Source organism: Peromyscus eremicus, chromosome 6 (assembly GCF_949786415.1).
Source record: "Peromyscus eremicus chromosome 6, PerEre_H2_v1, whole genome shotgun sequence".
NCBI lineage: Eukaryota > Metazoa > Chordata > Mammalia > Rodentia > Cricetidae > Peromyscus > Peromyscus eremicus.
The window spans coordinates 70896579-70968667 of record NC_081421.1 but is presented as its reverse complement, the minus strand read 5'-3'; the positions used below and the strand labels follow the sequence as shown (position 1 = coordinate 70968667).

At 43.3% G+C, this 72089-nt stretch overlaps 1 long non-coding RNA gene across 4 annotated transcripts; it reads left to right on the top strand.

Moving 5' to 3' along the window:
- The first annotated feature begins 25002 nt into the window (after positions 1–25002).
- LOC131913338 (uncharacterized) lies at positions 25003–58056 on the top strand. Of its 4 annotated transcripts, none has more exons than XR_009379867.1 (6): positions 25003–25098; positions 30240–30402; positions 55713–55752; positions 57150–57182; positions 57288–57454; positions 57837–58056. It is a non-coding gene; the product is annotated as an uncharacterized LOC131913338 (long non-coding RNA). The 4 variants fall into 4 exon arrangements; XR_009379869.1 differs by having other exon boundaries at positions 57257–57454; XR_009379868.1 differs by lacking the exons at positions 25003–25098; positions 30240–30402 and adding an exon at positions 54698–55391.
- Positions 58057–72089: the final 14033 nt, after the last annotated feature.

The window sequence follows — 72089 nt, the reverse complement described above, 5'->3', positions numbered from 1 at the left end:
GAAGTGGGTATTTAGAAACTCTCATATTTGTAGACAAGTCAGACAGAAGTGTGGGTACCCACTTATAACTGGCATCTGACATTAACCCTAGTTTGTGTCCTAACTGAAAACAGAACTCCCCGGGGGCGTCAGATCAACTGTTGAGTAGCAGTAGCACTGAAATTAAAGTCACCAAACAAGAGAACAATGTATACTTTATGGTTAAAAAGAAAGAAAAGAAAACTAGTATGAACCAAAATTAACAGTAGTTAAATATGTAAAGATAAAAGAAACAGAAGATGTAGTTGAAGTTTTCCTGTGTCCCACCCAGTCCAGACAAATCTCTCTCACCCATGGTCCCGCAGCTGCTCAGACCCAAGTGAACACACAGAGGCTTATATTATTTACACATTGTATGGCCATGGCTTATGGCTCAAGCTTCTTGCTAGCTAGCTCTTATATCTTAAATTAACCCATTTCTATTAATCTATGTTTTGGCACGTGTTCTGTGGCTTACCAGTCTGCTGGTGTGTTGTTCCTTGGGCAGCAGGCTGACGTCTCTCCTGCCTCTCCTTTCTCTTCCTGTCTATTCTCAATTTCCTGCCTAGCTATAACCTGAAGAAATCCAAGGAAATGGGATAAAAACAGTTGCAGAGACCAACAACGAAGGAGATCTTTCAGAGTTAGCTGAAGCTGCTAGACAAAAAGAATCTGGAGAAATTCAGCGATGTAAACAGTAAACTTTTAATAGATTCTACTAGGAACCACAGTGCTTCAAAAGAGACTATAGAATATACCATGTGACGTAGGTTTTTATTATGTAATCGACTCTAGAGAAAGCCATAAACTTAAAATAAGAAGAGAATAGGGAGAGAAGGAAAGGGAGGGAAAAGAGGAGGCAGAGAAGGAATGAGAAGCTGGGCATGATGGGACATGTGCAATCCCAACCCTTGAGGGGTAGAAACCAAAGGATCAGAAGTTCTGAGCTAACCTCGGCTATAGGTCACTTAGGACCATCCTGGGCTCCCTTGTTTCAAAAAGAGATATGGAGAAATACTCCATCTTCTCTGACTACACTCCTCAGGAATTAGAAATAAAAAACATGAATGATAAATTAAGAACAGCCAGCTGTTCTGGGGCCCAGAGATGTCTCAGTGGTTCTAAGAGCACTTACTGCTCTTCCTGGGGACTAGAGACCAGTTCCCAACACACACCGAGTGGTTTACACCCACCTGTAACTCTAGTTCCAGATCTGACACTCCCTTCTGGCCTCTGTGGGCACCTGAACACATGCAGCATGTACTCAGACCCACACACATATATGTAAATTAATGTAAGAATAAGTCTTAAAACAAAACAAACAAACACCCCCCAGCCACCACTTTGTATCTCAGGACAGTCCCAGAATCCCCATGGATACCAAAATCCACATATGGTCAAGTCCGTATATGAGATGGCATCATAGTTGAATATAAGCCACACATCTTCCTACATATTTAAATTTCATATAAAGCTTTATATAATACCAATGCTATGTAAGTAGCTGTTACCCTGTGTTGCCCAGGCAATAGCATCAGAAACAGTCTCTAATTGATCGTAGCAGACAGCTTTTACCAAAAATACTTCTAGTCTGAGGTTGGTTGAATACGTGGCTTTTGAACCCACAAACACATATGGCCAACTATAGTAAGAAATACATTTATGATAATCCTTGAATAAACACACACACACACACACACACACACACACACACACACACACACCTATATCAAATCTGAAACTCAGATTCCAGAAAAATCCGTAGTACAGAGCACAATGAGTATTCCAAATAGAACTTAACATTATATACCTTTATCACTTAAAAATTAAAAGCAAAATAATTTAGTATTTGCCTTAAGTTAAAGTGAACATTAAAATAAACAGAAAGAAGGAATGGACTCAGGCAAAGCTGAAATATGAAATAGGATAAAAGGGAGAAAAGATAAATAAGAGGTAGCTTTCTTTTTTTTTTTTTTTTTTTTCGAGACAGGGTTTCTCTGTGTAGCTATGCGCCTTTTCCTGGAACTCACTTGGTAGCCCAGGCTGGCCTCGAACTCACAGAGATCCACCTGGCTCTGGCTCCCGAGTGCTGGGATTAAAGGCGTGCGCCACCACCGCCCGGCAAGAGGTAGCTTTCTTAAGAAGGGAGTGGACATAAGGAAGCAGACACAGACTCAGAGAGGAGTCAGAATTACCTTGTTGTGAGGCACCCACCAGAGAAGACTACTCGGACACAGGTTTAAGCCGATCGAAAGTCTTTATAAGCAGTTGGCTTCTAGACTGGCTTCCCTTTTACAGCTTCTAAATTGTTTACACTGGAGGAGAACCCACTCCTTTATGTCCTCACGCATGTTATACCACAGGTGTTCATCGACAATGAAAACAGAGGGCATGGCCCCCCTACGTCTAGATTCTGAGCTTTCTCCTACGCAGGAAGCTGTCCCCACACTCGTTCCCCTGTTGGTGGGGGCAGGCATTGCAGGCACCATGACAGTTGGAACTTCAGCCCTATTATGGGGGTCAAACCTTTAGAAACCCAGTGCTCAAGTAGACATAGACCTGGGCCATCTAGACACTTCTGCTTCCTGTGTGGAAGTCCTGTTAGATTCCTTAGCCAAGGTTATTTGTTGTGCTTTTAAAATTGTTTCTGCCTTTTAAGCCACAGCTGTCTGAATCAGCAACTGCAACTCCGCCGCTACCAGCAGCGGTTAGGTCGCAAGGGCTGTAGCCGGAGGGAAATCTGTTCCCTCAGGCTCCTACTCTTGCAAAGCTACGAAGGGAACTTAACTAAACCTCTCTCCCTCTAAAGAACTCAACATTCAAAGGTTAAGGTGGAATTCTGCTCTTCATAGGCTGAGTAGCAAATAGCTCACCTCCTCTCCTTGCTCAAGTCCCAAAATGCCCTCCTGCTTCTCCTGGCCCCTCCTTATAAACCCTTTCTCACCTGGCTCCTCCCCACCACTTCCTGTCAGCTAGTTGCTGACTCAGCCTCCTGACTGCAGGTGAATTATATTTTATCAAACACATCTTTGCATCATTAAACAAACGTTCCAGAGTATAAACAAAAGTAACACATCTTGAAATAATATTCTACAACAGTTAAATTCTTCAGGATCAAAGAGGACTGGACCTCCTCTTTAGGAGACAAGGAGGTCTCTGTATGACACTGACTTGTTGGCTCTCTACTGGTCAGTCAGGAGTCATTGGAGAAAGATTAGCCATGATCAAAAGTAATCTTCAGGAAAGAAAAGGGAGATGCTAAACCTCTAACAACTGACACCAATTTTTGTTCTCCTGGTCCCGCTAATTAACCACTATACTTGCAGCCATGCTGGGCCATTCATTAATTCTTTTACTTCTAGCTGTCACTTTAGAAACTGGCTGCCTACTTATTCAGCAAATAAATTCGATGAAGCTATTAATGCTAAGGAGATGACATACCCCCTGCCCCCATGAGTCCACAATTTGACTCATGCCCACAGGACCAGTGGGGAATAGTACAGGCCTCCAGAACTTGGCACAGCCAACACCGTGACGGAAGTACCATTCAGGCCTTGAAACCCAGCACAGAGGCAGCAACAGTTGCCGAAATAGAAGACCTAGTCCATCAAAGTCCACAGTTCTGGGGAAGTCCCAAATGTACCAGCCTTGCTTTTCGGCTTCTGTAGTTCTGCTTCTGGATAACTGTTCTTTCTAACTGAGGTATGTCAAACCAGGATATGTTTTTGTGCTTAAAAGTTCACCCCGAGAAAGGCTTAGGACCTCACTGAGGTCCTGAACACCCAGTGTACTCACTGGCTGGATAATAAAAGACTTTCAATTGGCTTGAATTCTTGTCCAAGTAGTCTTCTCTGGTGGCTACCTCACAGCAATGTCATTGTATCAAATTTATGGCAAAAAAAAAAAAAAAGGAAATGGATGATTTTTGTGAAGATGTTAATGATTAAAATCTTGATTTAAAAAGAAACAGGTAGAAACCTGGAACACATAAGAACATACCTTTTGTGGTTTGAATAAAACTGGCCCCCAGAGGCACATAGGGTGTAACACTATTAGGAGGTATGGCCTTGTTGGAGTAGCTGTGACTTTGTTGGAGGAAGTGTCTCAGTGAGGGGTGGGCTTTTAGGTCTTAGACGCTCAGCCAGACCCGGTGTCTCAGTCTCTTCCTGCTGCCTGCCGATCTGGTTGTAGAACTCTCAGCTACCTCTACAGCACCGTGTCTGCCTGCATGCTGCCATGCTTCCTGCCATAATAATAAGGGACTAAGGCTCTGAACTGTAAGCCAGCCCCAATTGAATGTTTTCCTTTATAAGAGTTGCTGTGGTCATGGTGTCTCTTCACAGCCATAGAACACTTACTAAGACAGTATCTTAAGGGGGAAAAAAATAAGCCCAAAGTTCTAGTAAACAGAGCTGCTCTACTAGTCGTCAAGGAAACAAATTAAAGTGACAATATGTAATTCTCACTTGTGCTGCCAAAACTCAGAGTGCCAGTGTCTACTGCAGACAAGAGGACAGCTGCTTTCCTACATTTTTGATGGAAATCTGATGCATTGCAAACTCTTTTGAAAAGCATTTGACAGTAGTAGAGAAAGCATAATACACAAGGGCTAGCTAGAGAGGTGGCTCAGCAGCTAAGAGAGCTTGTCACTCTTTCACAGGGCCCTCAGTTCCCAGCACCTGCACGGGGCCCCAGTGCCTATACGGGGACCAGCACCTACAAGGGGCCCCAGCACCTGCATGGGGCCTGGAACTTCAGTTCTAGGGGATGTGATGCCTCTTACTGTCTCCTTTGGAGCATTGCATGCACATGATGCATATGCTTACATTCAGGCATACACAGCCAGGAGGAAATTAACCATTTTTTAAAAAAGCATAATGCACAAATGCCCTCCTATCACATGGTCTCAATCCAAGAATGTATCATAGGAATGTAAAATACAGGCTTGCACACACGAACACACAGCTGATTCCTTCACTAGACATGAGACAAAACATACCATTTGCCTGTAGCTGCATCTGTACTGTGTGAACTAGGTACCATTATCTCTTAAATAATTGAGGGTGGGAAGATGAGTAAGCCATTTTGGGAGACCCAGAGCATCCATTAGTGACCCCAGAAAAGCTAAGTCTTAGAAGTGGGGTCAGTACAGCCTTGGGGTAAAGATTTACCCTGTAGAAACATAAAAACAACCCCCAAAAGATCCTAGAAATGATAAGCAATATGCCAGAAATGAACATTTTCCTGTCATATGATTAATAGAGGGTCAGAGACTACAAGAGAAAATGTTATATAGAAAGGCACCACAGCAGAATTTATCCAAAGTGCAAGAGTGGAGTGAAAATCTCAATGGCTCTGGGAATAGTGATGCAGCATAGCACATCGTCATCAGAAAGAGCTGTGAGTGATCAGGGCAGAAGAATGTTTGAGGAAAGAATGGCTCAACATTGTCTGATGTTTGTGAAAGCTGTAACACAGAATGAAAACTCTCAGGGACTAGAGATGTAGCTCAATGGAAGAGTACTTGCCCAGAATGTATATGACCCTGTGTTAGATCCCAGCCCCACAAAACAGACAAATAGCAAAAAACAGAAATGCTATACATGGTGCCTCAGCTATGAAGTCCCAGAACTTAAGAAACTGAGACAGGAGGATTGAAAGTTACAAGCTAAGCTGGGCTACATAGTGAGATATTGTCTCAAAAACTAAAAACAAAAAGAATCTCAGTGAACTTCAAACAACACACACACACACCCAAACCACTTCAATATGTTGGGATAATCTGCTTGTACACTGTGTGAAGATGTGTTTCTCTGTTTTACCACACCTGCCTAAGGCACCTTCTGATTGGTTTAATAAAGAGCTAAATGGCCAATAGCTAGGCAGGAGAGGATAGGCAGGACTTCTGGGAAGAGATGGGAACTCTGGGAAAGAGTCTGAGGCAGAAGATTCACCAGCATTGAAGGGAGTCAGATGTATGGCATTGAGGAGAGGTAACAAGCCATGTGGCAGAATGTAGATGAATATAAATGGGCTAATTTAAGTTTTAAAAATTAGCTGGGAACAAGCCTAAGCTAAGGCTAAGCTTTCATAATTAATAAAAAGTCTCCATGTCATTATTCAGGTGCTGGCAGTCCAAAGAAAGACCCGTTATATCAACACATATCACAATTAAGTTATTGAAAAACTAGAGACATCATCAACCTGAAAAGGAAAATCAGAAAAATATTTTATACACACGCAGGCAAAAATGGACAAAGTCAAGATTAGAATTTCCAAAGACTCTCGGCGGTTATGTTGGTTCAAAGCCGGCACAGCAACTTTCAAGTGGGGAAGGGAAGGGAAGGCCCTGTCTACCTAGAATTTCTATCTGGTGAAATTATCCTTTAAAAATGAGAGCTACATTAGAACGTATTTTCAGATAAACAAAAGCTGAGATAATTAAACAGATGCAAAAATGGCATGATGAAAAATTTCAGGCAAATCCACAATGATGTCACTGTACTTACACAAAGAAATAAAATGCTGGAAATGGAATACATGTGGGTTAATTAAAAAGTGCCTCCTGGGCGGGAGGGGGGAGAACAAGGGAATCCATGGCTGATATGTAGAACTGAATTGTATTGCAAAATAAAAATTAAAAAAACAAAAAAAAGTGCCTCCTGATTGTGAGGTCTTTAGTGGACAGGTGCTTATAAGTATCCAAACAATAATTTAGTGTGTTGTTTAGAATATTGGAATAAAATGCAAGGCAATCATAGCATAAAGGACAAGAGAAAGATTTGGAACAAATACTGTAAGGTTTCAAAGCATATATGAAGACCAAGAATAGTAGTGTGCACCTTTAATCCCAACACTCAGAAGGCAGAGGCAGTTGGATCTCTGAGTTCAAGGCCAGCCTGATCTATATCCAGAGTTCCAAGCCAGCCAGGGCTACACAATAAGACTATGTCTAAACAAAACAAAAACAAATCAACCAAGCAAAACAATCAAACACACAAAACAAATCCCCAAATTCATATGTAAAATGTTATAACATATCTTAAAAGTGTACCGTAATAAGCCAAGATGTTTATTTTAAACTATAGTGATATTGGCAAATGACATATTCAAGCGTATGTAATTTGAAAATTGCTAATGGCTATATTTTAAAAATCTAACCGAAAATACATGAAACAGGGCTGGAGAGATGGCTCAGAGGTTAAGACCACTGGCTGCTCTTCCAGAGAACTCAAGTTCAATTCCCAGCAACCACATGGTGGCTCACAGCTATCTGTAATGAGATCTGGAGCCCTCTTCTGGCCTGAAGGGATATGTGCAGACAGAACACTGTACACATAATAAATAAATAAATCTTAAAAAAAAAAGAAAGAAAGAAAGAAAGAAAGAAAGAGAAAAAATACATGAAACATAATTTTTAAATTTTTATCATAACCTTTTATTGATTTTTTGGGAATTTCACATCATGAACCTCAAGTCCCACTCATCTCCCAGTCCCTCTGTATCTGCCCTTCACCCCTGTAGGGTCCCCCAAAGGAAAACTTAAAAAGAACTAATAAAAAAACAAATAAAAGTTAAAAGTACAAATAAGAATATTAATTTAAAAACAAACAAAAACAAAAAATACAAAAGCAAGCAAGCAAGCAAACAAAAAAATCCCCTTCGCTCCTCCATCTCTCCGATTCTCCATCACCTCTTCATTCATCTTAGCGGCACAGGGAGCTGCAGTGTATCACACAGTACACCCTTTTGTCCAAACAGCTTTACTTGCAAATGTTCATTGCGAAATGAGTTGTTGGTCAGGTTCAAGGCCTCTGGCTTCTAGTACACAGTCAATACTGGACCCCTCACGGACATTCCTTTCCAATATCCTGCTGTTGTCCACGGAGATTCTGTAGCTATAGGATCAGTCCCTTCACACACTCCAGCAGGTCATAGATAGATGTTGGGATGTGTCAACTCCAAGTCCTGAATGTGTGGCTGGGTAGTAGCTGAGTTGGTCAGTCTGGGCTGCTGGAACGAACCCCCTCAAGTGAGAGGCTGAGCCAGCCCATGGTGAGGGGTGGGGCCAGCTTTCCAGTGAGGGATGGATGGCTCTCTCTAGGCCAGTGAGAGGTGGGGCCAGCTCAGCATGGCCCTTGTACTTCAACACATAATTCAACATATGGTTCACCCGGCCCCTGTGGAAACATGGGCAATGGACATCAACACAGACCCCAGCTGCAGTAGGACCACGCACGGAGACATGGCCAGCAGCAGCAGCTTGAACCTGGATGTCATCATGGCCCTGAGGGGTGAGGTGCAGGCCTCTTAGATCCAGATGGGCCCAGCAGCAACATGGTCCACAGACTGGAACATGGCCCCAGGTGGTGGCCCAGACCCTGGTGGCCCAGACACCGGTCAGCTACACAGCCTTTGATGGCAATGGCAACAAGAGCCATGAGACATCAGTACAAACTCTGACTGCAGTAGGGCCATGATAATTTTTAAATCTTAAGTGTCTATGTGTGGGTATAGGTACCAGATGTATTCAGTACCCACAGAGGCCATAAGAAGACATCAGATTCCCTGGAGCAGGAGTAACAGGTAGTTGTGAGCTGCCACATGGGTTCTAGGAATTGAACAAGTCTTGTGCAAGAACAGCAGATGCTCTTAATTACTGATCCTTCTTTCCAGCCCCTAAAACATAATTTTAATGTTTTTGTTTGTTTGGTTGGTTTTTGATGTTGTTGTTGTTGTTTTGAGACAGGGTTTTTCTGTGCAGTTTTGGTACCTGTCCTGGATCTCACTTGGTAGCCCAGGCTGGCCTCAAACTCACATAGATCCGCCTGACTCTGCCTCCCGAATGCTAGGATTAAAGGTGTGTGCTACCGCCCCCTGGCAATTTTAATGTTTTTATTTTACCCAATATATTTTTTAAATTATTGCAATATAAAATCACAAAAATATTAATGAGATATCATTACCTTCTTTTTACATTCTAACACTTGGAATATGTCTTTTATATTTTAATTATTTCAATTTGAATGGTAAATTTTCATTGGAAATGTATAATCTATATATGGATTAAATAAAATTTGTAATTGAAAAACATAGTTTTCTATATTCAGATTGTTCTGAACACATGTAAGATTTTCCAGTAACTCATTCAAGTATCATAATAATAAAGTTTTTATATTTAAATTTAAATTGATTGAAATGAACTACTAGACTTGCAGATTTAGCTCTGATAGGTACAGACCTCAGAAACCATAGTACTTGTCCTTACAAGAACATAAAAAAAAAAAATCTTGAAAATAGACTGTGTGGCCTTTTTTTTTTTAACCCATCATAAAATTGAGGTTGCCAGGTAGTACTCCACAGAGAAATCTGGAGAGAAAGCAAAACCAGAAAACAGCAGGCAAGATCTACCCACTGCAGCAGAAGCTTCCAGCTATAAACTGGTAGACACTTTAAATTACAAATTCTGGGGGCTAGAGAGATGGCTCAGTGGTTAAGAGCACCAGATGCTCTCCCAGAGGACCCAGATTCAGTTCCCAGCACCCATATGGCAGCTCACCACTGTCTGCAACTCCAGTTCCAGGGGATCCAATGTCCTCTTCTGGCCTCCATAGCCACTGCACACATGCAGTAGACATATACATACAGGCAAAACATCCATACACGTAAATAAATAGATTAGTTTTTTTAAATACTAATTCTGATGAACTGCTGGAGGCTGGGTGTGCTCTAAGGTGAGCAAGAAACTACCGAGGCCACAGTCTTAGGCCCACATTTTCACAAATTTTTCCTTTAGAAACTGTATTGTCTTTATTATGAAAAGCCAAGAAAACATTTCCTCGTTGTAGCTCTGACAAGAGGAGGGAAAACCATTTTGGAATAAGCCCTAGACATTTTCCATTATTAAGACCTGTTCTCCGTGGGAAGACTCAAACACAGCATCATTCCACCCAGACGTCAGGACTCTCACCCTGCTTCTGTCTCCTTTTCTTTCCTGTCCCACCTCAGAGGAAGCTAACAGTACTTTTGGAGGTCACATCTAGAGACGCAAGTCCAATGGAAGAGTGAGATTTGATCACAGGATTTTAAATGCTTCTTCCTCAGAGTTTAACGCCATATCAAGAGGGCTGCAGTGTAATAAACATCAGATTACAGCTACAAGAGCCACAAAGCACCCCAAACCATAATACAAAATACATTTTAAACAGTCAGAAGGGACTAAGCATTTATTATCATTAGGCTCCAGTATGATACAGATTTCCGAATAACTATGATTAATAGGCGAGGAACTCTGATGGAAAGATCAGAAAAGACACAAACACAGATGGATCACGTAAGCAGAAGGAGAGGGTACAAGGGGCTCAGCTGCTGCAGCTGGCAGGAGACCCTGGCATTGTCCACGTGATACTAGTTTTCCAGGCTTGCATGAGTTATGAGGTCATAGAAACTGCCACTCAGATTTCAGAGAAAGTCCGAGGAGCCCAGGCAGTGTACAGTCAGAACAAGATTCCAGCAGGCAGGTCCAAAGAGGTCAACACAGCAAGCTGTAGGAGTGAAGTGGAAGAGATGAGACAGATGTTGGAGATGCCAGACACATGACATTCTGCAAGCAAAGACGAAGGCAGCGAGTGTAGAGAGAAGGTATGTGGGCCGTACTGCACAGTGCCCTGAGGATGGGGTTGTTCAAGCCCTTGGAGCTCACATCATGTCGTGTACCTTGGATACTGGACATGGAATGACAAGGTTTAATATTTGTCCTGGTGGATGTCAGTCTTGCTTTCCCATCTTTTCTTCTATACTAAAATTTTGCCCCCTGTGGGATGAGAATTACTCTGTGCCATGTACTTTAGAAGTATGCAACTTGTTTGGACTTTATAGGAGCATATTTCTAAAGAGTGTGTCTTGAGTCTCAGCGAAAACTTTGAACTTGAGACTTTTAAACAATATTTAACTGTTGCATTATGGGATGGATATGAGCTTTTAGGGCATCACTGGTGGTATGTTCTGGCTTAAGAAGATGGGAGATGTGTTTGGATGTCAAGTTTACAGGGTGTGGACTTGCTGGACTCGTGATGGTTGATCTACACTGTCAACTTGAATGGCTGGAGAAGTAGGTGGAGATTAATAGAGCACGCACGCCTCAGTGCATTTGTGCTGGTATCTCAGACTCAAGAGAAAGGATGTTAGATTTCTAAGATGGCGTAAAAGAGACATAAGGCAGAAAGATACCAGAGTCTGACTTTCAACAAACGGGACTGTGTTTATTAGCACACACGGCCAAGGGCAGCCTTTCTTCCATGGGAAACTGAAGGGTCTGCCAGGGGAAAAGCTGACTGCAATCCTTTGTAGGGGCAGGGTAAGGGGCTTGGGAACGAAGTTGTTGTAGCTATAGGGTCTGTTACGTGTGTTTCTTGCAGACTCTCCTTCCTGAAGTTGTTTGCCCTGTCTCTACAGACATCCCTTCTGAACTGACTAGTAAGGCTGAGTAAGCACATCTGTAATCTCATAGGAATCTTGTTTTACAACCAAGGCCCCATATCAGAAGATACACCCTGAACCTAGGTGTCCACTGAATACGCTAGAGGCCTAGATGTAACACAAGAGGAAGAAGGCGCTAGTGCAGGGCAGGCATCCTCTTTCCCTGTGTCCTGGCCATCCTGAACGGAGCTGTTGTGTTCCCATCATGCCCTCTCTATCGTGGTGGGCTAAAAGCTCTGAACCCTAAGCCAGAACAAACTACAAACTTCTCACTCTTAAATTGCTTTTCTAAGGTTATTTGTCAATGCAATGCAAAGTCTATGCAATTACAATTACAATGAATGAAGGAGCCAAAGGACACACACACACACACACACACACACACACACACACACACACACACGGGGGGGGCAGGGGGAGATGTATGCAGAAGAACTAATGCAAGAGGTGGGAAGTTTGGGGGGTCTAGAGCATACAAGAGGGAGTTACCTTAGAAGGAACTCCTCTTCTTCTGGCACATCAATGTGGTCAAGTGTGTGGTCCACAGGGTAGGAAGTACCTCATCGTAGACTCTGATATCTCTTTGGAGTAACAGGCAAGGCTAAGAGGTTTCTAGTATTTACCCTCAGGTTGTGTAGCTTCTAAGGGATCGAGGAAGACATAAAGAATGGCCATCAGTGTTGCAGAAGCATTTGACAGGTGTAGCTTTGTGCCTGTATGTTGTCATTCCCATCCCCCACAACAGGAAAAAAAAAGCTAAATAAACTGAAAATCACCAACTTTTCATTGATTCATCGGAAAACCAAGATTAGCAGGGCAATGCATCACTAGTGAAAAACTAGATAGGCAATTACACAGAACCTTCATCTAAAAACAACTGAGACTGCCAAAGCCAGTGACTCGTAAGGACACACACTAGTAACTGACCAACCAGAGGCTGATCAAAGGCTAGTTCAGGAGCTAAAACTCCTGGGGACGTAATCTTAGAAGAGCTTCCTGCTCTCACATGATTTGACCTCCAAGAAGCCAACCACGTTCTCTCAATGAAAATGGAACTGTTTTTAGAAGTCACCTTGTGTTTCGGGTAGGGTGATGGGGTGGTGGTGGTGGGTGTCAGGGGGGTAACTCTTTTGAAATGATCTCCTAGGGGTGTGTTCTCCATAGCAAAGTTCTGCCCTCCAGAGAAACTACTTTATCAGAGACTTACGGTCAATCTAAACAGCCCGGACTGTTTCAAAGACCCTCCCCTGACGCTGCTGACTGCCATATAAAAATCAGCTTGCTTCTCTACCATTTTGCCCTTCTCTCAGTCCCCTGAGAGATCATCTTGGCAGTTCGATTCCCAACAAACCTTTCTTCCTACCCATGGAGTGGTCCAGTTCAGTGGTTTAACTGTTCCCTCACTTACATTACTAAGTCATCTAAAAAACGATGATACAATTTCAAAAGGAATAATATACACAATTTGGATGCCACATGGAGGCATATGTGGAAAAAAAAATGGCCAGGAATTTTCCAGAATTGGCACTAATCCTCCAGAGCAGGAAATTCAGAGACAGAGGACTGGAGAGCACTTGACTGTCATGCTCAAGGCCCTGGGTTCATTCCAGCCCCTTAAAAATTGATGAGAGAGAAAGGATTCTATGAGCAAGGGATATTGAGACCTTGATTGGAAAAAGTACAGAGACAACTAGCCAAACTAGTGGAAATGCATGAACTGTGGACAAATAGCTGAGGAGCCCCCATGGTACTGGACTAGGCCCTCTGGATTGGTGAGACAGTTGTTTAGCTTGAACTGTTTAGGGGGCTCCCAGGCAGTGGGACCGGGATCTGTCCCTAGGTGCATGAGTTGGCTTTTAGGAGAGACTACTCTGCGCAGCCTTGGTGCAGGGAGAAGGGGCTTGGACCTGCCTCAACTGAATGTACCAGACTCTGCTAACTCCCCAGGGGAGAACTTGCCTTGGAGGATGTGAGAATGGTGGGGGGGGGGGGGGTTGTGGGGGAAGGCTGGGGGGCAGGAGGAGGGAGGACAGGGGAATCTGTGGTTGGTATGTAAAATGAATAGAAAATCTCTTAAAAAACAAAAAAAACAAGACCACCAACCAAACAACAACAAAGTCCTACCTACATGATAGTCAAACTTCAGAGACACAAACACAGAGAAAACCTTAAATGAAAGGGAAGAAAAGAACATAGCCAGTCTATAAAGAACTAAGGAACAGGATCATAGATGAGTTCTCATTGGGAAGCTGAAAGCAAGGAGAGGGTGGGTAAGTAATTAAACCGCTGTAGGGGGCAAATCTGCCAGCTTAGAATTCTGTATCCACTGAAATTATCCTTCGGAATACTTTGTCTCTTGTTGGAGTTCTGAGGCAGCTTACAGGGACGGGGGCAGAAAGAGGAGCCCGACCTTCCGACCGAGGGGAATGTGTTTATTGCCGAACTCTCTCCCTTGGGAAGCTGAAGAATCTGGTAGAGAAAAAAGATGGCTGTGACCCCTTTGGGGGGTGAGGTGAGGGTCTTAGGAATGTAGAAATGGTTCCAGCACACAGCCCATATTTCCCCTCCTGCGGCCTCTCCTGCCTGACATTGTTTGCCCAAGGCAAGACAGACTGTCCCAACTGACACTCCTCTCTAAAATGACCGAGAATTATCTGGAACCTTGTAGGAATTCCTGTTCTACAGGAGAGCCACTCATCGCTTTTAAACAAAATGGAGAGAATCCAGCAGCAGCAGACCCATCCTGCCGCAGTATTAAAGAAGTTCTCAGTGGAACAGGAGGATGATTAGACCAGAAATTTGGGTATAATAAGGTATTGAAGGAATAAACAAAGATATAATCAAATGTCTTGTTTTTCTTAATATGAGTTGACAGTAAAGTTAATTGTCTAATGACAGTGACAATCCATTGGGTGACTATATGTCATGGACAAGAGAAATGAAAGACAACAGAATCATTAGAGATGGGAGCAAAGAACTGAGGAGAGTCCGTGACATGAGACTTGTTCCACATGCAAAGAGGTAGACACATTAACTGCAAAATTACATTTCAAACTCTAAGGCAACCACTAATACAACAGAAAAAGATAAGTATGATTGGTGTGCTGCAGAGAAGAAAAAATGGAATAATATAAACTCAAAAATGCAATAAAAGGAAACGAGACCTTTTAAAGGCAAGTGAAACAGTTAAAAAGCAACAGATATTAATTTAATGGCACTGATAATTACTTTTCCTGAAAATTATCTAAGGAAAAGAGAGGTTGTCACAGTGGATAAAAGGGGAACATTTAGCTTCTATATTTGAACACTCCACCCCCTCCAGAATCTCCTGTAGTCCAGGATACCCTCAAACTGTAGTAGGGGCTAGACTTTCAGTCCTGATCCTCCTGCGTCTCTCCGAGTGCCAAGATGACAGGCAGGCACCACCACTCCTGGGTCACAAATGTCTACACATTCCACTGAGATAAGTTGTCATTGGTCTTGGTTATTTGATTGCCTGTCATTAGAAGGAAGGAAGGAAGGAAGGAAGGAAGGAGGGAGGGAGGGAGGGAGGGAGGGAGGGAGGGAGGGAGGGAGGGAGGAAGGAAGGAAGGAAGGAAAGAAAGAAAGAAAAAATAAATGAATAAAATTGCTTTTTTTAAAAGACTGATTACCTTCCCTACTAACATTACTCTACATAGTGCTGCGGCCCGCGCAGCTGGAGCACGAAATCTGGCGAGGGACCGAGGTTAAACGGCACTCTAGACACCCAGTTTCAGTTCGTCAGGGAAACAGCTCTCTTTATTCGTACCAACATGGGTTTATATACCCCTCTAACAGCAGGGGTCAAGGAATGGTTACTCTGTATCCGGAGGCAAGTCAGACACTGTTTTCCAAACAGGAAAAACCACCGGGGCACTGATCCCCAGCACCCTCCGGAACCCAACTGCACATTTTTCACACCAACAACTTAACTGGGACAGGACAAAAAGGGGCATTTAAAATTAAGGCAGCAAACTTAGTGCTGCCGACAACATAGTATATTAAAAGAAAGAGCCTTTCAAAATGGTGGCCAACTATCAGGGAGTAATTGTGGGGATGCAGGAAGTGAGGGAACTGGAGAAAAGTGGCCTTGGTATCTGGATCCACATGCATTTTAAAGATCCAAACTCATTACTCTTCTGCATTCTAGGGAAGCAGGGAATGTTTATCACTTCCTTTTCACATGTCATGAAAATGTAAAGAAAAAGTCCTTTTAGGATTGGGCGTGGTGGCACACACCTTTAATCCCAGCACTTGGGATGCAGAGGCAGGAAGATTTCTGTGGGTTCCAGGCCAGTCTAGTCAACATATAGTGAGTTCTAGGGGAGCCAAGTCTCCGCAGTGAGGTCCTGCTTTAAAAATAGGGAGTGGAGGAACTAGAGAGATGGTTCTTGCAGAGGACCTGGGTTCAGGTCCCAGCACCTCCATGACCGCTCACAACTATCTGTAACTTCAGTTCGAGGGGACCCATAGCCTTCTGGTCCCCACAGGCACTGCATGCACAGGGTGCCCTTGCATACACGCAGGCAAAACACTCATGCACATAAAAGAAGAATCAACGAATATATTTAAAAGTCCTTTCAGTGCTTTTTAAGCACCTTAAAAAATTTTTTTTTTTTTTTCAGGAAATACATCCTCCTTTCATCTGGTCCAGCCCGGACCACCTACAGGCTCCCCTCTGCTTTACAACCCCCGAATTTGCTAGTCCCAACACTCTCGCCCTTGCCGAGTCCCCTGGTGGTTCTGTAGGAAGTGGGTGCTATTCTCTGGAGTTGTGAACTTTGCATCTTTCTTTGGCTCTAAAAGATGAGGGCTGGAGCAATGGATCCCGCAGGCCGCCAAGAAGCAATGGTGCTTTCTGGAATTTCCAGCCACTCGCTCTGTTCCTCTTTCTTTCCTGGTCCTGCTCAGAGTCGCCTTGTTGGCAGGCAGCCGCCTGTGAAATGTGCACATTTCAAAGCAAATGGCTCCAGGAGCTCATAATTGCTGCCAAACGTGTGTGGATTTTAATAGCCCATTTTCATTAGCCTTGTGTGAATCACCTGTCTCTGTGTTGTTACCCAACTTAATTGTCAATTATGGTGATTAAGCTTGGCTTTCACTACCGTCTCTGGTAATCATTAGTATTATCTCCGAGGCTGAACGAAGGAAGAGAAAATCACTCTGGAGGTGCAGGTGAATATTCTGGTGTCAGTCGATGAAGCAGCATTTTTCTTTGGGTTGAACCAAACCTGAACAGCGCTGTCATTTCCAATCTTCATCTTAGGCAGGTCACCTCCCTAATCACTGCATTTCCTGTCATCGAAGGGTTCTTGGTACCCTTCCCTTTCTCCAGAGATGCACACCCTAGTTAATTAAAGGCAGCAGGTCAGACAATTACAACCCTTCAGATGCTTTTAGCAGTGTCAATGATCTGAAGTTCAGGGATGGTTCAGAACATGTTTTTAGGATAGTATAGAAAGTCCACCATTGGGAAATTTGAGGATTTTGATTACTGTTTTTTTTTTTCTTTGCTTGTTTGCTTTTAGATTTATTTTATTTTTATTTATGTGTATGAACATGTGCATGTAAGCACACTCAAAGGCCAAAAGAGGGCAACAGACCCTCTCAGAGCTAGAATTACAGGTACTGTGAGCTGGGAACTGAACTGGGGTCCTCTGAAAGAACAGCAAGCCGTCCCAACCTCTGAGCCATCTCTCCAGCCCCATGCGGATTCTATTTCTGAATTATTAAGCCATGCTGATTTTAAGCATCCTGCCTTAGCATCTATTATATAGACTCATTTAGCTGTGCTTCCTGACCAATATTTTCCTTCTCCTGGAATCTGAAATGCACAGTACTGAAAATGGAGGAAACCATCATCCTTTTCCTCCCCTTTTACACATTTCCCTTCAGTTAAATTCCCAAGCCTGTTTCTGTTATGCTTTTATGAGAGTTCAGGACATGACAAAATAATGAACGATGTTTTAAAAAATGATATCATTAGACATCATCTCTAGTATTTGAGTGCCATGTGTGTCCCCGAGGTTTGTGACACTCTTAAGATTTGATGGCTTTCTTTATCTCTCCAAAACCCTTTGAGGAAACTAATAATACATTTTTTTTTTTTTGCAAATTCTAATTTAATGGGAAAAAAGAAATTAAGTCATGTAAGCTTAAGGGATCTGAGGAGTGAGTCGCTGACTGCTCGTTGCCTTCTGGGGTAAAGGAAGAATAAAGCTGTATCTCACACAGTCTTAATAAAAATACCCAGAAATGCAACCAGGCAGAGTTCATCTGGAAAGCAGGGCCGGGGCCCAGAGAGATAAAGGAATTAGCTTCCTGGCTGTGTCTTTTCCTCTCTCAATAGTTCTGTTCACATTTAGTATTCTTTCCAGTGCTTTGTTTTTAGAGGCTGGTGCTAACAAATGGGTTTCTTTGTCACTGGAGGCTCCCCTGTGAGGATGCACCCTCACAGCCAGCCAGTCTTTGTCACCCTCATTCACACCCATCTTGCACAGTGAAAGACTGGAACCTGAATGCTTAGGGCAGTCTTCTAACTGCTGTGAAGAAGTGTTTCTCTTGGAATAAAAAGATTGGTTACTTTTAATTTTCCCAAGAGGAGAATATAATTTAAAATACCAAGTAGAAATAAAATTCGAGTACACGTTACTCTTTATTTTGTCTTTCTATGAAGCTTTGCCAACTATTTCTTTCCTAAGACTCTATGGCAGAATATACCACTGTTGTCTGTTTTCTGCTCTTCATCCTTACATGGGTTGCCCACTTTCCTTACACGGGTTACCCACTTTCCTTACATGGGTTGCCCATTTTCCTTACATGGGTTACTCATTTTCCTTACATGGGTTACCAACTGCTCTTATATGGGTCTTAGTTAAGGTTTCTATTGCTGTGATAAACACCATAATCAAAAGTAACTTGGGGAGGAAAGGGTTTATTTCTTACCCTTCTGGGTAGCAATTTATCACTAAGGGAAGTCAGGTCAGGAACTCAAGGCAGGAGATGATACAGAGGTCATGGAGGAACACTAGCTTGCTCCTCATGGCTTACTTAGCCTGCTTTCTTATACAACTCAGGACCACCTGCCTAGGGTTGGTACCACCCACAGTAGGCTGGGCCCTCCCACATCAAGAAAATGCCCAACAGATTTGCTTAAAATCAGTCTTACAGAGGCATTTTCTCAGTCGAGAGTCCCTCTTCCAAACGAGTCTACCTTGTGTCAAGTTGGCTTAAAACTAACCAACACACCCACTCACCACATTTCATTCATTGATTGTTGAGCAATCCTAAATCATTATCCTCAGTTTTGGCCAAGAGAGTTCTTTCTCAGCTGCTGCAAAAGCAAGAAGAGGCTGGTGAGGGGATGAACATTTTCAAACACTCACATGCATAAAGGATGAGTGCCTCGTAGGAGAAATTATGGCCTCTCTGTGGACTGATTCAAAACAGGATGGAAATCTCGGGCTGCTCGGAGGTGCTGTAGAGGCTTAGCGGTTCCCTGTTGGACAGGGTTCTCCTAATCCGTGCAGTCCACTTGCTGGTTTTCTAATGTTTCGTTTGAGCTTTGTGATACAAGGCCTAATTGGAAAGTCTTTTTGTGGTAGCATCTCCCGTTAGGGCCGGGTCTGTGTTGTATTCCTTCCTTTCTTGTAATGGAGCAGTGTCTGGCTCAAAGAAGACAGCACCAATGTTTGCTCAACAGGCCTGAATTGTCACTCTCTGCCCACATTACTCAGTGCATCAGCTCTGAAACTTCAGGGAAGGCAGAAGCTATGTTAGATCCTCATTTTCTTGTTGAAGGGTCCCAGCCTCGATGTATATTCAGAGCAAAGGAACAAAGTGTGGTCATGCCTCTGACAGCAGGGTCTCACAAACCCTGTGACACCCATCCGGCAGCTAGCAGGACAACAGACTGCTGATTCTAGGCCCTTCTTTGCTTATCCTTTAAGCTGGGGATCAGTTTCTTTCCGGTGACTTAAATTTGGAGCTGCCTCCAAGGTTTTAGCCCCAAGTATCAAAAGCTCCCAGAATTTTCTTGCAAAAGTTCCCTGATTCAACCATCTCTGCCAGTTGGGGTTTCTGAGGAAAGGAACCAAAGCCGGCAGTGGTTGCCATGGTGACTGGGTCTCTCTGGAGTGAAGTCAGGGGAGCATCCATTTGAAGGAAAGGGGGAGCAATATTGTACTAGAATGGCCATCTGTTAAGAATGAAGTGGTCTTGGAGAAAGAGGAGGTTTGAAGGGGGCAGTTGAGGAGCCTTAAGGAATGTGGAGTCACTGGAATAGACCATCTCAACAATTCAGGAGATGTAAGGGAAGGGATTGAACAGCAGTGACTTTCCAGCCTAGGAGAGAAAATGCATCAGAATGGACCCTGGAAGGAGGGCTTTGTGCTTCCTCAGAATCCCTCAGCATCCTGGGAGCGGCAGCAGAGAAGACAGAGGAATCACCCAGGGTTTGGTATTGGCAAAATCTACTGTGTGTCGATTAAACACACCTGTGCAACCTGCAAACCTGGGATGACTAATGGCCCGGCAGTGTTTCCTTACAGTTTGCCACAGCTTGAACAGGAGTACATACATCTGTGTGAAGCTGAAGTGTACTGGGAAGCAAAGTGTGTTCATCACTCCACTGAGAGTCCCTGAATCACAGCGTTTTTACGAGAGTGAGCGTGATAATTTATTGATAGGTGCAGAAGCGCCTGCTGCATAGTTTATGCTCGCTCAGTCAAATCTCATTCTGACATTTTTTTAAAAAGTCATTTTTCTCAGAATCTGACGAATATTCAGTCTTAAGCTACAACACAGCTAGCACATTTCTTCACGATGCTTGCAGGTGATGGACACCCCACATGGGCCACTGGGGTAACTGGAAAACAAGCTGCGCTTGCCTCCTGATACAATGCATCGTTGTTGACCTCCAGAGGAAAGCCAACAGCCTTTTCAGCCTCTCTCTTCCAGCCCTCCCTTCACTGTTGCCCTCTCTCAGGATGATGTAGGGTCACAAAAGCCTCTCTCTGAGGAGGGGTCTAGCTTGAAGTTGGCCAAATCCTTACCAGCAGGTTAAACTCTTGAAGGGCAGCCTCGGCATACACAGATGCGTCTCCTGTTCTTTCCGTGTACTTCTTTCTGTGGGCAGCTTCAGCTACATTCCTTTCTCTCCTCCCATAGGGTGGCAGTGTCCCGTGCTCTTGGGCGAGAAGACCCAAGGTTGGTAGCAAAGGCTAAGTCCCTATGAAAAGCCAGAGCACAGAGTTCTCTCTTCCTTGTTGCTCATTATAGCTGAGAGGTCTAGGGTGAGGGTTTGGATTGTTGGAGGTGCAGAGGTGGGTCGAGCAGTCTGCTTTTGTGGGAATTTGTTCTGTCAGACAAAGGCTTTGAGGTAGAAAGCCCTAGGGCATGGCCTTGCCTGACGGCTTAAGAGCAGAGGAATAGGGGCCATGTGCTCTCTTGGGTGGCTAGGACCTGATCAAGCAGCATGAAGGAGCTTGCGGTTGGTCTCCATCTTCCTTGGACTGGACAGGGGCAGATGGACCGGCAGGATCAGCTCCAGCATCTCCCTTGTTCTATATCAATGGGTCTGTATTTCTACTGCACCCCTTAATACATTATTAAATTGATTTTTCTGGGCTCACACTTCATGTTCTGTCTTTGGGCCATTCAAACAAGCCTAACTCAAAGGAAGAACTTCCCTCTGAGGTGTAGTCTAGGCCATGAGAATCGTGTGCTGGGAAAGATCTTACATGGTAGAGTGTTGATTTATTTGTTTGTGTTTACGTATTCCTTTGTCTAGGACCCTCAGATCCTCTCCATTGAGAGTTGGCAGGTTAGAGCCAGGGCTTGATCCTGGCTGTATCTGCTGAATGAAATACCACTTTAATACAACTCCAATGTCATTCTTGATAGTATCTCTGCTCTATCCTGAGCAATACCTGGCTCAGTATCCATCTTATCACTTCAACCTCAACTTCCTCATCAAGTGGCTGCAAAAATATTAACTGACTTAGCTTCAGCTGTGCCACTGGGCAGCTGAACAACCCATTATTGTATTTTTTTTTTAAAGATTTCTGTATTTTTCTGTGTTGAGAATGTATGTGTGTGCAACAAGTGCATGCCTGATGCACACAGAAGTCAGAAGTGGGAATCAGATCTCCTGAAGCAGAGAGGCAGGGGTTGTGAGCCTCCTGATGTGGGGGCTAAGAAGTAAACCCAGGTCCTCTACAAAAGCAGCAGGTGCTGCTAACTGCTGAGCCACCTCTCCAGCCCCCATATTTATTTTTTAACTATTTTTAATCCATTCGTCATCTGAAAGCAAGAATCATGCTTTGCTTTTGTCTATAAAAGCATAAATGTAGTGTATCTTGCATAACAGTTCCCTAATACATAACTTTTTTACACTGGAAAAATTCTCAACGTTTAAAGGTATCCAAGAAGTCACAGGATACTTTCCCACATCCAGGAAGGAATTTCCTCCCAAACTTTCAGAGCAGGTAGGACTGATTCTCTTCACAGGTGATGGGGAGCCCCCTGCCTCGAATTTAGTCCACCTGCTATTGGACCGCATCTGGGTTGGAAAATGCTTCTCTCTGATGATACACAGTGAGCTATTTGCAGCTGTTGTAGCCACACAGGTCCTGCCTAAGTCTGTTTTATAGCCACGCAGTCTATACAAGTCCATCTTGTAGCCTTTCAGGCATTCAAAGCAGCTTTTATGTTACCTGGATCTTATTATCCTCTACAGTCTTTCACATTCTCCAGAAAAATGCCCTTCGGGATGTTCTGATCTCCATCTCTCCTCTGAGGATGTGGTTGGATAATTGTTCTTGGGAGCTGTGGTACCTGGAACAGCCCCCACACAAGGTGAGGCAAGCTGGAAGATAGCACCTAGCTTTCCTAACGGTGGATGTGCCGACTCCTTGAGCACATACCGCTGTGGAGTGACGCTTGTTCATCCCAAACTTGGGTCCTGGGTTTAGAGAGCAGGCAAAGGCTTGTGTTTATTCCTCTCCGTGAATGGAATGTTCCCAGTGTCTAGGAAAGCCCATCAAGATGTATTTTTTTTTTTTTTTTTTTTTTTTTAAAGATTTATTTATTTATTATGTATACAGTGTTCTGTCTGCACATATCCTTGCAGGCCAGAAGAGGGCACCAGATTTCACTACAGATGGTTGTGAGCCACCATGTGGTTGCTGGGAATTGAACTCAGGACCTTTGGAAGAGCAAGCAGTGCTCTTAACCTCTGAGCCATCTCTCCAGCCCCCAAGATGTATTTTAGACGCTGATTCTGTCAGGAGAAACATTCCTTCAAGTGCTATTGTAAGGATTACTCAAACTAATATGTGCAAAGCACTTAAAGTACCCTACACACAGTAGGGACTTAATAAATAGTAGTTTATGTAATTACAACCAACCAATTATGAATTAGTTTGCTGACACGTCTAGATTGCTGAGATTTTGTGGATTCTTAGAGTTTACTGTTACTTCAGGACTCTCAACTCTCTACTACTCAACCAAATACTACAATACACCCTGCTCCTGGAAGAGTAGACATAACTTACATCAGAAAGCAAAACATTCCTTATTCTTCCTTCATGACTATGTTAACCAAATGATGAAAACGGTATGGTCATCAGGTAAGCGTTACCAGCAGTGAGTTCATCAATAAAAGAAATGAATTTGCTGGGATGTGGTCTGAAGTGTCTATCAAGGATGAGTAGGAACTGTCAGTTTCAATGTTGAGAGTGAGACTGGTAAATATAAATAAAACATGATGCAAAAGAGGTAGATGTCTATTGCAAACTTGAGTTAATGAAGTTACTCGATAATATAGACACATGAAACCAGCTAAACATAGCTACAAGGAATGAATGACTGTGCTGGCTGCATTATTGGGGGCCTGACATCATCAAGCCTGTACTGCCAGCTTCTTAAAGAGTGTGGCTCAGGAAGTTTGTGCTTTGGATTGCTGGAGTATTTGTCTAAGATGAAAAGACCGAGGTATTGCCTCAAACCAATGAGTTGAAATCACTAAAGGCTGGGCATGTGTGGAGGCCCATATTACTCAGGGTCAGAGAATCTGAGCTTGCTTTACCCAGCAGGGCTGCATAAGGAGATGATTTGGCCATGGGTGTGTTTACCAAGTGTTTGGAAGGGTCTACACTTGGCTGTATGGTGTGCTTTGATCTTGCAAAGGGGAGACCTTTTGCCTTTCCCCTTGGCATATTATAAAAAGCCTTTTGAATAAACCTTTGAGGCCTTTGGGTATTGACTCAGGTTCCCCCAAGCTATCCTGTGTTTCTGGCTTTCTCCTCTTTGCTATCTTTCTATCTAATATTTTCTTATCCCTCTCTCCTTCTCATAGGAACCCTGGAAAAGGTGGGAGCTGGCCGCCCACAGGCAAGGGAACCTAATATTGACAATCTCTCCAGTTGGTTCCGGGGTGCACAAAATGGGGAGCACACAGGAGGCCAAGGGTGGGTGCTGCATGGGGGAAGTGGAAACGTTACTCCTCTGCAGAACCACAGCTGACTTAGGCTACAAGTCGCCTGCCTGGAAGCTGTGTACTTTACAGCTCTGTCTCTTCACTCTGGACTGTAGTACATACATCACAAAGAGCACAAGGTCTCTGTGACCATTAGCCTTTAAAAACAAGTACTGTGTACTGATACTAAGCCATTCATTGTACAAACGATGTGTTCATAATGCCTTCTTCACGCTGATATGTCATGTGCTACAGCCTACCCCCTCCTTAGGCTTTCTCCTTGTCCCTCCCTCCTCCCACTAAGACTTTTTCTACTTTCTTATCATACTCATATATGGGACTATTCCACACATGAGAAGGAAATATTGTATTTGTTTGCATTTGGCTTACTTTGCTAAAAATGATCTCCCATTCCGTCCATTTTTCTGCAAATGAACTAATTCATTTTTTTTTCTTGCTGAATAAACCTCCATAGTGTACATACACCACATTTTCTCTTTCAGCTTCTGATGGACAATTCTTTATCCTGGCTATTGTGAACAAACACATTAAACACAGATGTGCTGATCTCTGTTAAAGGCTGACTTAGATTCCTTTAGATATATCCATAATACTGGCATAGCTGAATCCTACCATAATTCTATTTTTAGTTTGCTTAAAAAAAAATTCTCCACACTGATTTCCTTTAAACAGCCATTAGATGTCTGAGATGCCTCATCAAGAACACCTGGCCAGGAGTTAGCTAATTCCATAGATCCCAGCAGGACTCTACCATTGCCCTGTATCCTCAAAGCACATTGCCTCCAGATCACTGGTGTTAGCTCCTGGGACGCTCCTTGGACAGCACCCCTGACCACAGAAGTACACTTCCAGTTGTCCCGTTTGTACCGTGTGGCTCCACCTTCCTGACTGACTGTAAGCTAGGATGAACCTTTCTCCCTTAAGTTGCTTTTATCAGAGAATGTTATCCTCACAACAGAGAATGTTATCCTAGCAACAGAGAATGTTTTCATGGCAACAAAGACACAAATTATAATATTCTCAAAAAAACCATCAGCATATGCTATCTGTATAAAATAATGGGTTTCATGACATTTTCACACGTGAGTTCAATAGTCATATTTTCCCCTTTCCCCTTCAATTATTCCCCCTCTCCCTCCCATTGCCCTGCCTCTTTCCTTTAAGTGGGATGGACTCCTTACTACTTTTATGTGTTTCATTTTTGTGTTTGTTTTTTTTTAAGAATTGTTTTTATTTTGAGACAGATCTCACCATGTACATCAGGCTGGCCTTAAATATGGGATCCTCCAGCCTCAGCCTCCTGAGGGACGGGGCTCAATCATGACTAGCTGGATGGGGGTCTCCCTTTCCTGAGATTAAATGGGGAACTGGGGGTGCCCTGAGGAACTGAGACTTTACCTAGTCCCTCCCATGTACGCACGCACGCACACACGCTATACTGGAGTTCTTTCCCTTATTTCCAGTGTCTGACAATCTTTACCTGATCACTCCCATGTACTTTCTAGGTCTGACTTAAAATATCTCTTACTCTGGGAAGCGTTCTCTAACACTCCCTCCTGAGTCAGGTACCCTAACTCATTACCATGCGCTTCAGTTGCGTTTGCATTTCTAAGTCACAGTACTGTGTCCTTCATTGATATTCTTTCTGTGGCATCTTTCTCAGGGCATATGGTAGGAAGATGGGATGCTGTCTCCTTCTCTTCACATTCTGTCACTGGAACAATATTAGGGTCATCACGGCAGGACGTAAAAAAAAAAAAAAATTCTGGGGCAAATGAACAGTCTACTCCAGCAGGCTTTAGAATATACTGACTACAGTTTCCATAATTTGAGGTTATGTTTGACCTCCTGAGAGACAAAAGGATTTCACATAGATGCCAAAAGTACATGAAGGAGTCTTGCAGTGACAGAAGAATAAGACATTGTTTTGTGATGAGCTCATTATAGAAGTTGGGACGTTTTCCAGATGATACTCTACCTCCTGACCTGAACATATGAGGCAGACCCAGCAAGTGTCCAGGGGTGTGACAGGGCCTGATGTGGCTGAGCTTGTGCTGTCTGAACTGATGAGACCTCTTCCTCCCTCCCTTCCCTTCCTCCTGTGTGGGTCTTCATATCTACACCAAAGAAAAGCTCGGCTTCTGAGCTCTGCTTTGCCAAACTCCCCATTTCCTTTTTTATGATTTTACAGCTCACCCCAAATCCTACTGGCTTCCATCTTAGTTACTGTTCTACTGCTGTGAAGAGAACACCATGACCTAAGCAACTTTTAGAAGAAAGCATTTAATTGGGGGCTTGGTTACGGTTTCAGAGGGTGAATCCATGACCATCATGGGGTGGAGCATGGCAGCAAGCAGGCAGGCATGGTGCTGGAGCAGTAGCTGAGAGTTTACATTACATCTTATTTGAAAGTTGGAGGCAGAGAGAGAGAGGGAGATAGAGATAGAGATAGAGATAGAGATAGAGATAGAGATAGAGATAGAGATAGAGAGAGAGATAGAGATAGATAGATAGAGAGAGAGAGAGAGAGAGAGAGAGAGAGAGAGAGAGAGAGAGAGACAGGCTGAACCTGGTGGGGACTTTTGAAACCTCAAAGCCCACCTGCAGTGACACACCTCCTCCAACAAGGCCACACCTCCCAATCCTTCCTAAACAGTTCCAGCAAGTAGGGGCAAAGCATTCACATGTGAGCCTATGAAGGCCATTCTCATTAAACTACTACACTCTTCTTTGTTCTGTACATATTATTAACTGAATTCATATGAAGCAAGATGTTTTTGGTTAGATTCCAACCTGGAAAGGCCATAATAAAATGAGATAATAAGGGACCAAATAAGAAACAAATAATAAGGGAGAGCAACACGGAGTTCTGAGTCAGTCTTAGCCTTTGCTGAGGTTAGGGTATGCAATCTCCAGTCAGATGGGTGTTGAGCAGGGCAAACCCTCCAGAGACAGGTAGCAGAAAGTAATTAGGTCATGGGGAGTCCACTATATAAATAAATGCATTAACACTGTTTCTTGGGAGGGAGTTAGGTCTCTCATTAGCCTGGATTATTTTAAATGTTGGCCCCATCTGCAGGACCCCATTCACATTCTGCTTCTTTGCCATGTTGAGATGCAGCCATAGGTCCCTCACCAGAGTACTGGCAGCCTGTCACTTAGACTCAATAGCCCAAAGAATCACAAGCCAAATAACCCTAATTAGATACCTGTCCAGGCCTTGGATATTTTGTTATAGCAGTACAAAATGGACTAAACAGTCTTTTTCAGAGAAAAAGCAATAACAATTGCTTTCTTAAACATTCATTCCTCATATCCCCGGTTTCATAATTATCTCACAGTCCAAAGAACCCGAAAACCCTAATTATAGGTTATAACGAGTCTTTCTCTGTCCCACAAGCCAGCTCCCAAATAATGACATGGAGACTTATTAATTAAAAGCTCAGCCTTAGCTTAGGCTTGTCTCACTAGCTCTTATAACTTAAGTTAACCTATTTATTTTAGTTTACATTCTGTCGTGTGGCTTGTTACATCATCTCTCCATACTGTTCATGTTGCTTTCTCTGAGTCTGGCTGGTGACTCTACCTTCTTCTTTCTTCCAGATTCTTGTCCCCGGAAGTCCTGCCTAACCTCTTCCTGCCTAGCCATTGGCCATTCAACTCTTTCTTAAACCAATCACAGTGACACATCCTCACACAGTATACAAATACCTCAAGACAACAGGTAGCTAAAAATGATTGCACTGTTTTTCATCTAAAAACAAATAGGACAAGCACAGTGGTGTACACCTTTAATCTCAGCATTTGGGAGACTGAGGCAGGTGGATCCCTCTGAGTTCCAGCCAGGGTTATATAGTGAGAACCCAGCTTAAATAAACAAATGGGAACGGTGCTGGCATGAAAAGCCAGTCAGGAAAAGCTCTTGCAGTACAAGCCTGTTGACTTGAGATCAATCCTCAGAACCCACGGGGGAAAGAAAGAACAGACTCCCAAAAGTGGCCCTCTGACCTCCTCACAGGAGCTATGGCAGGCACACTTTAGAACACATGTTCCCCCTCCACACAACAACAAGAAAATAAAATACAATCCCGACGCCTCTTGTTCCTTAAATAGCCAATGGTAAACATACCTGCTTAAAATGATGTAAGGAAGATACCAAAGATACAAGATTCCAACAAGTCAAAACTCAGGTGTGGTCACAACTTCCTCCCTCGGCTGTCAGCGCTCAGGTGCACCTAACTGGTGTCATCTGCTTTCAGTAAAGGTTTTCTTCTAACTCATCTTGACTTATTTTGCCATCATTCCTGGGCTGTCTTACTGGGATCACACACGGGTTTCAGACTCTCTTAGTATCAAAAGAAGAGTTTGCCCATCTGCGGCAGCTTCCTCTGGTCACAGCCAGAGGCCTTCCTTCCCTGCCTGACTCTTAAGACTAAATATAGAGCCTGCTCTGACTCCCCCTCAGGCTCCCCCGCTGTTTCTTTTACTAATAAACAGCATCCGGAGAATGAGAACAATTAGCCTTGTTAGCTGTCCCCGTCAGGGGCAGGAATCTGTGACTTTCTTTTTCATAAAGGAGTAATGCTTTATCCTTTCGGGGAAAGAGTGGGAGCTGTTTCTCTTCCCAAACAGCCTCTCCTCACCGGGGAGCCTGGAGTTTAGGAGAAATAACTTCTCTCCAACAGCTGCTCCACAAAGTTGGTGAAGGGGAGGAACTTCCACTGAAAGGAACTGTGCACGTATTATCCTCAATATAATATTTTTTATTAAATGCTTGAGAATCTCATACAATGTGTTTTGCTCATATTTATCCTCAACTCTTCCCCCTAACTTCTATCCACCCCCACCTTCCTACCACTCCAATTTTGTGTTTTCTTTTTAAAATAACTGTGGTGATATTTTGTGTGTGCTCTAACAAATAAAGCTTGTCTGGAGATCAGAGTGTGAAGCTAGCCACTAGAGGCCAGGCAGTGGTGGCACACACCTTTAATCCCAGCACTTGGGATCTGATGCCTTTGATGCCATTACTTGGGAGGTACACATCTTTAATCTCACCACTTAGGAGAAAGAAGTGATATGGCTGGGCAGAGAGAGAAAGTGATAAGGCGGGGTGGAGAAAGGAGCTTGGCTCTTTCAGGCGAGGATTCCGGGAGGTAAGAAGTCTTTCTAGTGGCTGGCTGCTCTGCTTCTCTGATCTTTCAGCATTTACCTCTATATCTGACTCCAGGTTTTTGTTATTAAAACCAATTAGAATTCATACTACAAATATTAAGTCTAAATTGTGCCGTGCATATACTCCTGAGTGTGGGGCCATCCACTGCAGCATGGTTCACCACCAGAGCCACACCCTTAAAGAAAACTGACTCTCCCCACCCCAGAAGCAGCCAGCTGTCTGTCCACAGCTCCTCAGTTACAGGTGGGGGCTTGTGAACCCCTCCCCATTCTATGCTAGAATGTTGACTGGCTTATTCTTATACAGGTCTTGCTACACCTTTTCTTATAAGACAAACCTTTTAAAAATGCAAATTGAAACTTTAGGGATACTTAACAAGAAACACCATCAGTAATTGCATTCTACCACAGTCTCCAAGGAGAAAGCCAGAGAGACACACTATTGCGAGTATGTTGGGGCATTTCTTTTGCTTCCTATTGTTAATTTTCCCATCCAACTGCAAGATGTCGTTAATATGGAAGGATGCTGCTGAGCCAGCCAGCCAATCAATTGTGGATCTGTCCTTACAAAATAAACCAATGACCTCTGTAACCACGACCATCCTACGAGCAGAATGGCTGGCTGGCCAAGAGTCTCTTTCTTGCCACCATTCTTACATCCCCCCTGAAATCTGAAGGGCACAAGGACAGTCAGTGGAAGGCCGACACCACTGTGTGGCAGGGGGTGTTGCGGTTTAACAGTGAGTTTTAAATGAAAAGGTCACTTGGATTAATTGTGGGTTGTTCACACAATTCACAGGAAGTGAATTCCAGAAAGAACATTAACTCATGAATTCAATATTAGTCTACATTTTCCAAATACAGTCTAAAATTACAGCAGAGAGCTCGTTTATATTCTGGTTATGTGGAGTTATCTTTGGTTGTTCTGAGCTGGTGGCTAAATCACCCCTACCCCCATGCAATAGGTGGAATACTTCAGAGGAGACAGTAACACCACCTTGCCCTCTGTGCCACGAACTCAGACCTCATTTAGCGTTTTGTGTTCTTGTAGAGCAACCAAGAATGTCCCTGCGTGCAGGTGATGAAGCTGAGGCTTGGAAAGCTGATAAGCCTGCCCAAGGTGAAATAATTATCAGGACTTGAATATACCTGGGTTCAAAACCTTATTCTGTCCCGCTCAGCAATTTCACAGCCCCTGCCTGGTGTTATTCAAGGTGAGTTGGCCTCTACTAGAAATATAGGGATGGCTTCTGTGTCACTCAGCTTTCCATCAATAATGCAAAATGCAAGAGACAGCTAACTTCGGAAGGGAAAGGCTGGAGTTATGGTTCTGGAGGTTTTCAGCTGAGACAGTGAGTGGGCTCTCTTGCTTTGGGCTTCAGACAAAAAGGGCACAGGTGGTGGGCATGCATGGACGAGGAAAGTGCTTACGTCATCATCCACAAAGCAAACAGAAGGGGTGCTAAGGAGCACCCTAGACCCTGCCTCCTGAATGTTTCCTAGTTTCCAATAGAGCCATCCAGGGGCGAAAGCCCAAAGACCTTTGGGAGACTTTGAACTTTTGAATTAAAGCAGCTCTCTTGTGCCCTCACCCATGGCTCACAGTTCCACTGGTGCCTCTTCATTTCACTGGTGCTTGGAAAGAGGGCAGAAAAGGCTTTGAGGGCGGGGCACTCTTGTTTACTGTGGTTTCAACTTTCTGAGGAGACAGTAGGTACGGCTCTTTTGTTCTTCATGGAGATCCTGGCCTCGAATTCTCTTTTTTTAGTCAAAGGAACATAATCACTGTGGTAGGTTGATAAAACACTTTAGTGATGGAGCGATATGAAAATCTCTCCATCCTAAATCCTCCTAGACCACATCTTTCCTGGGTCTTATAGGTTGTTACAGACAAGCAAGTGCCCAGCCCGTCCTGCTGAGTCATCTCAGCAATGCAGTTCTGACCGGAATCAATTGAGTTATCTTGGGTGCAATCTTTAGCCAGCTCCCCCCTCCCCGTGCTTTTATACATCCATATTCATCACTTTTATCAGAAGATAATCCATTCTGGAATGGCAGTTGCTGCTCTCTAAATAAATTGCCGTTCCTCAGCAGCCAACTTCACAGGCTGTTTCTCTTACTTGGGTGAATTTGCTCTGACAACAGTGCACGCCAGTCATTTGCTCTTTTCCTTTCATGATTTGATTTTATTATTAATCTATTCATTATGTTTATTGGCTCTGTATGTTATCTGAGAGCCTCAATGCGTATTTACAAGTGCAAGAAAAAAGAGCCAGGCTTGGCCGGGCGGTGGTGGCGCACGCCTTTAATCCCAGCACTCGGGAGGCAGAGCCAGGCGGATCTCTGTGAGTTCAAGGCCAGCCTGGACTACCAAGTGAGTCCCAGGAAAGGCGCAAAGCTACACAGAGAAACCCTGTCTCGAAAAACCAAAAAAAAAAAAAAAAAAAAGGAAAAAAAAAGAGCCAGGCTCAGCCATAACAGCATCCAGGTCTAACAGGTGGGCAAGGCAGAAAGTGAACTCTTCTCTGACCGGAGCTAATCGGGCAGGTTGGGTTGACAGACCATACCAGCTAGCAAACGGCCTAGACCAAACAAATAAAGTCATCAAGCAACTGATTAGCTTCAGTGTCTCTCTACTTAATTCAAATTCAGGAGTAAACTGTTCTTCTGGAAAAAAAACAACAACAGCAACAACAAAAAACGATGGAGATATATCTCAATTCAGATACCGTGAATTTGTCCCTTTAAGGTATGTGACCCAGTGACTTTTAATACATTCAGAAGTTGTGTTGCTGTGACCTACGAAGTCCAGACCACCGTAAGAATAAATTCATAGCTATTTGTAACCCAGCACCTGGCATCCTAGCAACCACTTCCGAAATAAATGTCTCTCAACCGGTTTCTCATCTCCAGTGTTACGGGTCTGGGGTCGTTCAGAGATTCACCAGTCTGACCATGGAAAATTTAAATGAAGAAGAGGCTTTTATTCAGTTACTAGCACCAGGTCTACACCCAGGACTCTGGATTCCCAACTGCAGCGCCCAGCCACCTCAGTTAGGGGCTTTCTAAGACAAAAAACACAAAGTTACATTCTGTGCAGTGCAAGCAGGTCATCTCCTGCAAAGCAAGCTTTTGTTTACAGAAGCAGAAACAGCAGTTTTTTTTTTTTTTTTTTTTTGTGGTTTTTCGAGACAGGGTTTCTCTGTGTAGCTTTGCGCCTTTCCTGGAACTCGCTTTGGAGACCAGGCTGGCCTTGAACTCACAGAGATCCGCCTGGCTCTGCCTCCCGAGTGCTGGGATTAAAGGCGTGCGCCACCACCGCCCGGCCAGAAACAGCAGTTTTTGTACGAGACCAGGCAATTACAAAAATTAACCCTTAGCAGCTCTTACCATTTTGCAGTCCAGTTTTGCTCTATAGTTCTCTTAAGCACAGAAATTTTAAACCTTATATAAAGTTAGCCATCCACATCCATTAACCATCACTAGTTTCAAAGTAAGAATATTTCCCTTTTCTTTTAGTTTTTTTTTTTTTGTTTGTTTGTTTTTTTGTTTTTTTGTTTTTCGAGACAGGGTTTCTCTGTGTAGCTTTGGAGCCTGTCCTGGATCTCACTCTGTAGCCCAGGCTGGCCTCGAATTTACAGAGATCCGCCTGCCTCTGCCTCCCGAGTGCTGGGATCAAAGGCGTGCGCCACCACTGCCCGGCCCTTTTCTTTTAGTTTTTACTCACTAAACAACAATTTATTCATTCTATTGGTTAATTAGGCAAACTTTCAGAAGACAAAAAACCACATTCAAAAGAATTTTTGTAGAATTAGTAGAATGAGTTTAAGAACCAGTCATACTTGGCTGAATTGGACTTGAACACTGGCCGCTGTCTATTGAAAATGGTTACCTTTCTCTAATACAGGAAAAGACAATTAAATATATTTCCATTTCATCAGGGAAGAAGACCTCTTTCTTGATGAACTGACACTGTTTCTTTTCTGAAGCTCTTTTTTTGGAGTTCCCTTTCCATGTGTTGTGGGACAGTTTCCTACAAAGATTGAAACATTCCATCTGCCTGGAGCTCTTTAATCAGGGAAGAAACCAACTCCACATAGCTCTAGGAAGTCCCTGAAAATGGCCAGATTCACTAGGCCCCTCCCTGCCAGAGTGAGCAATAAAACTGCCCGAGTGTGACTTTCAGACAAGCCAAGCTGCAAAGAAGACCAGATCAGACCACCTGCCTGGAAAAAGCAGAAACCAGATGCACTGCCTGGAAGAGGTTTAGACCAACTGAGTCACTTGGAAGGAGCACAATCCAGCCTACTGAGCTACCTGCAGACTGTAGTGTGCTCCAGGTTTCCAGTTTTTGTGAGCTGTCACCCATTCCAGTGTGGGCTCAAGGTGATACAGCTGTCATTTAGTCATTTCTTCTCCTGTAAGTAACCTTGACCCATACCCCATTCTTACAGGAGTATGTAACCCCAATAAAACTCACTGGTTCACCAACCTGGACTGTGGTCTGTCATGGGCTGCCTGTCTGGGTTGAGTAGATGTGTGTGTGGCATCTCCTCAGGAAAAGTTTGCCACACAACTGAGAGGACCGAGTGGATGCCATAACAGGCCGCTCAGTCTTCTCTCAGAGAACACGCCTCAATCTCAGTTTCCTGAGACTGAGCAGTTTCTGAAAGAGCCACAAACAAAGGGCAATTAATCACTGTTGCCCCTGACCACAGGGACAAGGCAGATAGGGTGCACTAAGCCTGGCCATTGAACCATCCCCCACAGTCAGTGCATACTAGACCATTCAGCCTCCACAGCAGCTCAAGGACAAAGCCTGGGGCTTATCCAAGCCTGCCCCCAGATGGAAAACTGTAGCCCTGACCAACCCCTGACTAGTCCTGGCCGACTAAAACGTACTAATATAGTTGCCACTTGCTTAAGTCAATCATATCTAAAATGACCTAACTGCCTTAGGACCTCCTCTTGGCTATGCTTAAAAGGAGACCACACATTCCTTTCAGGGTCCTCGCCATCTTGCCTTTGTGTGGGATGGCAGGCCCCAGCATGCTGGAATAAAAACGTTCTTGTTGATTGCATATGTGGATGGTGGCCTTTTGTGAGGCTTCTTCAAGACCCTAACAACAACACCATGGAACTTCTCATTTTTATATGCAAAGTTGCTTTCATCTTTAATAAATGGTAAAATTGTATGTATACCAAAGAACTGTGTATTTTTAATATTTTAGTTTTATTCGTGTGTGTGTGTGTGTGTGTGTGTGTGTGTGTGTGTGTGTGTGTGTGAGAGAGAGAGAGAGAGAGAGAGAGAGAGAGAGAGAGAGAGAGAGAGAGAGAGAGAGAGGAGTGGGGGTGGGGTATATGTGGGTGCCTGTTCAGAAGCCAGAAGAGAGAATCAGACCCCCTGGTGCTGGAGTTACAGATTTACAGGTAGTTGCAAGCTGCCGAATGTGGATGGCAGCTAAACCCAGATCTTCTGAGAGAGAAGCAAGCACTTTAATTGCTGAGGCGTCTTCTATTTCACAGTGACTTACTTTATCATTTAGAATTAATACTTTCCATACTTACCTGCGGAGTGGCCCAGTGCACTCACAGGGGCTTCCTGGAGCGTCCTGAGATGCCTTTGCTCATCCTTAACCGCCCTGGCCCCATGCTTTCCCCTTAGGATGCCGAGAAAAGGGAGTGCCCGTGATGCAGGGAAGGTGCTGTGGTTAGATGCTGCTTGTAAGTCTTCTTCTTTGCAAAAGGCTGATCACAGAACAGGTTCACCCGCTGTGTGGATTTGGGATCCACTTCGCTGAAGAGTCTGGCACTCAGACAAGGCAGGTGTGGTGCAGATTCTGAAAGGGAAGCCCTTTCTTAAGAAGTAAGTAAGTTTTCAACCTTCCTTATACTGCACCCTGCCCAAGCTTTTCCATCTTAAGAACTAGCTCCTCAAATTGTATCCCTCTTCCTTTGCCAAGAAGATAATTTCAAGAAAGCAATCACTACCCTGTTAGTATTTTTCCCAACGATTCTGGCTTTTTGGCAAGTGTTAAGTGGATTCTGTTGGTATATTATCATGTGTTGTTTGAGCTCAGTGAGAAACTGGCTCTGGAAATGAGGTTGTCCCCACCCATTGGGCAGACCCAAGCACATTGTGTCAAGCATTCTTCAAGGCTTCTTTACATACTTATCTGCGGAGTTGCCCAGTGCACTCACAGGGGCTTCCTGGAGTGTCCTGAGATGCCTTTGCTCATCCTTAACCACCCAGGCCCCATGCTTTCTCCTCTAACTCCATGACAGAGAAGACAGAGCAGCCCAAGGGTAGAACATTGAGAACAGCTAGAAGGTGAGCCATTTCTAATAGACGCTACTACTGTTCATCCGCGATGGAAGATGCTATGATGGGAAGCTGGAAGTTCAGCCATGGGGAGAACCCGATCGCAAAGGTCAGCTGACTGCCTCAGCTTCCTGTGGGGCATCTTCTGGACGCCGTGAATGCCAGATTTGATGATGCCATTGCTAACTGTTGCTATTTGTTCTTTTAATCAGAAGCCTCAATGGAGGGGACATTCTGTTCTGCTTGGGACTCAATTGGGAGTGCCAGCTGACTGCCTTAAAGGGGCTTCCCCAGTCCGTTTGTGATGGATGATTTGAGTACCTGATCTGAAAATACTTTGCTATCTGTCTATCAATTATTTGCTATTTATTCTTTTAATGTGGCTTGCTATATACTTAACAAACTCACTCATTTGAAATATACAATCTGGTTATCATATTATTCTTCAGACCATATTGGTAAGTATTTTAGGATCCCCGTGGTAGATTTCCCTGCCTATGCAGTAAGCCAAATCAAGCCGAATTAAAAGACCAGGTTTAATCTGAGTGAGGCACTCTCAGGTGACTCTCAAGCCCCCCAGAAGTGAGGCGGGGGAGGGAGGAGGAGAAATCACAGGGCAGGTCCATTACAGGGACCGGAGCTTAAATACCCTGTAGGCAAGTTCTTGAGCAGCTCGGGGGTGGGGGGGGGTGGGGGTGGGGGGTGGGGGGTGGGGGGGGTGGGGGGGTAAGGGGGGTGGGGGGGAGGAGCCTCCACATGCCGGCTTTCTGAGATGGGCAGGGTTGGGAGAGGGAGGAGAGGGCTGAGGTGGAGCTTCCAACTGAACACATAGAGCATAATGAGGAACATTAAATTCAGATATGAGGGAAGAAAAAATATTAGAAATTTCAAGTCAGGTAAAACCAAGGTTACACTGTTTTCCCTACACTTCATTCAGTGTCCCAAGATGGGTAGATGGTAGGAACCAGAGAAGACAGGCTAGGTTTGAAAGCTCCACAGAAAGAAAAACCCGTGCTTTTGTCTCCTAGCAGGAGAGAGTTGTAACTTTGTCTTCAGAGGATCTGAAGGCGGAGGAACAGGTGTTTGCGTTTCCTGTGTGCTTGTGATTCTGACAAACTCTCCTGAAAGCCTTATGGGCTGTGGTGCTGAGAAATACTGAAAAAGGCACCATCTATACACACAGAGGGTCCAAAAAAGGAGCCTCAGGCATGTTTGCTGAGCCCACACCACAAACACAGTATGGGGAGCTACCCAACTTCTTATCTGAAACATTGGCAAATCACCCCAAGAACACAGTTTCTGTTACAGTGACTTCAAAATCAAGTTCATAACATAACCAAGTACATCTAACAAAAGTTCGTACATCCCCAGAGGGCTAGTGCATCAGTAGGAGCAGAGAAGGCACCGGGAAAGCTGCCGCTCTGTCTCAGCCCATGCTCATCGGTTCCTGACTAAGCTGGATCTCCGCCACCGTTTAGAAGGTCCCCAGTTTAAGTAGTTCTGTGGTGGCCAACACTTCCACAGTGTGAACACACTCATGGGAAGCTTTATCGGTGTTTTAAGAGAACACTACTTTTTCTTTCTTTCTTTCTTTCTTTCTTTCTTTCTTTCTTTCTTTCTTTCTTTCTTTCTTTCTTTTTTAAGATTTACTTATTTATTAGGTATACAGTGTTCTGTCTGCATGTATGCCAGATCTCACTACGGATGGTTGTGAGTCACCATGTGGGTGCTGGGAAATGAACTCAGGACCTCTGGAAGAACAGCTAATGCTCTTAACCGCTGAGCCATCTCTCCAGCCCTGGAACACTACTTTTTCATCCCTTTACTCTTTCTTGCCTCTCTTTCACTCTACCAGCCCCCTTCTTTTTCCTGACCAGTCTCCCTCTTACTGTTGATCCAGAGTTTAATTTGGGTTCCTTGTCTGAGATCCCTCTACAGGTCCCTCTTAATATTTAAAAAAAAATTGTTTTAAATTTTGTGTCTATGAATGCTCGCCTCTCCATATGTCAGTGCTGCACGTTCGTGCCTGATACCCAAAGAGACCAGAAGAAGGCAGCTGAGTCCCTGGAACTGGAGCAGGTGGTTGTGAGCCACGGTGTGGTATCTGGGACCTGAACCACGGTCCTCTGCAGGAGCAGCCTGGGTTCCTAATTATTGAACTGCTTCGCCAGCCTCGTCCTTAGAGTTTTCTTCTCCTCTCTTAAGTTCCTTTTATTTTCACAACAACAAAAACCATAAAACAAAAACAACAATCTATTTTATTTGACTCAAGGACTCATTTTTTGTCTGGTCTGTGCTTTTCCCTCGGTTTTGTTTGTTTGGTTGGTTGGTTTTATGTTCTGTTGTTGTTGGTTTTCTTGTTTGTTTTGGTTTGGTTTTGGTTTTTCCTTCTCCTTTACTTTCTTAGGAACCCAGCTCAGCTCTCTTTCGATATCTACGCAGTAATCCAAATCAACAATTCATTCAACCCATTGGCTATTAAATATCATGGAGTCTGGCATCAGCCTTCCTCACTAATTTGTTTCCCAGGCCTTTCTTTAACTCACAACACATTTCTTCCTTTCCACATTTCTGCGCTTTTGTCTTGAAAATGTCTTCTCAAAAAAAAAAAAAAAAAAAAGATTTCATTTCATTTTATTTGGTGTTTTGAGACAGGGTCTCACTATGTAGCTCTGGCTCTACTGGAACTCACTATGTAGACCAGGCTGGTCTCGAACTCACAGAGATCCACTTGCCTCTGCCTCCCGAGTGCTGATATTAAAATTAAAGGCGTGCGCCACCACCACCCAGCCCAAGATTTCATTTTTAATTATGTGCATATGTATATGTCCCTGTGTGGGTTAGGTGCAGAAGAATGCAGTGTGTTTGGGGGCTAGGAAACGGTGTCCATCCCCTGGAGCTGGTGTTACAGGTAATTGTAAGCCACCAGCTGTGCATGCTGGGAACTGAACTAGGGTCCTCCACACACACAGCATGCATTCTTCACACTGAGCCATTTCTCCAGCCCCCACTTTCTGCACTTCTGCCAGTTGCAGAAGCATGGTACTTTGAATTTCTTCCCATCTTGGCTTTCATGAAGCTCCCGTAACTTCTGGGTCTTTTCCTTTTTCCCAGATGTGTGCTTTTGCCTTCTTAGATAATTCCTATTTATCTTCTTAAGTCACAGAACAGACATTAGTGGTTTGGCATGTCACACATCCATTGAAGGACTTGTACTCTTATTTCCTGGTTGCTTTATTTATCTTATTAACATATGTTAATTGTTCATCTGTGAGGGACTAAATTGAAACTGTGAGTCAAATCTTTCCTTCAGAAACAAGGGGAAAAAGCCTTCCAAAGTTGTACAAAGTAAGTATTTCGTTACAACATTTCCAACATCCATGTAATTATTCTGATTTTATGCACCCTCTCTGTTACATTCCGATCTTCCCCTTCCTTCCACCTTTCGCCTCCTCCTCTGCATCTCTAGTAGGTTAAAGCACTCCAGACACCTGTCAATCACTACTACTATCGGAGCAGTAACATAGGCATTCCTAATATGTAATGGACCTGGAAAAGGTTTGTTGGTTTGAAACTATTAAATATGCATTACAATACTTCCTCGTTTTACTCATTGTAACGTATGAGGCTTCAATAGAGACCAAACTGAGATGCAAAGGGGACACTCTCTATCATCTTTTAGAAACCAAATTATTGCTATAGATTCTTTTTAGAATTTTATTTTTATTATTTTATCATTTTTGTGTCTATGGGTATTTTAACTGCATGTATATCTGTGCACCACATGAATGCCTGGTGATCGCAACACTAATGGGCCTGGAGAGATGGCTCAGCAGTTAAGAGAACTGGCTATTCTTCCAGAGGACCCAGGTTCAATTTCCAGCACCCACATGGTGGCTCACAACCATTTGTAACTCAAGTCCCAAGTTACCTGACACCCTCTTCTGTCCTATATGGTCACAGCATGCATGTCGTGCCAACACACATACAGGTAAGACACCCATACACATAATATAAAATAATAACTTAAAATCTAAAAAGATAGTTGACACATGCCTGTAATCCCAATAGTCAAGTGACTGAGGCAGGAGGATTGCAAGTTCAAGGCTAGCCTAGGCTAGATAGACCCTATCCTCAAAATATCAACAAAAATCCATGTAAACATATTTTTAACATTTATTTGAAATGCCATTGTTTAGTCTTTATTTAGTAGGAGCATCCATCAGTTTGCCAGGCATGGTGGTACACATCTCTATTTCAGTACCTGAGTCAGGAGGATACAGAGTTTGAAGCCAACTTGGGCTGCATAGCAAGATCCTGACCCCTGCCAACATCCTTCCCCCATGCCCCTCCCCCCAAAAAAGGGGAAAAATCATTACTGAATAAGAGACCTGTATCACGCAGGGTTCCCTAGAGGAACAGGGCTGATAGAATGACTATACGTTACAAGGGGGGTTTATTAAGCCATCTTGCATGATTTGGGTTGGACAGTCCAGCAGTGGTTGACCACTCATGGAGAGTCGGAGAACCTGGCTCACTCCCGGTAACATTCCTCTTCTGTAAGCTTCTGCCCATTCATCACTTGGCGAGCAGTGAGCATGCTCAAAAGAGCTTCATATGGAGGATGCTTTGAACGGCTCTTTGATGTTTTCTAGTTAAAGGCGATTTCAGCTGCAGCAGAAAGGGAGTGTGAGAAGATGTTTAGGAGGGAAAGAATGTCAGCAGAGGCTGATGAAAGGTGTTTGAGGGACCGCAGAGCCCATGGGGGTTGGGGGGTAGTGGTGAGGGTAGTGGATGTTACAGGGGGGAAGTGGGCAGGAACGTGGGTCCTTTTGCACCAAACAGGGGATGGGCAGTGACCGAGATGGGGTCCTTCAAAGTCCTGCCATGTTCTATTATTTTAACCTGGTTTGGGGCACTACAAGCATTGGCTTTAAGCTGTGTTTTGTGGCCTGTGGCTCTTTGTTGTATTATAGATAGAACTATTTTGGAAGAAGAAAGAGCACTCTTGTAAGATGAATTGTTATATGGTCTTATTAATAAAAAAACCCCAAAAACCCGGAGGCAGATATTGGGGTGAAATCCAAAAGATCAGAGAGACAGAAGAAGCCACAGCTAACCTCGCCTCATCAACTTCACGAATCTCCAGACTGAACTCCTCAGCCTCCTGTTTCCTTAGACTGGAAGCCTCTGAGTCCTCAAAAAGGTCTTTGCTTAACTGCTGCTAAAAAGCCTCAAAGCTTAAAAGCCTCTGATTCCTGGTCCTCACACCTTATATACTTTTCTGCTTTCTGCCATTACTTCCTGGGTTTAAAGGCATATGTCTTTCCCAAGCAAGACATGAGATCTCAAGTCCTGGGATTAAAAGTGTGTGCCACCATGCCTGTCTGTTTCCAGTGTGGCCTTGAACTCACTGGAGTTTGGATCTCTGCTTCCAGAATGCTAGGATTAAAGGCGTATACTACCACTGCCTAACCTCTATGTTAAATATAGTGGCTGTTCTGTTCTCTGACCCCCAGATAAGTTTATTGGGGTGCACAATATATCAACCACACACTCCATCCATCAATGCCATGCTCCACATAAAGCCCCAGCCCACAGAAAAAGCTTTGAAAAGTCATTATTAGTTTTTGAAGACAATCTCCATCCCACCTTGGTTCCCAACTGCCTCTCTCGAACAACTTTTAATAATCTCATTCAGAAAACTTCAGGGGATTTAGTGATGCTTCCCTTCCCCTGTGTACACTCCAGTCTACACCATCACCACTGCTGTGGTGATGGACCAGCTTTATCTCCTCTGGGCACAAACTCTGGAGGTCAGTGTTGGCAATAGCCCAGAACTGTGTCTCCTGCAGGGCTTATTCAGGGACTTTGAACATAAGGAAAGTTTAGTGTATGTCTGTGAAGAGAAAGAGCAACCTCTTCTTCCGTCAAACCAAAGCTCTGGTCAAGACAGCCTCAAACTTAGCATCTGTGTCAGAGGCTCAGCCTCAGACACGACACCTCACTGCAAGAGAGCAATGCGGGATGGCTAAATGGTGACATGCCCTGATTCCAGCAGCCTTCCTTCTTTGAACGTCTATCCAGGGTACACTCTAGAGATCTCCAGCTACCTGATACTTTCGGTATACGGTTCGTCTTAACCTCAATGTGTGTAATGACACCGAGCATCCCCAGGCAGAAGGGCTAAAGGGCTTTATGTCTCATTATGTTAGTTTTATCATAAAACTGTTATTGAGGAGGCAATGGAAATACCAGGATGCTTTATGAGAGCTCTGGGCTTCTTAAGCTCTCCCGTGGCTCCTAACGAGAGCATAACCACAAAATTATTACAGGGAATTTTTTTTCTTCAACCAATAAAAATGACACTTTTTTTTTTCCGAGTCTGAACTAGAAAACAACTTTTGCACGTCCCTGCTGTCATTTACCTGCACATGGCGCAAGCACTTATTTTTGGTTCTTAATGAATGCACGGAGCTTCTAATTATTTAGGGATGTGATTAAATTAGTTTCTCAGTGACTTGGTGTCACAGGAGAAATCTTTTAATTTGCACACTCCTCCGGCTGATGCATCTTGCAAACAGTGACTATTTAGCAGTCCCCATTGCCACTCATTTGCCACTGCTACTCCAACCCGTTGACTTTGAAAGTTTTAATAGTGCCCAGTGAAACTTTTAATTGCCGCTGATTAGTGTTTAGCCTTCCTGAGGCAGGCTGTTAGGGGACACAGCCTGCTCTACAAAGTCTTAGATAAAGACCTTCTGAAGAGCAGTTCCCCATCTTAGTCTTTCCTGACGCCCCCCCTTTCTTCCCCACAAAGCACCTTTGAAGACTCCCCTGACTTATTTTTGATTCTTATCTTCCTTCAGATGCTTGTTGGAAATTCTGAAAAGTAGACCAGAAATGCAAACAAAGTCATAATTTCATCTTAAATTCTGGCAATGTAATTCAAAGTTGGAAGACTTTAAACTCCTTCAAAATAATAATAACAACAAAGAGAAAATAGGGGCTGGGGAGAGATCTTAGCAGTTAAGTACATAATGTTCTTGCAGAGGACCAGGGCTCAGTTCTCAGCTCCTCTGTCAGATGGCTCCCCACCATCTGTAACTCCAGCTCCAGGGGATCCAAGGGCCTCTATAGGCACCTGCACTCATGTGCACATACTTAAGGCATGAATGCATGCACATACACATTTAAAACAAATCTTGAAACTCTCGATTCTCCTTGCCCAAGTCTCATACACCCTATTGATCTCTTTCAGTATGAGATACTACCATAAAACTCCAATGAGCTCAACAGCCAATGTCAGAACACGAAAGTCAATGCATCCCCCGTGTCGAAATACTGCCATGTGATCACCATTGTATGTGGAGTCATTGTGGGCAATGAGACTTGTGGTCAGGGCTGATTTCAGGGAAACTGTAGGCAAAAGGTGAATGGAGCAGACTACAAACAGGAAAGGGGCCAGGGCTCGTGTTTGCCTTTAACAACCGTCCGTGAGCACTCAGTCTTGAGAGATCTTATCATACAAAACTTCTGATCAAAAATTCCTTGACCAGGAGTGGGGAGGTAGCTCAGTCACCAGAGGATTGCCTAATATGCACATGGCCCTGAGTTCGATCCCCAGCACCCCACAAGCCAGGTGTGATGATACCCACCTACCAGCACTTGAGAAGTGGAGGCAGTACAACCAGCAGTTTAAAGCCACCTTTTGACTATTTAGAGAGTTCAAGGCCAGCCTGGCTTCCTTGAGACCCTGTCTCAAGAAAAAAGATTCACCATTGATTTTTTCATGAGTTACTTCATTAGTTAATTTGAATGAGTACCCAAACTTGATACCATTAGCAGATGGTTTTGTACTCAGCAAATGCATTGCCAGTGACCCCACAAACATTCACTGAAATTAACATGGACATTTGGAAAGTCACAGGGATAGTCTTCTCTGGTATTTCTGCCTTGAATATCAGTTTGCTGTGCATTGATTAGCTGCGTGCTTACAGATATGGCTGCCATTAGCCCACGGTGCTCTAAACACTCTTCTTTCAAGGCCCAAGCCCCGCCCCCTTCCCCTTCCCCCCCCCCCCAGCTCAGGGAATGCCTCTTTCTCTGCTCAGGGAATTTTTCATGGCTGAAGGCCTCCTATTGTTCTCTCTCTTTTTACCTCAGTTTTATGTCTCAAGGAGGTGCATCTCTCCCTCAGTCTCAATGAGCCCCAGGGTCACTTGCCAAAGGACAAGGCACCATGTTGGCTTAGGCCAAGCCTTGCCCCGGCTAGCAAGGCTTCAACGGGTTCCCAACCACCCTAAGGACAGAATGATAGAGACAGGAGACACAAAGAAAACGCACCAAGTCAAGATTCTGATCAAGGTGCAACTTTATTTTTCTCCAGGGGGGTTTATATAGTTCCTGCAGGGTGGGGGGGAGCAAGAAGCTGTCATCTGCATAGGGTGGGGCAAGCTAACAGGATGTTTGTATAGGATGTTTACAGGATGAAAGGGTCAAGGGCTCTGACTCAATGTCCTGTTGCTAGGCAACCTGACTGTAAGATGATCTAGTTCCCTGTCTTACCCGGGGTCTGTATTTTTCCACTAATTAGAGATTCTGTCCTTGTCCCTGACAAAGCCTCATTCTCAGGGTACCTCACTGTAGCCATCTGAGGTCCCCATTCTTCCATGCGTTTCTGTTACAGGAGAAGCTGCACATTAGATACCGCCATTTTGGCTAATGCCCTGTTACAGATTCACGCCTGCTGTGGATGTAGAACTGACAACAGTTGCTTCCCAGTCCCTCTTTGCCAATCCCTGCCCAGGGCACGGCCTTGCTGAGCGTGGCCCTGTGCTATGCTAACAATGAAGGCAGCAAGGGTTTAGTCCTTCCTGGAAAGTCTCTACATGTTTTGTGTGTCTGTTTACTTATTGTAGGATTAAAAAGGAGGAGCTACATGACTGTCAGGAGCATGTGTAGTAATATACTTATTTAAATTAAAAGTCAGTTTTTCTTAGTTTGTCTGATAGATTTGATAATGAGAACTGGGTTAGCCAGACAGATTGCATAGTGGATGTCTACTATGAATTAAAGGAGATGGGTATCAGATTGAAGTCCCAAGACTCTGGTGAAAGCATACAATAAACCAGCACCATCTTTAGAAAGAACATTTCATTGGGAAAGTATATTTAAATGAATAATGATTTGGTTTTCTGAACCCTATCAAATCTACTCAGTAAAAGAGGCTCCTCAGTGGGTTGCTGGCCACAATTAATAGTAATTTGACAAGTCTGGAAATGCTTTCCAGTAAATGAGAGAGCAAATGGCTATAATTAATAGGCAACAAATCAATTTTGCAGTCAGTGTCTCGACTGCTTGCTTTCAACACATTTAGGGACTAGCTGATATTCTTCGGTATTGTTGGTCACATGATGCTGTGTGATTCGGGCGGCAGCTCAGGATGGAACTGAAAGAACTGAATGACAGTCACGAAAGTCTGTTTATTGTGGCTCATGTTCTCGGACTTAGCTGTTTGACGCTAAAAAGCTACGAAAGCCACAAAAAGTTATGGAGATAGAGTTGAGGCAGAGTTGATGTCAAACCCTGTAGTGTCTTGGCAGTAAGTAATATTGGACACAGGAGGAAGCCTGTTTTTCTCTTCCTCTTCTCCTCCCCCTCCTCCCCCTCCTCCTCCTTCTCTTCCTTTTCCTCCCTTCCTCCTCCTCCCTTCTCCTCTTCTTCTTCCTCCTCCTCCTTCTTTCATCTTCTTTCGAAACAGGTTCTCATTATATAGCTCTGTCTATCCTGGAACTCACTATGTAGAGCAGGCTGGCCTTGAACTCACAGAGTTCTGCCTGCTTCTGCTTCCCAAGTGCTGGGATTAAAGGTGTGCACCACCATGCCTGTCTGAATCAATTTCCAGTGAAATTTTACTTTCTTATGATAAACAGTATTTTTCAAAATATGCAATTGTCCAGTTAATTGTGTACTATATATTGTTACTGCCGAATCTATAAATAATTTTTGATACTTAGTTTTTGTGGCAATGAGCAATTTAAATCTTTTAATTTTATCAGAGCATAACATGTTGCACTAAGATATAATTCTCATAAAAACATAAATTAAATAATTTATATTTCTAACTTTTTGTTTTGTTTTGTTTTGTTTTGTTTTTGTTTTTTTCAAAGCAGGATTTCTCTGTGTAGCTTTGCGCCTTTCCTGGAACTTGCTTTGGAGTCCAAGCTGGCCTCGAACTCACAGAGATCCACCTGCCTCTGCCTCCCGAGTGCTGGGATTAAAGGCGTGCGCCACCACCGCCTGGCTATTTCTAACACTTTTAAGAGCACATATTGCTCTTTTTAAAATTTGTTTTTAAGATTATAATATAGTTACATTTCTTCCTTCCCTTTCCTCCCTCTAAACCTTCCTGTAAGCCCCTCTCCCACTCTCTTTCAAATTCACGCCTCTTTTTTTACTAATTGTTTTTTTTTTTTTTTTTTTTTTTTTTGGTTTTTCGAGACAGGGTTTCTCTGTGTAGCTTTGCGCCTTTCCTGGGACTCACTTGGTAGTCCAGGCTGGCCTCGAACTCACAGAGATCCGCCTGGCTCTGCCTCCCGAGTGCTGGGATTAAAGGCGTGCGCCACCACCGCCCGGCCTACTAATTGTTTTAATTTGTAACTCCTAATGAATAATGTGTTAGTGTATGTTTTAATTGTTTTATTCTTGTTTTTTTTTTAGATAGGTCTCACTGTTTCACCCAGGCTAGCCTTGAACCCATGAACCTCTTGCCTCAACCTCACAAGCAGTTGGGATTGCAGGCAGATGCCACCGTACCTGGCTTGTATAGTTTTGACATGAATCACAACACCTGTAAAACTGCTATTCAAAAATGTATAGAAAAATCTTAAAGGAGTCTCTATTAAGTGTGACATTTTATACAAATTTGACAGCTATGATGACCCTGGAAACTGTATTCTTTTCAGTGTTTTAAAGTAATGAGGAAAATGTTTTTTGTTTTTTGTCTTTTTGTTTTTTTGAGACAGGGTTTCTCTGTGTAGTTTTGGTGCCTGTCCTGGATATCACTCTGTAGACCAGGCTGGCCTCAAACTCACAGAGATCCACCTGGCTCTGCCTCCCGAGTGCTGGGATTAAAGGCGTGCGCCACTGCCGCCCTGCTGGCATTCTTTAAAAATATGGATGATGTAATCACTTCCCAACCTTTTGGCTAAGATCATCTGTACCAGAAATAAAATCACCTTTGGTAAAACTTCAAGTGTAATTCTGATAAAACGTCACTGTGTGAATGAGTTGGGTGAGTGATCTGAGCATCTTGGCTCCATCTCCTGTCAATGATGAGAGTCAGGGCTTTCATCTCGTAAGCCTTGGTGAAAGTAGAGCTACTAATGGAAGATTCCCTCACCCTCCCATGCCTGCCTGACCACATCAACACACCTCCCCAAGACAAGCCGCTTCCTGCCCTCCATTTAATCCCCTCCTATCTTTCTCAAGACCTCTGTGCTTCAGTTGTCCTTTCTCCTTCTTACCTTCAACCCCGACAGTCTATTGTGTTGTGTTGTTGTTGTTGTTTAGATTCTTTTGAGACCAAGTTTTGCTGTGTAGACCAGGCAGACCTCAAACTCTCTTGCCCCTGCCTACCAAAGGCTAGAATCATAGGTATGCATCATCACACAGCCCCCACTGGGCCTTACCATTCAGCCTTTAGAAAACTCCAGTCATGTTAACATCAGGAAAACAAGACCAGCAGGATGGCTCAGGAGGCAAAGCAGAGCTACCAAATGGGACAACATGAGTTTGAGTCCTGATGTCACATGGCGGAGGGAGAGAACCCTGAGAGTTGTCTTCGAACCTCCACATATGCACCATAGCACCATAGCACCATAGTGCCATAGCGCACACGCATGCTTGCAGACACGTGTGCACACACACCCCACACATAAATGTTTAAAAATTAAAATCACAGTCTATGGAGAAATGAGTACTCTCACAGTTTTCTACAGAGAATGTAATTTGTTTTCCCTCCATAGAACAAGTTAGTGATAGGAGGCAAAGGCTTTAGGAGCAGATGTGTGATTTGGTTCGTCAATTTGGATCACAGAAGCAGATCCTTAGGAACTAATGTTAGTATATGTGCTGTGTGCATGCCTGTTTTACATGTAACACACGTGAGAGCAGGGAGTTTCCAGAGCCCTTGGGATGCAGTGTGTGTTTCTAACCCCCAGGGAATTGTATATTTCTGCAGATAAGCTATGGATTTTAGGTAGAAAATGACGCAAAGTCATTGTAAAGACAAACCAAATAACAAAAGTACAACTCGAGTCCCCCCTCCTTAGAGAGCCTTCACGTATAACTGGGAATTCTTTGAATTAACACTTATGTATAATACAATGTTTCTGAAAGGATAAGTGATAAAAATGTGCTGACTGAAGCTTAATATGTTATTAAAATGCAATAGTGTGGAGAGATAAATAACCTCTAATATTTGTCTTTAAAAAGTTAATAGTAACAACAGTTATTATTTAGATTATTAAACACACAACGCTTTTCTCTTCTTCAGAAAGGAGTACTACCTCTCTGACCTTTAGTATTCCTGACACATCATAACAGCAAGCAGCCGACATTCATTGTTTCCTTATTGTTCAAAATTCTCTATAATCACTAAAGCCCATTATCACATGTCCCTGTGGACTATTCTCACTGCCACAAACACATGGAAACTAAACAATATTCTCTCTCTCTCTCTCTCTCTCTCTCTCTCTCTCTCTCTCTCTCTCTCTGTGTGTGTGTGTGTGTGTGTGTGTGTGTGTGTGTTATGTAGGGTATCTTTGGAAGCCAAGAGAGGACGTTGGATTCCCCTGGAGCTGGAGTTATAGGCAGGTGTAAGCTGTCCAATGTGGATGCTGGGAACTGAGCTTGGTCCTCTGGAAGAACAACAAGTGCTCTTTCCTGCTGAGCCATCTCTCCAGCCCCAGCAACATGCATTCTTAGACAGAGACTGAGTGTGCCATTGTTTGAATGTCTCTCTGGCCACATGTTGCAGGCTTGGCCTTCAGCCTGTGGTACTACTGGGAGGCGGTGGGATCTTTAGGATATGGGCCCTAGATGAAGGGAGTTACGCCACTGAGGACTTGCCCCTGAGGAGGTTGTTAGGACCATGGATCACACTTCTCTCTCTTTTCAACCCTTATAAAGTGAACAGCTCTCTCCACTATGCACCCCCTGCTGTTATGCACTGTCCGCCACGGGTCCAAAGACAATGGAACCCAGTGATGGTTCTGAACACATGAGCCACAATAAAAGTTCTTTTAAGTTGATTTAGTTTAGTCATATGTAACAGAAAACTAACCAACATGATCAAAAACAAATCACAATGGAAATTAGAAAATATATTTAAAAGTATCAAGATTCATAAAAAAAAAAAACCCTAACATACTCAAACTTATAGGGTATAATAAATACAGTGGTAAGGAGGAAACTTGAAGGTATAAATGTACATATTAAGAAATAATTCATATGTGAAATCAATAACCTAACTATATCAGGGAATGAAGAAAAGTAAACTAAATCCAAAGTTAACAGGATGATGAAGGTATTATTCAAAGTGATATATACAATCAAAGAAGTCCCTATCAAAACCCCAGTGTTTATGCAGAAATGGAAAACCCATACTAAAACTCCTGGAGAATCCCAGAGGCCCAGGTAAGCATGGTAGTCTTCAGAAGGAATGAAGCCAGCAGAGGATAGAGCACAGTGGTAATGCACTTGTCAGCACATGTAAGACCCTAGGTTCAATCCCCAGCACTGAAATATAAGCAAGCAGGAAAGCAGACAGGCAGGCAGGCAGACAGGCAGGCAGGCAGGCAGGCAGGCAGACAGACAGGCAGGCAGGCAGGCAGGCAGGCAGGCAGACAGGCAGGCAGGCAGGCAGGCAGGCAGACAGGCAGGCAAGCAGACAGGCAGACAGGCAGGCAGACAGGCAGGCAGACAGGCAGGCAAGCAGACAGGCAGACAGGCAGGCAGACAGGCAGGCAAGCAGACAGGCAAGCAGACAGGCAGGCAGACAGGCAGGCAGGCAGGCAGGCAGGCAGACAGACAGGCAGGCAGGCAGGCAGACAGGCAGACAGACAGGCAGGCAGGCAGGCAGGCAGGCAGACAGGCAGGCAGGCAGGCAGGCAGGCAGACAGGCAGGCAAGCAGACAGGCAGACAGGCAGGCAGACAGGCAGGCAGACAGGCAGGCAAGCAGACAGGCAGACAGGCAGGCAGACAGGCAGGCAGACAGGCAGACAGGCAGGCAGACAGGCAGGCAGGCAGGCAGGCAGACAGGCAAGCAGACAGGCAGACAGGCAGGCAGATAGGCAGGCAGGCAGGCAGGCAGACAGGCAAGCAGACAGGCAGACAGGCAAGCAGACAGGCAGGCAGACAGGCAGGCAGGCAGGCAGGCAGGCAGGCAGACAGACAGGCAGGCAGACAGGCAAGCAGGCAGGCAGGCAAAAGAACAAAGTCAGAGGACTCATCCCTCCTCATTTCAACTACAGAGTTGTAGTAATCAAAATAAGGTGATCTCATTCCTTGCTCTTCTTCCCTCAACTCCTGACCTTCTCAGCCTTCCCCTCTAGACCATCTCCATTCTTTTCTGTCAGCTGCTGATATCCAGAAACACTTTCCACCAGGCAGCCCCAGTGGCCACACCAGGCTGGGACTCAGGTAGATGATTTTCACTATCCTTCCAGTCCTCCATTATGCTGGGTCCAGACTTAGTCATGTGTCAGTCTGCTTGGGGGATCCACTCATCCCAGCCCAACTTCATTCACTGGAGATTCCAGTTCTTTATAGAGACCAGGGTCCCTCTAGCCCTTTCATTCCTGTCTCGTCAGACTTTTTCTTTTTCTTTTTTTCTTTTTTTTATTGCAGGCTACTCCATTCCCAGGGGATTCCAAGTCTTGGTGTGGACCCAATTTTCCTATCTCTTTCTCACAGACCCTCTCCCCTTTTCTCATAACCCATCTCCATTCCTTCTTGTCACCCACTAACCTCTACCAGAGATTCTTCATTTGCCTAGAATTCAGACAGGGAAATAGAAACAAAAGAATGGAGTGCATGCACACACACACACACACACACACACACACACATAAGACCAAGTGTCAACATCTAGAAATGCTTCAATCATCATGACTCCAGATACCCATACCCCAGTACAAAAATGAAAATATTAACAGTTAAGACACTGTACCACCACAGAACAAAGTAACCCTATTCCAGGAGGCTATGAGAACTGCAATATAGCAGAAGGACAAGACAAACACTTCAAAAATAGCAACTGTGGATATGTTCAAGAACCTTAAAGAGGCTATGAATAAATCCCTTAATAAAGACTGTGAAAACACATAAGAAAAGGTTGAATGAAATTATGAAAACAATTTAAGACATGTAGCAGAATTTAACGAAGAAATAGGATCACTAAAGAAAACCCCAATTGTAATAAAACTGGGAATGAAAAATTTAAGATGTCACATAAAACCTTCAGAGGTAAGCCTCACCAACAAACAGGACCAGAAAAGAATTTACCCTGACACATAATAATCAAGACATTAAATGTACAGAACAGTGAAAGGATATTAAAAACTGCAAGGTAAAAAGACCAAGCAACATAGAAGGGCAGGCCCATTAGAATACCACTAAATTCTGAATGGAGACTCTTAAAGCCAGAAGGGCCTGGATGGTCGTTCTACAAACTCTAAAGGACCACAGATGCCAGCCCAGACGACTATACCCAGCAAAACTATCATTCACAACCAAAAAGGAAAGCCTAATCTTTTTGCAAAACACTATTACCTGGATACCTAAACCAAACAAAGACCCAACAAAAAAAGGAATTTATAGACCAATATCCCTTATGAACATAGATGCAAAAATTCTCAATAAAATACTTGCAAACTAAATAAAAAAAAATCAAAAATATTATCCACTGTGATGAAGTTGGCTTCATCCCAGGGATGCAGGGATGGTTCAACCGGTATTAGTTGATAAATATAATCTACTGAATATATAGACTAATACACAAAACCCCACATGATCGTCTCATTAGATGCATAAAAAGCCTCTGAAAAATTCAACATCCCTTCATGATAAAAGTTCAAGAGAGACTACAAATATAAGGGGCATTCCTCAACATAACAAAGGCAACTTAAAACAAGTCCATAGCCAATTTCAACCTAAGCTGGAGAAACTCAAAGCATTGCCACTAAAATTAGGAACAAGACAAGAATGTCCATGCTCTCCATAACTACTCAATATAGTACTTGAAGTCTTAGCTAGAGCAATAAGACAACTGAAGGCAATCGAGGAAATACAAATAGGAAGTGAAGAAGTCAAAGTATCCTTACTTTCAGATGATATGATTGTATACATAAGTGACCCTAAAAATCCCACCAGGAAACTTCTACAGCTGATATACAATATTTCAGCAACATATCAGAAAACAAAATCAACAAACAAAAATTAGTAGTTTTCTTATATAAAAATGACAAACAGGCTGAGAAAAAAAAATCAAGGAAACAGTAACTTTCACAATAGCCTAAAAAAAAAAAATCTTGGAATATCTCTAATCAAACACATAAAAGACTTGTATAACAAAAACTCTAAGACATTTAAGAAAGAAATTGAAGAAAACATCAGATGATAAAAAGATAGCCCATGCTCATGGATGAGTAGAACTAATATTGTGAAAATGACCATCTTACCAAAGCAAGTACAGATTCAACATCATCCTCTTCAAAATACAACTCAATTCTTCACAGAAATAAAAAAATTTAGCTTCATATGGAAAAACAAAATACCTAGGATGGCTAAAATAATAAAAATACTAAAAGAACTACTAGAGGTATCACCATCCCTGGTTTCAGGGTGTACTGTAGAACTGTAATAATTAAAACAGCATGGCGTTGGCCTAAAAACAGACATGTTGATGAATGGAATTGAAGATCCAACACAAGTCAATATACCTATGAACACCTGATTTTTGAAAGAGAATCCAGAAATACACATCAGACAAAAGACAGCATTTTCAACAAATAGTGCTAGTCAAACTGGATGGCTGCATGTGGAAGAATGCAAATTAATCTGAATTTACCACCCTGCACAGAACTCAACTCTAAATGGATCAAGGACCTCAACATAAAGCCAGATACTCTGAATCTGATAGGTGAGAAAGTAGGAAATAACCTTGAACTCAGTAGCATAGGAAATGATTTTCTGAACAGAACACCTTTAACACAGCACTAAGAACAATGATTAATAAATGGGCTCTCATGATGCTGAAAACTTTCTGTATAGCAAAGGACACCATCATTTGGACAAAGTGGCATGCATAATAGGAAAATATCTTTACCAATTATACATCTAACAGAGGCTTAATATCTAAAGTATCTAAAGAATTTAAAAAAATGCCAAGGAAACAAATAACTCAATTTAAAACTGGGGTACAGAACTAAACAGTGTTCTCAAAAGGCGGAACTCAAGTGACTGAGAGACACTTAAACAAATGTTCAAACTCCTTAGCCATGAGGGAAATGCAAATCAAAATTACTTTGAGATTCTTACACCAGTCAGAATGGCCAAGATCAATAAAGCGAATAACAGCTCATGCTGGCCGGGATGTTGGCAAGGGGAACACTTATCCATTGCTGGTGGGAGTGCACACTTGTACAGCTATTATGGAAATCAGTGTGGCAGCTTCTCAGGAAGCTGGGAATAGTTCTACCTCAAGATCCAGTAATACCAGTCTTGGGCATACACCCAAAGGACTCTATATCCTACTACTGAGACACTTGCTCAGTTATGCTCACTGCTGTTCTATTCATAATAATCAGAAACTGGAAACAGCCTAGCTGTCCATAAACTGGTGAATGGATAATGAAAATGTGGTACATTTACACAATTGTTCAGCTTTTAAAAAATAAAAATTATGAGATTCATAGGTAAGAGGATGGCATGGGGCAGGGGGAAGAAACACCCTGAGTGAAGGACCCCCAAAACAAATATTTTAAGCCTTCTTTTAAGTCCTCAATATGTGTGCTATTATCTGTATACTGACAGAAGTTAGGCACCTTGTCAAGGAATATGTGGGAGGAAAGGGTCTCCTAAGGAGGGGAAATAGAATATATTGTTATAGAGAGAGCAGTGAGACTGAGTGGGTGGGTTAAATGGGGAGGAGGTTGGAAGAGAGAGATGGGGGTATGTGGGCTGGGGACAACTAACATTAAAGTGATTTGAAGACCCATATGGAAACTTGCTACTGAAAAAAAAAAAAAACTGTCTATGTGTATGTGGTAGTTTGAATGAGAACGGCTTCCATAGGCTCATATATTTCAATGCTTAGACATCAGGGCATGGAACTGTTTTAGGATTAGGAGAGATGAGTTTGCTGGAGAAATTGTGGTCTTGTATGAGGGAGGTGTGTAACTGGGGGTTGGATCTGAGGTTTCAAAAGCCCTTCCCAGGCCCATCTATCTATCTACCTACCTATCTACCTATCTCTGCCTTGAGGATTGGGATGTAAAGCTGTAGCACTATGCCTGCCTGCTTCCTGCCATGATGATCATGGACTAACCCTCTAAAACTGTAAGCAAGCCCCTAATTCAATGCTTTTTTTTATAAAAGTTGTATTGGTCATGGTGTTTTCTCACAGCAATAGAATAGTGACTAAGACAATATATGTATGTGAAATAATGAGGGAGACAATGCCCCAACTGAACATCTTACGCCACTAAGTGAAACCTTCAGTGCCAGGAGTGGGTTACATTCAGTTGAGTCATTGGCCAAAGGGGACCCATGGAAACCCTCAACATCTCAGGTTATTGCCAAAGTTATTGGTTGCTCTCCAAAAACTGATGGTAAGACCCTATTGTTGAGGATAACACTTACTTGTGTCAATAACTTGTGATGTGATGGGCCTTGGGCCTAAAGGGAAAACCAAATGTTACTGTTTTCCCAAAGGAACAAAGCAATAAAATGACCCCTAACAACATTCTGCTACACCAGTAGGTCAGTGCCCCACCCAGCCATCATCAGAGAAGCTTCCTTTTAGACAGACACTAACACAGAGACCCACAACTGGACAATTTGCAGAGACTGAGAGATTCTGGAATACTCATTTCTAAGTGGGATGTTTTCATCGAACCCCTTCCGCTCAGGGTTCAGGGAGCTTTGTGGAAGAGGAGGCCAAGAGATCACAGGAGCTAGAGTGGCTGGAAGATACTGGTGAAATTATTAAGGCCACTCCACGTAGTTAAAGGGAGATTTATTTAGTGGCATAACTTACAAATGAAGGGATAGGTAGGTTGCAGGTTCTGGGAAAGACGCAGTGCAGTCCGGCGGTGTTCTCTGGAGAACTCTCCTTGGTCTACCTCTAGCGTCCAGGGTCCAGGAAACAAGAGAGCACGGCGTGTCCAGATCTCAGGTCTTCAGGGCCCTCTCTTGGCCCTGCCTTGTAGGCGTGACAGTTACTGAAGCCTCAATGGGGTAGCTGGAATGGCTACCCACTACAGGAAGACCTGGAGGAGACAAGGCCTTCTGGACACAGCGGGACTGAGGCATACAGAACTCACAGACACTGTGGCAGCAGGCACAGCGCCTGCCCAGGGGCAGGCCAGACAGGATCTCAGCTCTGAGAGCGGGGGATGGACACGAGCTCCAACCCCTAACCAAGACACTGTCTACAACGGACACCCACTGATGAAGGAAAAATCAGTTTTTTCCAATGGAGTATCAAGAGTACATATTCCAGGGCAGACCCTGTGCCCAGCAGCTGACAGCCAACACTAAATGATCTCAAGGGTATTTTTGTAGACATTTTTGCCTCATATTGCTTTGTTTAGGTATTTTTTTTGTCTTATTGTTTTTTTTTGCTTGTATATTTTGGTTTCTGATTGTATGTGTGTGTGTATGTTTCTTATACTTTTTGTTTGTCTTTTGTTTATTTTTTTTTGTGGGGGAGAGGGTAGCTTGAAGTTGGATAGATAGGGAGGTGGGGAGGATCTGGGAGGAGTTGGGAAAGGTCAAAGCATGATCAGAATCTATTGGATGAAAAATTTTTCGAGTTAAAAAAAAAAGATAAGGTGACCCTAGAATGAGGACAGACATCCTGACCAATGCAGACCTAAGGAAGGACCAGAAGTAAATTTATCTTTTTTTGTTAGGATTCTGCTGCTCTTCACAACACACCGACTGCCAAGACTGGTGAGTTTTCCCTTTCTGATCCCTCGCCATTTCCCGTGACTGTAGCCTGAGATATATTTCTCTTGCTGGAACCGTGGGGGGTCCTCGGCCATGACCACAAAACATTCTCTTTTGATGAAGTATTGAATGCTGTCTGGACTCCTGGGGAGTCCTTCGATATGTACACCTCCCAGCCCTTGCCCCTCTCATGATGTCGAGTAACTTGTGCTGATGCAGGTCCACAGATTACCTGTCCTTGGGAACGCCTGAGATGGGAGCCTGGGATTCTGTTTGTTATTATAATTTTTTAATTTTTATTTTCTCTTGGCTGCAGTCATGGGACATGGAGGCTTCCTCCTCGTGGTTCCACTCCTCCTATGAGAAATGCCTTAAATATCCTCAGATACCAGTAAATTTGGCCATGTAATGGCTGCTTGAACCCCGATATTTCACGGGAATTATCTAACTTCTGCCAGCGAACAGGCAAATAAAAAGAGTCACCTTATCCCCACGCTTTTACCTAAGCTCTAAATCCTCCCTTTCTGATTCTCTCTCTCCTGCCCACATGCATTCCTGAGCCTGAGGAATCTCTGACTCCAAAGAACGCGGCTTATCTGACCTCTGTTCTGTTCCCCAGTACCGGATGGGCCGCTAAGCATGGACAGGTCTGGAAGCAGGCTAGGATACATGCAAATAAGTTTACAATCAGGACCCACATTGGGATCATAATAATCCAGATGGCTCTCTAACCAGAGATCAGTTTACAGCCTGCCTCCTGGCGGGTCTTCCTAAAGCTGTCCTCAAACCACCAAACTATCAAAAAAAAAAAAAAAAAATTCAAGACATGGAATAAAATCTGTCTCTTGTCTCCCAGAGCTCCCTGACATTAGGGCTAAACTTAAGCATCTGGAGAGCAAGGCTTCTGACCCCACAGGCAGAAGTTTCAGATGTGACATTTAAGGCATACCATGGGAAGGATAAAAAAGCCCATGAACAGAATTGCCAAATGTTGGCACATGCCATCCAAGCAGCTGCATAAGGGCTTCCAGTTCCCTGTTTTAAATGTGTGATACAAAAGGCCACTCCAGCTAGTGCGCGCCCTGCCGGGCCATCAATGGAGCCTTGTTCAAAGTGCCACCTAGAGAGATAACTAGTCAGCTGACTGCCCCTATGCACCCAGTGGCATGGGGACATCAAACTAAGACCTCCAGCAGACCTCCTAGGCTTGGCCATGGGCTCATAGGGAACCTAGGATGCAGCATGGGGCGATCTGTTTCCTTCCTGTTGGACACCAAGCCACTTAATCAGTCCTGAGGGAGTTTTGGGGGTCCCACCTCTCCTTCTTGTTTCCCTGTTGTCAGGGTAGGGGGACAGCCTTACCCACCTCACCAGACCCCACCACTTAATTGTATTTCCAGGGGTACCGAATGAGAAGAGATTTTCCAGCTAAGGTAGGAGCTTTTGTTTCATTTGCTCCCTCCATGTGCCTCACTCCAAACTGGTCAGCAGTGCTTCTCATGCACAGTGACACAGACAGGGCCCTGCTCTCTCTCAAGTTCTAGAGGACACCATGATCCACTGCCTTGTCACCAATTCCAGAAGAATGAGGTTTCACCCTGCAAGCTTTTCTCTTCCTGGTTCCCTCTTCTAATTAACTACTCAGCTAATTGTTACAAGATCACCATAGAGCTGGAGTCCAAGGATCATCAGATATACCCAGGTGGTAAGGCAAAAACAGACCTTAATATAACAATCTATTACTGTTAAATGCTCTCAACAATTGATCACCTGTGTCTTCTGGATGCTAAACTAATCAAGGAAACAGGTGCCTTAAAATAATCTTTCTCTGATAAAGCATATCTCATATAAAAATTAAAAACACATTCCAATCTCTCTCTCTCTCTCTCTCTCTCTCTCTCTCTCTCTCTCTCTCTCTCTCTCTCCCTCTCTCTCTCTTCTCTGCACATGCTTCTTCCTTCCCCAGGCCCTTCCTCTCTCACTAACATTAACCAATATATGCAGAGTACTAAACACTACAATGGTCACCAGCCCAAGACTTTAATTTTCTCATGGCTGCTTCTTAATATGTTCAAAATTTTTCCAAGCTCCACAAAATCCACCTGGACAGGTCAGCAAGCTCTGGAACCGGCTTGAATCCACCCAGACAGCACCTTGTCAGATGATTTCCAAGGCAGCAGATGACCCAGGACGCCTGTCTACCTCCAAAGCCTCCTTCCCTACCCAGCTAAGAGTCAACCAACACCCACCAAGTCAGCTGGAAGCAGTTTTTCCGGGAGAAACGACGCCCCTATTCCTGTTCACCCGCTTTTTTTTTTTTTTTTTTTTGGTTTTTTCGAGAGAAGGTTTCCCTGTGTAGCTTTGTGCCTTTCCTGGAACTCACTTGGTAGCCCAGGCTGGCCTCGAACTCACAGAGATCCGCTTGCCTCTGCCTCCCGAGTGCTGGGATTAAAGGCGTGCGCCACCACCGCCCGGCCACCCGCTTTTTATAATAAGCAAACAGTCTGGAATGTTAGGATTCTGCCGCTCCTCCAGCTGCATGAATGTGCAGTTCAGTAGCTAAGCACGGGGTCTTACGTCATCAGTGCACTGCATGATCCTGCAAATGTGTGCAGTGTGGTCACACAATCAGGGCATGTGTGGAGTAGCTCCATAAGCCCACCTGCGCATGTGCATGGGAATCCTTAAAAAGCGGGACACAGACTCCTCTTCTCTCTACTCTGCTCTCTCTTCCCTCCCTTTTCTCTTTCTCTCTCCTCTCTGCACATGTTTCTTCCCCAGGCCTGGTTCTTTCCCCCTCCTCCTAATAAAGCTCTGATACTGGATTTTGTCATGTCTCATGACCTTTTCACCTGGTAACAGCGCTGTTATTATTTTTGAAACAGCAGTTTTGTTTTGTTTGTCATTGTTTTTTTTTTTTTTTTTAATTTTTTTTTCGAGACAGGGTTTCTCTGTGTAGCTTTGGAGCCTTTCCTGGAACTTGCTCTGTAGACCAGGCTGACCTTGAACTCACAGAGATCCGCCTGCCTCTGGCTCCTGAGTGCTGGGATTAAAGGTGTGTGCCACCGCCACCTGGCTAAATTTATCATTTTCATCACTCATTAAGATCATGGTTATCAAGAACTCAAAACTGGGGCTATAGTTAGTTCAGCGGTTAAGGCACTTACTGTCCTTGAAGAGGACCTGGATTCAGTTCCTAGCACCACATGGTGTTCACAGCCCTCCGTAACCTCAGTTCTATAAAATCCAGCAGCCTCTTGTGACCTCTGTGGGCCCCAGGCACACAAGTGGTATACATGCTGACATGCTGACAAATGCATGGTACACATGCTGACATGCTGGCAAAACACCTATACACATAAAATGATTTTTTAAAGGCAAAAGCTAACAAATATTTGCAAGGAGGTGGAGAAGCTTGAACCCTGTGCGTTCCTTGTGAGATTGTAAAATGGTGCTTCTGTGTGAGAAATGATCAGTCAATTCCTTGGAAAGCCAAACACGACACCTAGGAATTCCATTTCTGGAAGTTATTAGAGCAGAGACTCAGAATGCAACGTTCACATAGCAATGCTGCTCACAATAATCAAAGGGCGCAACTAACCAGTAAAAAGCTGCATCCAGGAACAAACTCATGGATACACAGAGGTGGAAAATGCATACAATGAATACTTTCTGGCTTCAAAAAAGGAACAAAACTTTAATAGATACCACAACCTGAGTACGTCTCAAAATCATGATGCTGTGTATAATAATACAGACACCAAAGGGCACATATTACACGATCCCACTAATCTGAGGCATCTACAAGAGGCAAGGTCATAAAGACAAGGAAATAGGTTCCCAGGGGGAGGGAGAAATGGAGAGCTACTTTAACAAAATCTGTGTGTGTACACATGTGTCATAGTGCATGTGTGGGACTCAGAAGGGTCAGAGGTGAGGCTGTTGGAATTGGGCCTTACCTTTCACCTTCTTTGAGGTAGGCTCTCCTGTTGGCTGCTGAATGTACCAGCTTATCTGGTTTGTGAGCCTCCAGGGATCAATCCTCTGTTCTCTGCGTCCACACTTGCTCATGGTAGGAGCTCTTGGACCACAGATGTGCAATACTGCACTGCTTTGCTGTGGTTTCTGAGAATCGGGACTCAGGTCCTCAAGTTTACAGAGCGAGCTTCTTGATTACTGAGCCACCCCCCATAGGTATTGTACAGTTTCTCTTTGTGACGATGAAAGGTTCCAGCACTAAACAACTGCATCAGCAAGGTTTGCACACCTCTGTGTGCTGTGTGCCGCATCCGATCCAGCTCAGTCCTGGAAACCTGACTGGAGAGTTGAGGGAATGAAAGGACAGACACACAGACACATGCACAGAAAAGCTGGGAGCAGGTTGGCTGTGCTGGCTGGGGCACAGCCTGGAACCTCAGGGTTGTTATTACCTACTCACTGGAAGAGGGGTGAGCTCACCTCAGTAGGTGGTCTCTGTGGGCCACAAGTCTCAGGTTGCATTCATCTGGGAGGAGGGGGAAGCTGCAGTTGCTAACTTTTCACAGATTTCCTCTGAGCCTGACCTAAGGGGAAATTCTTCTGAGCCTCATCCCCTATCTCCCATTCCCAGGGAAGGCTTTGCCATTCTGTATTAGTCAGGGTTCTCTAGAGGAAGAGAACTTATAGAACAAATATACATATAAATTATATTACACATTAATTATTTATATATGTTTGTATATAGTATACACATAGTAGAAATATAATTAATTATATGGAATATATAAAATGTTATATAAAAACCATATATAAAGAATGGCTTGCAGGTTGTGGTCCACCTAGTGCAATAATGGCTGTCTACCAATGGAAGGTCCAAGAATTCAGTAATTTAGGCCACAAGGCTGGGTGTCTCATCTGGTCTTTAGTATACACTGGAATCCCTAAGAAGTAGACTATAATGCCAGTGAAGGAATGGACTTGCCAGCAAGAGAGAGAGAGAGAGAGAGAGAGAGAGAGAGAGAGAGAGAGCTTTCTTCTTCCATGCCCTTTATATATAGTCACATCCATGTGAAATAATAAATGTTCACTTAGGATTGTATCCACTTTTTACATATTTACTCAAGGTTTCTACTGCTCCCCATGTCTATGAATGTATCTAATGTCACTATGCTTCCCATATCAGGTGACAGAAACATTGACTATTGTGCTGTATATATTTGGCCACACCACAGTTATTTTGTAAGGGTGTCTGTCTGAATCCACATGGACTGTTCACTATTAAACAAATGCAGTGTTTGAAACTAGCACTACAAAGACAGAGCCTGGGGTAGGTGGATTGACAGCTGCTGATCACAATTTGCCAGTTAGTAAGAAAGCCAAGAAAAAAAAAACAAACAAATAGTTGAAGGAAATGAACACAATTGTTCAAGATCTGAAAATGGAAATAGAAGCAATAAAGAAAACACAAATTTGAGGGAATTCTGGAAATGGAAAATCTAGGTAAGCAAGCAGGAACTACAGACATAAGTATTACCAACTTACAAGAAATGGAAGCGAGAACCTCAGGTGTTGAAGAGATGATAGAAGAAATAGATGTATCAGCCAAAGAAAATGTTAACTCTAAAAAATCCCTGATACAAAACATCCAGGAAATCTGGGACACCATGAAAAGACCAAACCTAAGAATAATAGGAATAGAAGAAGGAGAAGAATCCTAGCTCAAAGGCCCAGAAAGTATTTTTTAACAAAATCATAGAAGAAAAATTTCCTAATCTAAAGAAGGACATGCCTATAAAGATACAAGAAGCTTACAGAACACCAAATAGACTGGGCCAGAAGAGAAAGTCTCTTTGCCACATGATAATCCAATCACTAAACACACAGAACAAAAAAGAATATTAAAAGTCGCAAAGGAAAAGGCAAGTAACATATGAAGGCAGACCTATTAGAATTAGACCCAACTTCTCAATGGAGACTCTAAAAGCCAGAAGGGCCTAGACAGATGCCCTGCAGACTCTAAGGGATCACAGATGCCAGCCCAGATTACTATACCTACAAAACTTTCAGTCATCATAGATGGAGAAAACAAGCGAATCCATGACTAAGTCAAATTTAAACAATACCTATCCACAAATACAGCCCTACAGAAGGTACTAGAAAAAAAAACTCCAACCCAAGGAGGTTAACTACACCCATGAAAATGCAGGCAATAAATAATATCACACCAGCAAAGCCCTAAGAAGGAAAACACACACACTACCACCATCACCACCACCACCAACATAGTAACAGGAATTAACAATCATTGCTCATTGCTATCTCTCAATATCAATGGACACAGTTCCCCAATAAAAAGACACAGACTAACTGAATGGATGCAATAACAGGATCCATCTTTCTGCTGCATACAAGAAACACACCTTAACAGTAAAGATAGATAATACCTCAGAGTAAAGGATTGGAAAAATATTTTCCAAGCAAATAGACCTAAGAAGCAAGCTGGTGTATCGATCCTAATACCTAACAAAATAGATCTCAAACCAAAGTTAATCAAAATAGATGGAGAAGGACACATCATACTTATCAAAGGAAAAAAATCAACCAAGATGATTTTTCAATTCTTGACATCTATACCCCAAACACAAGGGCACCCAGGTTTGTAAAGGAAACACTACTAAAGCTTAAATCGCACATCAACCATCACACATTGATAGTGGGAGACTTCAATACTCCAGACTCTGCTCTCACCAATGGACAGATCATCCAGACAAAAACTAAACAGAGGAATCCTGGAGACTTTATGAATCAAATGGACCTAACAGACATCTGAAGAACATTTCACCCAGACACAAAAGAACACATCTTCTTCTCAGCACCTCATGGAACATTCTCCAAAATTGACCATATACTTGGTCACAAAGCAAGTATCAATAGATACAAGAAAAGTGAAATAACCCCTGATTTCTATCATACTACAATGGATTGAAGCTGCATTTCAGCAACAATGGAAACAACAAAAAGCCTATATACTCATGGAAACTGAACAACTCTTTCCTGAAAGATTACTATGCCAAGAAATAAAGAAAGACATCCTAGAATTCAATGAAAATGAATGCACAACATATCCAAATTTATGGGACACAATGAAAGTGATGCCACGAGGAAAGTTCATAGTACTAAGTGCTTACATAAAAAAGAATTGGGGAGATCTCATACTAGCAACTTATCAGCACACATGAAAGCTCTAGAATAAAAATAAGTAAGCACATCCAAGAGGAGATAGCAAAAATAATCAAACTGAGGGCTGAAATCAATAAAACAGAAACAAAGAGAACAATACAAAGAATCAATGAAACAAAGAGTTGGTTCTTTGAGAAAATCAACAAAATAGACAAACCCTTATTCAAACTAACTAAAACGCAGAGAGAGAGAGAATATCCAAATTAACAAAATCAGAAACTAAAAGGGGGCTATAACAACAAAACATCTGGGAAATTCAGAGAATCATGAAGACATACTGTAAAACGCTGTACTCCACCAAATTGTAAAAATCTAAAAAATAGGAAGTAGGGATTATTTTCTCAATAGATACCACTTACCAAAGTTAAATCAAGAGCAGATAAACAATTTAAACAGACCTATAACCCATAGTGAAATAGAGGCAGTCATTAAAAGACTCCCAACCCAGAGAAAGCCCAGGGCCAGACAATTTCAGCTCAGAATTTTACCAGACTTTCAAAGAAGAGTTAGTACCAATACTCCTCAATTATTCTACAAAATAGAAACAGAAGGAACAGTGCCCAATTTATAAGGCCACAGTTACCCTGATACCCAAACCACATAAAGAATTAAAAAAGGGGGCTGGAGAGATGGCTCAGAGGTTAAGAGCACTGCTTGTTCTTCCAAAGGTCCTGAGTTCAATTCCCAGCAACCACATGGTGGCTCACAACCATCTGTAATGAGATCTGGTGCCCTCTTCTGGCCTGCAGGGATATGTGCAGACAGAACACTGTATACATAATAAATAAATAAATTAAAAAAAAAAGAATTAAAAAAGAAAGAGAACTACAGACGAATTTTCCTTTTGAACACAGATGCAAAAATAATAAAATACTTGTAAACCCAATCCAAGAATACACCAAAAAGATCATCCACCATGATCAAGTAGGCTTCATCACAGAGATGCAGGGATGGTTCAACATATGAAAATCAGTCAATATGATCCACCATATAAACAAACTGAAAGAAAAAAACACATGATCATCTCATTAGATGCTGAAAAAGCCTTTGACAAAATCCAGTACCCTTCATGATAAAAGTCCTGGAGAGATTAGGGATAAAAGGGCCACATCTAAACATAATAAAGGCAATATTCAGCAAGCTGATTGCCAACATCAAGTTTAATGGATAGAAACTCAAAGCATTTCCACTAAAATCAGGAACAAGACAAGGTTGTCTACTCTCTCCATACCTAATCTATATAGTACTTGAAGTTCTAGCTAGAGCAATAAGACAACTGAATGAAATCAACGGGATACAAAATGGAAAGGAAAGTATCAAAGTATTATTATTTGCAGATTACATGAAACTGTACTTACTACATATAAGTGACTCTAAAAATTCTACCAGAGAACTCCTATAGCTGACAAATACTTTCAGCAAAGTGACTGGATACAGGATTAACTAAAAAAAAACAAAAAAAAAAAACAGTAGCCCTCCTATATGCCAATGAAAAATGGACTGAGAAAGAAATCAGAGAAGCAATTCCTTTCATAATAGCCTCAAATAATATAAAATATCTTGGGGTAACTCTAACCAAGCAAATGAAAGACCCATTGACAATAACTTCAGGTATTTGAAGAAAGAAGTTGAAGAATATATCAGAAGATAAAAAGATCTCCCATGCTCATTGATAGGTAGGGTTAATGTAGTAAAAATGGCCATCTTACCAAAAGCAACCTACAGATTCAATACAGTCCCCATCAAGATACCAATACAATTCTTTACAGACTTTGAAAGAATAATACTCAACTTCACATGGAAAAACAAAAAACTCAGGTTAGCTAAAAACAATCCTGAACAATAAAAGAACTTCTAGAGGTATTACCATTCCTAATTTCAAGCTCCACTACACAGCTATAATAACAAACACAACATGGTATTGGCATAAAAACAGACAGGTGGACCAATGGAATTGAATTGAAGATGCAGACATAAATCCATACACCTATGGACACTTACTTGATTTTTGATAAAGAAACCAGAGATACACAATTGAAAAAAGAAGTCATCTTCAGCAAATGGTCTAACTGGATGTCCACATGTAGAAAGACGTAACTAGATCCACATCTATCACCCTGCACAACACTCAAGTCGAAGTGGATCAAAGACCTCAACATAAACAAGACACACTGAACCTGATAGAAGAGAGAGTGGGGGAATAGCCTGGAAGGCATTGGCATAGGAGACAACTTCTTGAAAAGAAGACCAATAGCACATGCACTAAGATCAACAATTAGTAAATGGGACTTCATGAAATGAAAAGCTTTTGTAAGGTAAAGGGCACCATCAATAGAACAAAATGGCAGCCTATAGAGCGGGAAAAGATTTTCACCAACTCCACATCTGACACAGTGCTAATATCTCAAATATATAAAAACTCAAGAAATTAGACATCAACAAACCAAATAATCCAATTAAAAAATGGGGTACACATCTAGACAGAATTCTCAGCAAAGGAATTTCAAATGGCTGAGAAACACTTGAGATGTTCAACATCCTTAACCATCAGGGAAATACAAATCAAAATGACTCTGAGATTCCATCTTACACCTGTCAGTTGGCTGAGATCAAAAACATAAGTGAAGCTGGGCGGAGGTGGTGCATGCCTTTAATCCCAGCACTCGGGAGGCAGAGCCAGGCAGATTTCTGTGAGTTCGAGGCCAGCCTGGGCTACCAAGTGAGTTCCAGGAAAGGCGCAAAGCTACACAGAGAACCCTGTCTCGAAAAACAAAACAAAACAAACAAACAAACAAACAAAAACATAAGTGACAGCTCATGGTGGTGAGGATGTGGTTGGTGCAAGGGGAACACTCCTCCATTGCTGGTGGGAGTGTAAACTTGTACAGTCACTTTTTAAATCAATATGGAGGTTTCTCAGAACATTGGGAACCAATCTACTTCAAGACCCAGCTATACCACTCCTGGGTACACTTGCTCAACTGTTTTCATAGCAGCTTTATTTGTAATAGTCAGAATCTAAAAACAATCTAGATGCCCCTCAACTGAAAAATGGATAAAGAAAATGTGGTACATTTACACAATAGAGTATTACTCAACTATTAAAAAATTTAATTGTGATGATATTTTATTTGTGCTTTAATAAATAAAGCTTGCCTGAAGATCAGAGGAAAAGGCCAGCCATTATAAGTAAACAAAGAAATCAGGTAACGGTAGCACATGCCTTTAATTCTATCACTTGGCAAGCAGGGATCTGTCTGGATCTCTGTGAGTTCAAGGCCACACTGGAAACAGAGCCAGGTGTGGTGGCACACGCCTTAAATTTCAACACTAGTTAACCATGGAGGTTTGGAGGTCTGTACAGACAGACAGGAAGTGACAGCTGGGCAAGAAGAGGAAGTGATGTAGTTAGACAGAGAGAGCAAATCAGATAGCAGAACAGCAAGGCATAGAGGCATGAGTAGACAGGAAGTATCTCGCATTTGGAAGCTGCGGAGTTGGTGAGGTAAGGTTAGCTGTGGCTTTCCCTATTTCCCTGATCTCTCTGGTTTTTACCCCTATATCTGGCTCTGTGTTTTTTATTTAATAAGACCACTTAGAAATTTATCTACATTTAACAGCATGAAATTTGCAGGCAAGTGGATGAACTAGAAAAAAACATCCTGACTGGGATAACCCTGACCCAGAAAGACAAACATGGTATGCACTCACTCATAAGTGGATATTAGCTGTAAAGTAAAGGATAGCCATGGTACAAACTACAGCCCCAGAGAGGCTATGTAACAAGGAGGGTCAAGGGAGGGGTGACACATGGATCTGGGAAAGGGACATAGAATAGATTTTATGGGGTATACTGGGGGTGGGTGAGGAGGGTTACAGGAGGGATCAGGTGTGGGGGGTGGAGGGGGTGAGTATTGGTAGAGACTGGAATTAGAGGGCATTTTGGTAGCGAGGTAGAAACCTAGTGCAATGGAAACTCCCAAGAACTCACGAGGGTGACCCTAGCTAAGACTCCTAGTAATGGGGGACACAGAGCCTGAACTGCCCATTTTCTGTAACCAGGCAAGGCTTCCAGGGGAGGGACTGGGACACCAACCCTGCCACAAAAGCTTTGACCTACAATTTGTCCTGCCTGCAAGATGTGCTGGGGGTAAAGGTGGTGCAGAACTTGTGGGAGTGGACAGCCAATGATTAGCCCAGCTTGAGACCCATGTTCATGAGAGGGAGCCCACCCCTGACACTGCCTGGAGGGCCAGGAACCAGAGATGGGATAACCCAGAGATCTAGGATAGAACCAAACACAACTGGGGAAAAAAAGTCAATGGAATGATTCCTAATGATACTCTGCTATTCTTGTAGACTAGAGCCTAGCATAATCATCGTCAGAGAGGCTTCATCCAGCAACTGATGAGAGCAGGTTCAGAGACCCACAGTCAAACATTAGGCAGAGCTCTGGGAATCCTATGGAAGAGGGTGAGGAAGGATTGTGGGAGACAGAGGGGTCAAGGATACTACAATAAAATTCATAAAATCAACTAAACAGGGCCCATAGGGGCTCACAGAGACTAAACCAACAACCAGGGAGCCTGTATGGATCTGACCTAGGTCTTCTGCATATATGTTATGATTATGTAGCTTGGTGCTCTTGTGGAACTCCTAACATTGGGGAGCGAGAGCTGTCTCTAACTCTTTTGCCTGATTTGGGGACCCTTTTCTTCCTACTGGCTTGCCTCATCCAGCTTCAATATGAGGAGATGTGCCTAGCCTTACTATAACTTGATATGCCATGTTTGGTTGATATCCCTGGGAGGCCTGCCCTGTTCTGAAAGAAAAGGAGGAAGAGTGGATCTGGAAAAGAGCAGAGGATGGTGAAGGGTATTGGGAGGAGAAGTGGGAGGCTGTGTTGGGATGCAATATATGAGAGAAAGATTTAAAAAATGGCTCTCATGTGTTGCCAAGCTGTCAGCTGTCACTTGTGTCTGTCAGCACACTCACATTTCTTGTCAGCTTTTAGCATCTTTTCTTTGGTGCTTGGCATTGTAAGGTATTTTCATGACCTTTAAAAAATGCTTCTGTTTCTCAGTGATGTTTTGGGGTATTTACTACCGATGGGAATCTAGGGTGCCAAAGAAACGGTATGTGTCTTTGATCTTTATGTTTGTTTTTTTTTTTTATGGCAAGAAAAGGGATACATGCAATTCAGCTTTAGGAGCTTGTGCATATTGTATATGTCATATTCACTACATCTATATATTTTGTAATAAATAAAATAACTTTATTGTAATGAACTCACAAATGAATGCATCCCCCAGATAGATTATGGTACCTCTCAAACACACACTTGCTCGGTCCTCATGATCTTCTGTACAGTTAGGACAACCATTCAGAAGCCACCAAGCTTCACTTGGAGTTTACATGTTCACCATAAGTTATATCGTTATGCCCCTTATCCACACCAAGAGGATAAATATGGCTGTTAGAATTATAAAAACAATTAGCTTTTATGTCATCTTTCATGACTCGTGTGTCCTTTAGCCTGCATTTCATCCTTCCTCATCACCTAGTGTTATCCTCTCTTTGTGTCCTTTCTAAATGTTACACCACTCCCCCATTCTGCTGGCTGGTCTTATGTCAATCATGACACAATGTAGTATTATCTGAAAGGAAGGAACCTCAGTTGAGAAAATTCCTCCGTGAGATCTAGCTTAAGGCATTTTCTTAATTAGTGATGGATGGGAAAGGGCCAGCCCATTGTGAGTGGTGCCATCCCTGGGCTGCTGGTCTTGGGTCCTATTATAAGAAAGCAGGCTGAGCAAGTCAGGAGGAGCAAGCCAGTTAGCAGCACCCCTCCATGGCCTCTGCATCAGCTCCTGCCTCCAGGTTCCTGCCCTGTTTGAGTTCCTGTCCTGACTTCCTTTGATGATGAACAGCAAAATGGAAGTGTAAACCAAATAAACCCTTTCCTCTCCAATCTGATATTTCACTGCAGCAATAGAAACTCTCACTAAGACACTCAATTGTAGCTATTTACATATAACCACAAATACTTTATAGGCTAGGATCTGGAGGTGAGAGGGAACATGGAGGATTTCATTTTTTTTTCTGTCTGAGTTTGGGTGATCTTGCTTAATATTGCACACTCCATATGTTTTCCTGCAAATTTTATGATTTTGTTTTTATTTAGAGTTGAATCATATTCCACTTTCTACATGTACCAGATTTTCACTATCCATTCATGTGTTGCTAGACATTAGGCTGGTTCCGTTTCTTTGCCGTAGTGAACAGAGCAACAATAAACATGAATGTGCAAATATCTCCACGAAAGGGTATGGAGTTCTCTGGGTATATGCCAATACCTGGGTCATCTATTTTTTAATTTTCTTTTGAGAAGCCTCCAAACTGATTTCCTTAATGGCTGTATTAATTTGCATGCCCACTAACAGTGAGAAAGGCTTCCTCTTCTCCATACCCTCTCCAACGTCTGATATCAGATTTCTTGATGAGATGAGGCAGTATCTCAAAGTGGTTTAATTAATTTGCATTTCTCTGATGACTTGGGATGTTGAATGTCTTTTGAAATAGTTATTGGCCACTTACATTTCCTCTTCTGAAAACTGTTCATTTTGTTAGCCCGTTTGTTGACTGGCAGTTTGATTTCGTTAGTATTTAATTCCTGGTGTTCTTTGTAAATTCTGGATATTAGCCCACGTCTGAAGTACAGCTGGTAAAGATGTTCTCCCATCCTGTGGGCTGTCTGTGTGCTCTGCTGTGGGGAAGCTTTTCAATTTTATGGATCCCCATCTGCTGATACTTGGGGCTGGTCCCTGTGCTGTTGGTGTTCTGTTCTGACAGTTCTTGTCAATTCCTTAAAAAGTGTCTTACAAAGTGTTCATTCTTTGTGTTTTCCTCTAATGGTTTCAGTGAAGGGCTTTCATCCATTTTGAATTGATTTTTGTACAAGGTGAAAGATATGAACCTAACTTCATTCTTTTCCAGGTAGATATCCGGGTTTTCCCACACCATTTGCAATATTTTTTTCTATTGCATGTTTTTGTCTGCTTTGTCAAAAACTCGGTGGCCACTGCTTTGTTGGTTGATTTCCCAGTCCCTCATTCTGTTCCCTTGGTTTACCCATCTGTTTTCATTCCAATACCATGCTGTCTTTATCACTGTAGCTTTGTAGTTTAATTTGAGGTAGATATCGTGATACCTCCAGCTTCCTTCTTACTCCTTAGAATAGCTTTGGCTATTCATGGCTTTTTGTGGCTCCATATGAATTCTTATGGTGCCTTTTCTAGATCTTTGAAATATGACATTGGAATTCGAGGCTCCAGCAGGACCAGAGAGCATCCCAGGACTAGGCCTCCTATCTCAGTGAGACCAAAGAGAACCGTGTGCCAACTCCTTGGGTTCCAGTGAGACCAGAGAGCCTTGAAGAGCTAGGCATCCTGATCCCATAGGACTAGAGAGCACCAAAGACCTGGCCTCTAGGCCAGAGGCCCCAGTGCAGGGCCAGAGCTGCAGCTCCAGGCAGCCTAGAGTCCCCTGAGAGTCTGGGGCAGGGACTCCAGTGTTCTTAAAGGTCAATGTGGATCTGGGATTTCAACTTCTGAGGTTCTAGTGGTTACTGCAAGAGTGAGAGTCTTATCTTGGAGTCACAGGCAGCATACAGACTTTAATGAGTATGGCATTTTGTCTCCTGCCTCCATCGGGTTCACAGAATCCAAGTGATGATCAGAGTTTTGACTCTATCTGGGTACCTTGCTTCTCAGTGTTTAGATCCACTCTTGGCCCTGTTGGCACATGGCCAATACAGCCACTCCATTTGAGAATCAACACCAATCCCTGTAGAATTCATTTGTCTCATACACACATATAGTGCTTGTATATGGCTGTGAGGGAGAGCAGGGGGTTCTTCTGTGGCTAGCGTGACTGTTCTCTCTTCGCAGTATGTGAAGTAAAAGTAGGGGACATAAAACAGTGTGAGGTACTACTTAGAGAATGCACAGAGAGCCAGCGCTTCACCAGTGAGATTCCTTCTTTGTCTATTCCCACTGCCTTGCAGCCTCTAGACATCCTTTTACAGGCAATGTCAGGAGCAAGGGGAAGCCTTGGAAGTCTCTCCCAACAGATGAATGGGACAGGGACAATAGTAGGCGCAGGTAGGCAAAGACAGGTGGACATCAGCCAGAGGCTGACAGGGACAATCGCCTTCTCATTTACATGAATACTGTAGCTAGAGTAGAGACGCGCTGGCCTTCAAGCTCGGGCCTTTCTGACTCTTAAGCTTGAGTGTTTTCTGCACGATCATATGGCCTCCACAGTCATCTGATCATCATCCTATGTGAACCGTGTCTTGCTGTGTGGACAGCCAGTCCCGGGCTGAGCGTGCTCATGCCTGTACACACACACACACACACACACACACGCACACACACACACACACACACACACACACACAGGGTGGAGCATGAGTGTACCCCTTCCTCTGAGTCACAGATGTGGTCAAGTTTCTTTTGCTATGATTCTGTAGCTGGGGACCAATAAACACATAGCAACATCGTGTAAGGAAACTATACTACGGACAAAGGTAACCAACATGACTTGCAACTTGAGCCAAAAAGTAAACCCAAGCAAAAACCAAACAAGCAAAACAAATCCCTCCCGTTGTATGGGATTCTGTTTGCTTCCCCTTGCCCAGCTCTCTGTACTGAGAAGCAGGGTTAATATAAGGTCATCACAAACTCACTGATAGTGAGCTCTGAGAGGCCTGCTTCAAGATAATTTATTATCAAATTAATACAGAGTAGTCCATCACTTACAATGTCTCTTTTCATACATCTATTTTCATTAAAACAGTCTTTACTATTTAACAACTCTGGCCCACATATTTAGAAAGAGTATTGCTGTTGCTACAAATTGCACCCCCTCCCATTAAAAATAGCATGAAGCTATGCTGGGGAGATGGTTTTGTGATGAACAATACTTGCTACTTGCTACTCTTGCAGAGGTCACGCTCTTCTGTTCTCCATGGACACCAGGCATACATATGGTGCATGTACACGTACATGCAAACAAACACTCATACACATAAAATAAAAATAACTAAACATTTTTACAAA